This window comes from Miscanthus floridulus, chromosome 8 (genome assembly GCF_019320115.1).
Source record: "Miscanthus floridulus cultivar M001 chromosome 8, ASM1932011v1, whole genome shotgun sequence".
Lineage (NCBI taxonomy): Eukaryota > Viridiplantae > Streptophyta > Magnoliopsida > Poales > Poaceae > Miscanthus > Miscanthus floridulus.
The window spans coordinates 163645514-163717602 of record NC_089587.1 but is presented as its reverse complement, the minus strand read 5'-3'; the positions used below and the strand labels follow the sequence as shown (position 1 = coordinate 163717602).

General features: G+C 44.4%; 2 protein-coding genes and 1 pseudogene across 4 annotated transcripts; 1 reads left to right on the top strand and 2 right to left on the bottom strand.

The window, feature by feature from the left end:
- The first annotated feature begins 30464 nt into the window (after positions 1–30464).
- On the top strand, positions 30465–51965 carry LOC136477469 (uncharacterized). Of its 3 annotated transcripts, XR_010764019.1 has the most exons (20): positions 30465–30821; positions 30919–34022; positions 34109–34316; positions 36179–36318; positions 36444–36526; positions 41198–41329; positions 41406–41522; positions 41657–41749; positions 42044–42121; positions 42284–42340; positions 42548–43220; positions 43298–43353; positions 43619–43695; positions 43770–43852; positions 43939–44018; positions 44409–44488; positions 49096–49141; positions 50065–50899; positions 51403–51483; positions 51713–51965. XR_010764019.1 is itself a non-coding variant. In XM_066475639.1 (18 exons), the coding sequence occupies exons 2-18, from the start codon at positions 31034–31036 to the stop codon at positions 50824–50826; spliced, it is 5751 nt and encodes a 1916-aa protein (XP_066331736.1). In that variant the 5' UTR covers positions 30465–30821; positions 30919–31033; the 3' UTR covers positions 50827–51396. The 3 variants fall into 3 exon arrangements, 2 of the variants coding, with proteins under 2 accessions (XP_066331736.1, XP_066331735.1); XM_066475639.1 differs by lacking the exons at positions 51403–51483; positions 51713–51965 and having other exon boundaries at positions 36447–36526; positions 50065–51396; XM_066475638.1 differs by lacking the exons at positions 51403–51483; positions 51713–51965 and having other exon boundaries at positions 50065–51396.
- Positions 51966–56181: 4216 nt separating this feature from the next.
- Positions 56182–57731, bottom strand: LOC136477468 (uncharacterized). The gene has a single exon (XM_066475637.1). The coding sequence runs from the start codon at positions 57113–57115 to the stop codon at positions 56477–56479; it is 639 nt and encodes a 212-aa protein (XP_066331734.1). The 5' UTR covers positions 57116–57731; the 3' UTR covers positions 56182–56476.
- Positions 57732–57864: 133 nt separating this feature from the next.
- Positions 57865–66943, bottom strand: LOC136477467 (phosphoinositide phosphatase SAC7-like; annotated as a pseudogene).
- Positions 66944–72089: the final 5146 nt, after the last annotated feature.

Genomic DNA, 72089 nt, shown 5'->3' with positions numbered 1-72089 from the left:
TTGGAAAGCTCGCCTACAAACTTGAGCTACCCGAGGAACTGATGGGTGTACATCCCGTATTCCATGTCTCACAGCTGCGCAAGTGTTTGAGAGTGCCTGATGAAGTAGTTCCAACTGATACACTTGACATTCAAGATACACTTGAGTATAAAGAACATCCTATCAGAATTCTGGGCAGAGATACCAAAGAGACCCGAAGCAAGACTATTCCTATGTGCAAGATCCAATGGAGCAATCACACAAAGAGAGAAGCAACATGGGAGAAAGAGTCTGACCTCTGGCTACACTATCCTTATCTTTTCAAAGAGTCCGTTACGCTTTAATCTCGGGGACGAGATTCTGTTAAGGGGGTAGGACTGTAACAACCCAAAAATCCATACACCAAAAATACCAACTACAAAATTTTTCTCAAAAACTCCCATGTGTTGATAAGTGTCATGTATAGAAACCCAACCAAAGAGATGCATTAGGTCTAACCCCAACCCAAGTCAACACATAAGCATGGCATGCCATATGTTAGATCATGTTTATTTAAATGCTGACAAAAGAAACATAGCATACATTGTTAACTAAAATGGTGATTTGGATTTTCATCTGTTTTATGTAATGCCTAAAAACTCCTTTAAAGAAACACACCATAAAGTAATTATTACTCAAACCAAAGAATAAATGTTTAAAAAGAAAACTATTTCCATTTGTGCATAACAAAACTACACCTATTTTTGTTATACAAAATAGATAAATAAATTCCTAATATATATATATATAAATGATATGGGCATCATATCTAAAAGGTACACCATTTTGGAATTCAAATTTCAAACCAAATTTGAATTCAAAACAATGGAGAAGAAAAACAAAACAGAAAGAAAAAGAAAAGAAGAAGAAGAAGAAGCCTCACAGCCCAGCTTCACGCGCAAGTCGACCCAACCCGCGCGACCAAACTACCGGCCCAGCTCTCCACTTCTTCCCCTCTGCTGGCCCACGTGAGCGGCTGCAAGCAGGCCTAGCCTGACAATGCGCGGCCCACGCAGCCAGCCCGCACGCCGCTCACGCCCGCACGCCGCTCACACCTCGCCTGCAGCCGCTGCCACATGGGCCCCACACGTCAGTCACCCCTAGCCACAGTGTCATCTTCCTCCCCGACGCCGATCACTCCTCCGAGCAAGCCCCGACCGGCGTGGCAGGTGCGGGCCAGGGGGTCACACGAATCTCCTGGCCTTGTCCCCTTGGCGCCGCGCCCACACAACCACGCGCGGGCTGTTGGATGCAAAGCACGCGCCTCCGATCGCCCCTCGATCTCCAACCACCGTTCACCGAGCTCCATGGTCGAGCTTCGGCTATAAAAGCCCCGGCCTTGGGTGCCCTAGAGCTCTCCCATTGCCCCGCCGCCACTTTGTAGCCGTCCACTGCGCACCCGAGCCAAGAGAGAAGAGGGATAGAGGAAGAAGAAGGAGCGCCCGACGTCGCCGGTGTCGCCGGAGCGGAGGACGTCGCCCCGATCAACCACGTCGACGTTGCTGCTCGACACGGCATGGCCTCGTCTTGACACGGCCACGACCCTCCGCTGCATCGCCTAGCCTCGCCGAGCACTGTGCGGTGAGCACTTTGCTGAGACCCCTCCCCAGCCAATCGACATGAGCTCACCGCCGTTTGAGACCCTACCGATGCCTCTGTGCACGTGGCCAGCCACCACCGGAGGCTGCTAGGGCAGCACTAGAGCACCGCGATGCCCGCAATAGCCTCGTGAAGCTCACACGCGCCCCAGAGTCGCCTCTCCGAGGCCATAGCCACCTCACCGACGCCGCCGTCGTGCCCGTAAGACCGCCGCCATGGCTAGCACACTACGAGACCCTGCACGCCACATTAACCCCACCAACGAGGACGCCGGGGCTCGGTGGAGCTTTCACCCGCATCAATCGCGCACCAGTGTCGCTGGCGAGGCTCACCGGGTGCTCGCCGCCGGCGTGTAAGCCGCCATGGGAAAACAGAGGAAAGGAGGTGAGATGGGTAGTGCAGCCCTATGCTCGGTCCACTGTGAACCAGGCGAAGGAGACAGTAGCATGGACACGGTCCACCACAGACTGTGTCTACGGTCCATGGACCGTGAACGCCAATCTACCATGGACCACACAGTGCGGGCCGCACGATAGACGAAGCCCAATGGAGGCCCATGGCAATGACGTGGCAGCGCCACAGCATGCCACATGTCCAGATCGGCCCGGCCCAGACCGGCCCAACCCGAGCCCGCCAGAGCCCGTTTGAGACCTAGTCCAAGTTGACCGCTGACCGGTCAACGTTGACAGTTGACCTGGCCCCACATGTCAGTGTCACAAAGACTCGGGACCCACATGTCGGTAAGCGACGTCATGCTGATGTCATGTCGATGTCATGCGGGTCCCACCTGTCAGTAACAGCACAGCCAAGGTGACTGGTCCCACCTGTCAGAGCTGATGATGATGATGATGTCATGCTGATGTCATGATGACATCAGTAGGACCCCACTTGTCAGCTCAGAGCAGCCAATGATGTTGTGCTGACGTCACGCTGACGTCAGCATGCCACATGGACCAGCCACAGTGTGACACGTGTCAGCCCAGGATTAATTCGGCCTTTTCCATTTTCAGAGATGAATTAAACTTCGGAAATTCATAACTAATTCATACGACCTCAGAAAAATACGAAACTAGGACCAAAATTCATCTAAAATCGAGCTTTACACAATGAACCCATGATTGAGTGTATTTGGCTCTTTTGAATTTTTATTGCTTCTTTATGCTATCCTATAGACGTCGCTAACGCGACTATAAAGCGATCGATGCAGACTCGAAGGAGAACCAGATGGGTGAGGATCGTGAGTACCGTGAGGAGTATGGAGACGACTACACTGAAGGTGCCACATCCCACCCAAATCTCGTAGCACCTATTATGCATGGCTAATGTAGAACTGCTATTGCTTTACTTTACTGTTATAATCATACTATGATAGGACTTGCATGGTAGTATGCTTACTTGATGGCCTTTACCTTGACGCAACCTTACCCCTGCATACCCTGCTATTAGGTTAGACACACGCTTACTACTATATTTCATTTGCTTGTACTTCTATTATGCTTATACTACATTAATGCGTGGTGTATTCTGGATTACGGGGAGAGTGTTGCGTGTGTGACTTGGGTGTGTGGAGGGTGAGGGTTGTGTCAACCAAGTTGGAGTATACGACGAGCCTAGGGCAAGTCATGCCGTGTGGTGCTACCTAGGCACCCCTGGGATGGATACCTGTGGTGGGTAAACGGTATATGAGGTGGCCCTGGGTGTGAACCTGTGATGGGAGGAGCCTGAGGTGGAGGTGCTGTGGTGGCACGATGAATGGAAACCCTGATGAAGACATTCTAGCTCGGTCAACCCTAAGGACTTACTAGTACTCAGATTCACCGGGAAGCCTTACATACCACTCACCCTATTTGGTGCGGGATGGCTGGACTACTTGGTAGGATATTGCCACTACTGCTAGGTTGATAGCGGATAGTGTAAGGAGGTACGGGGCGTGGAGGATTTCCCCCACACCCTTCTGAGACTTCATGGAGACCTTGTGGACCCGGCTCATGACTCATAATTTCAGCCACCCCAGACTAGACTTGGGGTGTACCAAGGCTAAATGGTAGAGTGGCATTATCCTAGGCTAGCAAGCGGCCGAAATCAGCCCAGTTGACGACGGTCAGCAAGGAAGGTGGATCTTGTGGTTATGTAAAACCTCTGCAGAGTGTATGGTTGATCGATCGATACATATGCCGACTTGTCGGCTATGGACCTTTCCTGGGTTTCGCTTAAACTAGATAGTGAGATGAGTCCTTCTCTTCTTCCCCCATGAGAGAGTGTTGGACGTAGCCAGGGGCTACGGGCCTTGAGACAGTGTCAAGAGGGAGTTGGCCTGTCGACTGAGCGATGGTATGGTGATGGTGTGGATGGTGGTATATCGATCCTAGGATCAAAACCTGGCTCTGGAAAGGGAATGGGGTGGAATGTGTGTGGGAATGTTGTTAAAACTTGACCAACTATTATTATATACTTGATATGCTAAAACATAGGAAACCCCAGCCTTATAGGTTCCTTTTGATTATATCCAACTTGCATCCAATTTCCACAAAGCAATGCTCATAGGGTGGGAGTGGCCAGTACAAATCGTACTGATAGATTTTGGCACATAGGTTCTGCTGAGGAGTATAGCTCCGAGGAGTTTGACGGTTGAGGGGTTCGTGCCTATGCTCGAGTTTGGTGATCTTATTTTCAAGTTGTTCTGAATAAATGCTACTTTTGATTCCACCAATGCGGTGATGTAATAATTTATGTAATTCCACACTATTTGTATTCTGATATTATCGTTGTATGGATGTGGTATTCGACTGGAAAATTGGGTAATATGATCTACAACGGTCTTATTACACTTTGACTCTGTGGATTTCCCTTCGCGGAAATCAGGTCGTTTCACTTTGCTTGTAGTGAAATAACCAAGTAAGAATCATTCATCACATTTCTTGTCAAACTTGCCCAATCTAGGGCATTTCTTCAAAATATAGCATTTGCAACCAAAGACCCAAAAATATGTAATGTTGGGCTTTCTACCATTCAAGAGCTCATATGGTGTCTTCTCTTTTAATGGGTGACAATAGAGGCGGTTGGTACAATAGCAAGCCGTGTTGATAGCTTCGGCCCAAAAAGATTGACTCACATTGTACTCACTAAGCATAGACCTTGCCATATCAATGAGTGTTCTATTTTTCCTCTCAACAAGGCCATTTGATTATGGAGTGTACTTGACCGAGAATTGATGTCTAATTCCAAATTTTTATCACACAACTCATCAATTCTAGTGTTCTTGAACTCACTATCATTGTCACTTCTAACTCTCTTGATGGTTGTTTCAAACTCATTGTGAATGCCCTTGACAAATGATTTGAATATTGCAAACACATCACTTTTATCCACTAGAAAGAATACCCATGTGTATCTAGTATAATCATCCACTATCACAAAGCCATATTTGTGACCACCGATGCTAGTGTATTGTGTTGGCCCAAACAAATTCATGTGTAATAACGCAAATGCTTTACTAGTGCTCATCATGCTTTTCTTGGGATAGGTGTTTCCAACTTGTTTTCTGGCTTGACAAGAGCTACAAAGCTTATCCTTTTCAAACACAACATCTTTCAAGCCTTTAACTAAGTCATGCTTAACCAATCTATTCAATTGTTTCATTCCAACATGATCAAGCCTTCTATGCCATAACCAACCCATGCTAGACTTAGTGAACAAGCATGTAGATAATTTAGCTTAACTAGCATTGAAATCAACCAAGTATAGATTCTCATATCTAAAGCCTTTGAAGATCAAATTAGAGCCATCTATACTTATGATCTCTACATCATCTACCCCAAATATGCATTTGAATCCAAGATCACATAATTGAGCCACGGATAGCAAATTAAAGTTCAAGCTCTCTACTAGCAACACATTGGATATGCTCATGTCATTGGATATTGCAATCTTACCAAGCCCTTTGACCTTGCCTTTGCCATTATCACCAAATGTGATACTATCATAACCATCATTGTTATTGGTGTTGATTGAGTTGAACATTCTTGCATCTCCGATCATGTGTTGAGTGCACCCACTATCAAGAACCCAATGCCTTCCTTTGGCTTTGTAATTAACCTACAAAAGAAGATCAATTCTTTTTAGGTACCCAAACTTGCTTGGGTCCTTGAAGGTTAGTCACTAAGCTCTTTGGTACCCAAATAGCTTTCTTCTTTGAGCCCATCCATGGTTTACCAATGAACTTAGCCTTTACACCATTTGCACCCTTGGTAAGCATATAGAAAGAATCAAGCTTAATGGAGGATACATTTGCATTTTTGCTCTTGTTTTTGCATTCATGCTCTTTATGACCAACTTGCTTGCAACTAGTGTAAAACCGACCATTGTTTTTCACAAAACTAGTCTTGTGAGGAGCAAAGGCCGCCTTGCCTTTCTTGGGGGTATAGCCCAATCCCTCTTTATAGAGAGAAGCTCTTTGGCTACCCAAGCACATAAGCAAGCGGTCCTCACCACCATAGGCTTTAGCTAAGGTATGAGTGAGCTTATTGACCTCCTTCTAGAGGTTCTCATTCTCAACCAATAGCGAGGCATCACAAGTGAGACCATCACTACTAGATGAGATGGAAGTAGAAGTACTACAAGAAGGGTTAGCGGGAGCAACAATGATAGGCATAGATAATGATTCATCAATTATATCACAAGTTAAGCCTACATTGCAAGTTTCAACATGCTTCTTTTTATTTTGCTCATTAAGCAAAGAGGAATGAGCTTTTTCAAGCTTCTTGTGAGCCTTGCCAAGCTTCTCATGGGCTTCCTCTAGCCTCTCATGAGTTGCTTTAAGCTCATCAAGGGCTTCCTTAAGGACTTTTACCTCCTTATTCAAGCTCTTGCATTCCCTTCTCTTAATATCAAAATGTTCTTTAGCATCTTCTAGCATGTTTGTCGATAGAATATCGTCGGCAGTCCTCTAAGGGGTATCCCACGAAGATAGATTGATCAGCAAGGAGCATGAGATCAAGAACAAGAAGGCAAGAAAGACACATGAGTTAGATAGGTTCAGGCCATCAGTATGACGTAATACCCTACTCCTATGGTCTGTTGGTTTGTATTAGCTATCGTATGATATGTCATGATTTTAGAGGGGGTCCCTGCCTGCCTTATATAGTCTAGGAGGCAGGGTTACAAGTCAGTTAGATCTAAGAGATAATTGGAAAGTAATAACTGATTACAGAAATCTTGGGATCATACATATCCTAACAGATCTCGTAGTATCTTTAGGATATCTTCTCGGTGTCTTGCAGCAGACGCCGAGCAGAGTCGTGCCCCGCAAGGCTTTGTCTTGTGGGCTGGGCCACCCCTAGGGGCATAGCCCATGTGGCCTACCATGGGTATCCAGGGTCATACACCCCATAGCTAGTCCCTAAGCGCCTTGTACCCATTGCGCAACGCCATCTTGAGCTCGTCGAGCAGGTGCGGATAACGCCGAGCAGTCAAACTCACGGTCCAACCACCATGTTGAATTGCCGAGCAGCATGAACCATCGCTGAGCAGCATGAACTGTCGCCGAGCAGTGTGTACCATCACCGAGCAGCGTGACCTGTCGCTGAGCAACGTGAACCATCACCGAGCAGCATGACCTGTCACCAAGCAATGTGACCCAAGTACGGCTTGCCATAAGGGTGTAAGGAGCTCAAGTTCAGAATCGAAAATTACTTCATAGTGGACCAAGTATGCCCACTTAGAGTCTGAACAAAGCAGTAGGAGTCAATATTCTTCTATAGGCATGTAGTCGTCGAGAAAAAATTCCACACACTCACCGCAAGGCCATCCAAATATTTTGGTTGTAGTACCTCCACAAGCCTTCCAGATATTTTTCTGTATGGACATATGTGATTAGGCGTTCTTCCTCGGCCCTATCGACGTCCTCAGACTGAACAACCTCGGCCTGCTCTTCATCATAGTTTTCTACTCTAGGTGCTCGGAAAGTAACATCCGCTGGTAGTATGGCTTCTGAGCCATAGACCAAAAAGTATGGAGTCACACTGGTGCTGCGACTAGCTTGAGTATGCAGTCCCCAAACTACAGCTGGAAGCTCCTTGAGCCATCTGCTCGGGTGCTTTTCTTCTTTTTGATACAGTCGCTTTTTGAGGGCATCAAGGATCATGCCGTTCGCCCGTTCAACCTGGTCATTGGCTCTTGGATGGGCAACGGAGACATATTTGATGGAGATGCAATGGTCTTCGTAGAAGTCCTAGAAGTGATGGCTAGTAAACATAGTTCTGAGATCAATGATGATGTTGTTTGGTAGACCAAATCTGTGGATGATATCTTCGAAGAGCTCAACTGCCTTCTTTGTAGTAGTCGAGACGAGCGGTTTATATTCAATCCACTTGGAGAACTTGTCGATGGTGACATATACATACCAAAAACCACCTAGTGCTGGTTGGAAAGGCCTGATCATGTCCAGTCCCCAGCATGCGACGGGCCAGGAAGCTAGGATGGTTTGCAACTCTTGCGTCGGCACATGTATTTGCTTAGCGAAGAATTGGCATCCTTCACAACATCAGACGAGGTCATCAGTGATGGCTGTGGGCCCATAAAAACCAGCTCAAAAAGCCTTGCCAACTAGTGTTCTCGAGGCCGCATGGTTGCCATAGGAACCAGAGCGAATTTCAAGAAGTAGCTTTACTCCCTCCTCTTGGGTGATGCATTTCTACAGTATCCCTTCCTTGGCATTTTTCCTCATCAAGCTACCATCCTCCAGCACGTAAAGCTTGCTTCGATTAACTAGGCATTCAGTTTCTGTCTTGTCGACGGGTACCTCAGCGTTGGTGAGGTACTTGATGAATTGCTCCCTCCAATCGGCGACTGGCGAAGGTACCGTAAGTACCAACTGCTCTGTGGGGGGAACCTCTTTGACTTCCTTATCTTCTTTGATGGATGGCACTAGAAGATCTTGAACAAAGACCCTCGGCAGGATCGTGGCAAGAGAAGAGCCTAGCTTGGATAAGTGATCGGCGAGTTGATTTTGGTCATGTACCACATGGTGATACTCGATGCCGTAGAATTTTCCTTCGAGCTTCCTGATTTCGGCGCAGTATGCATCTATCTTCTCACTGGAACAGGACCAGTCCTTATTGAGCTGGTTGATAACCAGCACGGAGTCCCCATACACCATGAGGCATTTGACACCGAGCTCGATGGCTATACGGAGACCATGGAGACATGCTTCGTATTCCATGGCGTTGTTGGAGGCCGAAAAGTGTATCCAGAGAACATAGCATAGCTTATCCTTGGTTAGCATAATGAAAAGAATGCCCGCACCAGCACCATTGATGTTAAGGGTGCCGTTGAAGTACATCACCTAGTGTTCGGGGCAAGTAGCGGTGATGGGCTCTTGGATCTCGGTCCATTTAGCGACGAAATCAGCAAGCGCCTATGACTTAATGGTAGGTCTGCTTCTGAATTCGATGGAATAGGTGCCGAGCTCAATAGCCCACTTAATGATGTGGCCATTGGCCTCTTTGTTGCAGAGAATGTCCCCCAGAGGGAACTCAGTGACCACGGTGATCTTGTAGTATTCGAAATAGTGTCAGAGTTTGCGTGATGTAATAAGAATGGTGTATAACAACTTTTGTACCTGAGGATAACAAGTTTTTGGCTCATTAAGTACCTCGCTGATGAAGTAAACCAAATGTTGTACTTTATAAGCATGCTCGGCCTCCTCGCATTCGATGACAATAGCTGTGCTCACGACGCGAGAAGTGGCGGCGATGTATATTAGCATAGTCTCATCTGGTCTTGGCGCTGTCATGATCGGTGGCTTTGTTAAGAACACCTTGAGCTGCTCAAAAGCTGAGTCTACCTCCGCCGACTAGGAAAAGCGCTCAGAGGCCTTGAGGAGCTTGAAGAAAGGTAGCCCTTTTTCACGGAGGCGTGATATGAAGCGGCTTAAAGCAGCCATGCAACCTGTAAGCTTCTATATATCCTTGATGCATGTTGGTTGTTTCATATTGGTGATGGCAGAGACCTTGTTAGGGTTAGGCTCGATGCCTCGAGCACTGATGATGTAGCCCAACAGTATATCGGATGGAACTCCAAAGATGCACTTTGAAGGGTTTAACTTCCATCGGTATTTGTTCAAGTTGGCGAAGGTTTCCTCAAGGTCAACGATAAGATTATCGGTGGCCTTGGTTTTGACAACCACGTCATCGATGTAGGCTTTGACGTTGCGGCTGATCTGTTGGTTGAGGCACATCTAGATAGCCCTTTGATAAGTTGCTCTGGCATTCTTGAGTCCAAAGGACATAGTTTTGTAGCAGTATGCATCGAAAGGCGTAATGAACGACGTATTGATCTGGTCTTCTTCCTTGAGGGAGATCTGATGATAGCTGGAGTAACAGTCAAGGAAGGAGAGTAGTTCACAGCCGGTGGTAGAGTCTACAACCTTGTCTATCCGATGCAAGCCGAAGGGGTCTTTAGGGTAGTGTTTGTTAAGATCAGTATAATCAACGTACATTCTCCATTCTTTATTCTTTTTTTGAACGAGAACAGGGTTTGCTAACCAATCTGGATGATATACTTCTTTTATAAACCCGGCAGCTAAGAGCCATTTTATTTCTACCCTAATAGCCTCCTTCTTGTCTGGCATGAATCGGCGGAGTTTCTGCTTGATCGGTTTGGCGGTCGGCGAGACATTCAAGGAGTGCTCGATCTTCTCCCGTGGTACCCCCGGCATGTCTATAGGTTTCCAAGCAAACACATCGGTGTTGGCACGTAGGAAGGAGACGAGCACGCTTTCCTATTTGGGGTCAAGGTGAGCCCCAATTTTCATGGTCTTAGAGACGTCGTCGAGGCCAAGGTCGACCTCCTTGATTTCCTTGGACTTGGCAGAGGCACGGGGAAGCTCCAGCTTTGGGATCTCTATGTCATCGGCGAGCGCTGTCTTGGCTTCGGTGACCACGCTAGCCATCTGGATGGAAAGGTCGGTGGCTTCAGCGAGAGCGAGACTCTCGGTCTCATAGGCGTAGGCAACGGAGAGGTTGGCCCATAGAGCCAGGACTCCTGCAGGCGAAGCCATCTTCATCACCAGATATGCGTAGTGCGGTATGGCCATGAACTTGGCTAGAGCTGGCCGACCAAGTATGGCATGGTAGGCGGTGTCGAAGTCAGCGACGTAGAAGTTGATATGCTTGATGCGGTAGTTGCTTGCCATGTCGAACTGTACTAGTAGAGTGATCTCTCCAAGTGGTCTAGATGCCCTTCTAGGTACCACACCCTAGAAGGAAGAGTCTGAGGGTGTGAGATCTGTTATCGTGAGGCCCAACTCCCTTAGGGCCCCGGTGAAGAGTAGGTTCAAAGCACTACCATCGTCAACGAGGACTTTTCTGAAGAGCACCTTCTGGATGGTTGCATCAAGGACGAGGGGGAAACACCCTATGTAGGGTATGTCTGCCCACTGGTCGGCCCTACTAAAGGTGATGGGGACCTTGGACCATGGGCGATAGCTGGGGTCCGTGGTGGTTTCCTCCGAAGTGACGACGAGCACTCATCGGGCGGTGAGCTTCCGTTCTCTTCTACTCTCAATGGAGGCGAGGCCCCTGAAGATGGTGGTGACCACCTTATCATGGTCCTGAAAGGCATTGTTGTTGCCCCCAGTGGTCAGCGACCTCCGGCCCCATCGTTGGCGTCATCATCGAGCCTCTTGTCCTGGAACTCCTTAGCCAGGCCAATGCAGTCCTTTATCTTGTGTTTGGCATTCTTATGAAGAGGGCACGGGCCGTCGAGGATCTTTTGGTACTGTTCATCGTAGTTGCGCTTGGTGCGAGGTTGATTGACAGCGGCAACGATGTGTTCTGCCCAGCGGCAGCGATTTTGGCCTGGCCTGTGTCCTCCTGTCCAATCACGGCCGCTGTTGTGATGGTAGCTGCGGTTGTCGGGGCGGCGGTCGCTGTGGCGTCGATCGTTGAGGCGATCATCGTAGCGGTGAGACGGGCAATGAGTGCCTACATCCTCGATGAAGCGCACCTTGTCTTCCTCAGCATCGGTGTACTGGTTGGCGATAGTTATCATTTTGCCGATACCGGTGGGCGGCTTGGAGTTGAATTTGGAGCGAAGCTCGCGATGGTGGAGTCCTCGGATAAAGGCGGTGATGACTTCAGCTTCTGTGATGTTGGGAATAGAGTTCCTCATCTCAGAGAAACGTCGGATATAGCTGTGGAGGAGCTCGGATGGCTTCTAGTTGATGCGGCTAAGATCATGCTTCATGCCAGGTCAAGTACATGTGGCCATATAGTTGTCGGTGAAGACTTTCTTTAGCTCTTCCCATGAGCCGATGGAGTCCGGCGCAAGGCTGGTAAACCAGCTCATGGAGGGTGGCATGAGCATGATGGGGAGATAATTCACCATGATGCTGGTGTCTCCTCCGATGGCGCGAACAGCAGTGGCGTAAGCCTGCAGCCACTAAGTCGAGTTCATTCTTCCTTCATAGGGCTCGACCCTGGTGATCTTAAAACCATGGGGCCACCGAAGCGTTCGGAGTGCCCTTGTGAAAGCTGGAGGCCCCTCAGGGTTATCGACACCGTCATCTATAGCATTGCGGTCGGGGATAGGTTCAAGGGCTGAGTCTGGGTTGCTGTACTCCTTTTCATACTCCTAGTGGCGACGCACTTCGTCTTCATGGCGACCGAAGCGGCGTTGCTCGATATGCCGTCGCGCATCCTAGAGGTTGCTGAGATGCACTCAAGTGTCCTATTCGACCTCCTGGTCATGTTGGCAATGGTGTTCAGCGCGATGCCCCCCGGTCCCCCTGGGGAGGTAGTGACTGGTTAGCGAAATGGCTTTGACTGGGGTGGTAATTGGATCTCGGCGCAGCTGATCGGTGAATTGTGCTCATGGAGCATGAAGGTCTCTGATCCTCATGAATCTCATTGACCTGACAGTGAGACGCTTTAAGCATGGCGGCGATCTTGGCAAGCTCGGGTGTTTGAGGGAAACGAGTGAGCTCATTAGCGGCTACTGCCAAATTTGCGCTTGGAGTCTTGAAGACGTCGTGGCCATCAACACGGAGAAATTCTTCGTCGAGGTCATGGTGGAGCGGGAGCGGTCTTCCTTGAGAATTGAGCCGATTATTCCAAGCGGCCTCAGCCCTCACATTGGCTGCCTTGTTTTCTCGCCGCTGCACATGGTTGACATTCTAGTTCTCCTGAGCAACGCGCTCCTCCTTGGTTTCACCGTTCCGAGGAGGGCTATCAATGTTGACGTTGAAGATCGCACCCCCCGGAAGGGTGGAAGGAGAAATTGCTCAGAGAAGGTTTCGGCGAGGGTCTCCGTAGAGCCCTGAGACTTAGAGCCTAGAGTTTCTTCCGGGATGGTCTGGAGGGGCACCCTAGGGCTCTAGCCTAAGTGTAGCTTGTTGACGGCTGGCGGAAGCTAGATGGTGACCTAATCGGCGAGTAGACGGGCGCAGTCCACCTGGTCGGCGAGTTTGCCCCTTAAGGCTTGTTGGTAAGCAGCGGTGACATTGGTGAACCTGAAGGGTAGGGACGTAACCCCTATAGTTTCCTGAGCAGCCTCTAATAGATCTAGATCAGAGGGTGGTCGGTGCTGAACTAGAGTGTCTAGAGCCGATTCGGCGATGGAGAGACAATCGGCAAGCTTTAGTCCGACCTGATCGATGGATTCGATCAGATCGTTGTTGTTGATCTGCCTCCTCTGGTAACCCAATCGGCAAGGTAGATTGATCGGCAGAGGGGTGTGAGATCAAGAACAAGAAGACAATAGAGACACACGAGTTACACAGGTTCAGGCCATCAGTATGACGTAATACCCTACTCCTGTGGTCTATTGGTTTGTATTAGCTATCGTATGATATGCCATGATTTTAGAGGGGGGCCCTGCCCGCCTTATATAGTCTAGGAGGTAGGGTTACAAGTCGGTTAGATCTGAGAGATAACCAAAAAGTAATAACTGATTACAGGAATCTTGGGATCATACATATCCTAACAGATCTCGTAGTATCTTCAGGATATCTTCCTGGTGTCTTGCGGCAGGTGCCGAGCAGAGTCGTGCCCCACAAGGCTTCGTCTTGTGGGTTGAGCCACCCCTAGGGGCGCAGCCCATGTGGCCTGACGTGGGTATCCGGGGTCGTACACCCCATAATATCAAATAATTCATCTTTAGTAGGTTCATCATCATCACTATCACTATCATTTTCACTATCATGTTCATTTTCACTTTCATCATCACAAGTTTGTACCTTAGTGGCCTTAGCCATGAAGCATGATGGAGTGTCAAAGAGAGAAGGTTTTTCATTGATTGCAATGCTAGCAAGTGCCTTCTTCTTGGTGGTCTTGTCATCATCACTATCATCATCATCATCACTTGAGGAAGCATCACTATCCTAAGTAACCACATATGAACCACCCTTCTTCTTCTTGAAGGTCATCTTATCCTTCTTCTCTTTCTTTACCTTCTTGTCCTTCTTCTTGTTCTTCTTGTTATCATCATCATTGTCACTATTGTATGGACATTGAGCAACAAGATGATCTTTACTTCCACACTTGAAGCACCTTCTTAACTCTTCTTTGTTCTTGGATGAAGACTTCTTTCTTCTAGCATGGTAGCCCTTCTTCACCATGAACTTGCCAAATCTCTTGACAAATAGAGCCATCTTCTCATTATCATCATCATCCCATGAATCATCATCTTCACTTGTTGTTTCTTGCTTAGCTTTGCCCTCGGATGATGTGGCCTTGAATGCCACGCTCTTCTTCTTATTATCCCTCTTCTCCCTCTTTTCTTCCTTCTCATCATCATCTCTATGAGCATCATCGGTCATAATATCTCCCAAGATTTGGTTTGGTGTCATTATGTCCAAACCGGTCCTCACTAGCAAGGTGACCAACATTCCAAATCTTGCGGGTAAACATCTCAATAACTTATTAGAGAAGTCCTTGTCCTCTATCTTCTCACCAAGTGCTTTGAGATCATTGACAAGCACTTCCATCCAAAGGAACATGTCTAACACACTCTCATCCTCCTTCATCTTGAAGCTTGCAAACTTCTCTTTAAGAATGTATGCCTTTGCACCCTTCACGGCTTGAGTGCCCTCAAATGATTCCTCCAACTTCTTCCATGCCTCATGAGCTCTCAATGTTCTTGATTTGCTCAAATGTTCTCTCATCCAAAGCATCATGGATGGCACTAAGAGCAATGTCATTATTTTGAAGTAGTATTTCTTCGGTGGTGGTGGGAGCCTCTTCATCTTCAATCTCAATCTTTGTCTCTACTACCTTCCAAACCTTCCTATTGATTGACTTGATATAAGTTGTCATCTTAGATTTCCAATAGGGATAATTTGAGCCATCAAATTAGGGTAGCTTCTTGGTGTTGTTGATTTGAGTCATTTTTACACCGAAGGTTGTTAAGCCTCAAATCATGGTGACCTCGGCTTCGATACCACTTGAAAGGTCCTAATGGCTAGAGGGGGAGTGAATAGCCTAATAAAAATTTCTACAACAACACTTAACAAAATGGTTAGACAATTATGAGGCGAAGCAAGTGTTGCGCTAGCCTACTCAAAATGCAAGCGACCTACCACAATTCTAGTTTAGATAGTATCTATTCACACAATAGCTATAACACTACCCTATGTTAGTGTGCTCTCAAAGGCTAACTAAAAAGCTACACCAACCAAGCTAGCAAGCTCTCACAACTAGCTACACTAAAGAGCTTGACAACTAGTTTGTGGTAATGTAAAGAGAGTGATAAAGAAGGTTATACCGCCGTGTAGATGAAGGAACCAATCAATCACAAGGATGAATAACAATGAAGACCAATCACCTCAGAATCAATGATGAACACAATGATTTTTTACTGAGGTTCACTTGCTTACCGGCAAGCTAGTCCTCGTTGTGGCGATTCACTCACTTGGAGGTTCATGCGCTAATTAGCTTTACACGCCAAACCCTCAATAGGGTGCCGCACAACCAACACAAGATGAGGATCACACAAGCCACAAGCAATCCACTAGAGTACCTTTTGGCTCTCCGCCGAGGAAAGGTCAAGAACCCCTCACAATCACCATGATCGGAGCCAGAGATAATCACCACCCTCCGCTCAACGATCCTCGCTGCTCTAAGCCATCTAGGTGGCGGCAACCACCAAGAGTAACAAGCGAATCCCGCAGCGAAACACGAACACCAAGTGCCTCTAGTTGCAAACACTCAAGCAATGCACTTGGATTCACTCCCAATCTCACAAAGATGATGAATCAATGATGAAGATGAGTGGAAGGGCTTTGGCTAAGCTCACAAGATTGCTATGTCAATGCAAATGGCCAAGAGAGTGAGCTTGAGCCGGCCATGGAGCTTAAATAGAAGCCCTCATGAAATAGAGCTGTTGTACCCCTTCACTGGGCACAACTCGGAGTGACCGAACGCTAGACCTCAGCGTCCGATCATGTGATGCACACCATGTGTTCCTCTCTTCAAATGTTGTGCGCCCGATCTCAATGGTCAGAAGACCACCGAATGCAACAGCTAACAGTGACCGGACGCTGAACCCCTAGTGTTCGGTCATTTCTAGTAAGCTTACAAAAACAATTTTTCTCGCCCGGACGCGTCTGGTCACATGGTGTCTTCCTCTGCGCTGCCATGTTAGCATAACCGGACGTAGCCTTCCAGTGTCCGGTCACTGAGTGACCCATCATCCGGTCATGAGACCAAAATGCATGCCCTCTGCTGCCACTGACCGAAAGCACCGGTCCAACCAAGACCAGCGTCCGGTCACTTACAGTGACCTCCATCTTTTCTGTCTAGGGCGCCGGTGGCACCGTCGGACTGTACACAAGGCTATACATAAGTTGAAGGTCTTGACTTTAGAGAAACATATGCCCCGGTTGCTAGATTGGAAGCAATTAGGATCTTGCTAGCCTATGCTTGTGCCAACAACATCAAACTCTATCAAATGGATGTTAAGAGTGCATTTCTCAATGGTTACATCAATGAAGAAGTATATGTTGAGCAACCTCCTAGTTTTGAAGATGATAAGAAGCCCAACCATGTGTACAAGTTGAAGAATGCTTTGTATGGCTTGAAGCAAGCTCCTAGAGCATGGTATGAGAGATTGAGGGACTTCCTACTCTCTAAAGGGTTCACAATGGGCAAGATTGACACCACTCTTTTCATCAAGAAGATTGGAAAAGATCTATTTGTGTTACAAATATATGTTGATGATATCATATTTGGATCAACCAATCAAGACTTTTGTGAAGAATTTGGAAAGATGATGGCTAATGAGTTTGAGATGTCCGTGATTGGAGAGTTGAGTTACTTTCTTGGTCTTCAAATCAAGCAATTGAAGAATGGTACATTTGTGAGTCAAGGCAAGTATATCAAGGACATGATTAAGAAGTTTGGCATGAGTGATAGCAAAGTCATTAGCACACCAATGGAAACAAATGGCAACTTGGATAGTGATGCAAGTGGCAATATGGTGGATCAAAAGTTGTATCGGTCCATGATTGGAAGCGTACTCTATGTGACCGCATCAAGGCCAGATGTCATGTTTAGTGTATGCATGTGTGCAAGATTTCAAGCCTCACCAAGAGAAAGTCATTTGAAGGCTACAAAGAGGATATTGAGGTACTTGAAGCATACACCAAATGTTAGTTTATGGTATCCCAAAGGAGCAAAATTTGAGCTAGTTGGTTACTCCGACTCGGACTATGCGGGATGCAAGGTTGAAAGGAAGAGCATCTCAAACACATGTCAATTGTTAGGAAGATCACTTGTTTCATGGTCATCAAAGAAGCAAAATAGTGTTGCATTATCAACCGCCGAAGCCGAATACATATCCGCCGGTAGTTGTTGTGCACAAATACTTTAGATGAAGGCCACTTTGAGTGACTTCGGAATCAAGTTCAAGAAAGTGCTATTGCTATGTGACAATGAGAGTGCAATCAAGTTGACAAACAATCCGGTTCAACATGCAAGAACAAAGCATATTGATGTTCACCACCATTTCATAAGAGATCACCAACAAAAAGGTGACATTTACATTGAGAGTGTAAGCATTGAAGATCAACTTGCCGATATATTCACCAAGCCATTGGATGAGAAAAGGTTTTGCAAGCTAAGGAATGAGTTAAACATATTGGATTTCTCAAATATGTGTTGATGCACCCCCCACTTATATGACATGCCTTTCCTTCGAGCTATTCAAGGTAAAAGTTGATTGACATGACATACATCCTTGCTAAGGACATGTTTAGTGTATCTAGTCACATTTTCAATTTTATTAGGACCTTTCAAGTGGTTCAATTTTATTAGGCTCATTCATGAAAATCAAATAAATTTGATGTTTATATGGTACCACTATTGCTTCTATGCTTGACTTAATCTAGTGGTAGCATATGACATGCTTGTGGGCTTGTAAACCTAGTGTTTGATCTAGAAAATGAACTCTAAGTGTTTAACTCAACATGGTACAAGATAACCCTTATTTGGAGGTGTGAAGAAGCTTGTCCTTGGATCAAACCGAGTTAAATATCTTTGGTAAATGATCTAGATTAGACCAAACTTAGGAAAATGATCCTCATCCCATTGATTGACATTGATAATCTCTACCTATCTATATTTTAAACCTTTGTGGTCATTGATGACAAAGGGGGAGAGAAACAAAGATATAGGGGGAGAAATAACGAAGATATTAGTACATGGAGAGAAAGAAGTGTACTAAGATGGTGAAAACACAACAAAGGGGGAGAACTTGACAAAAGGGGAGAAATAATATGACAAAAGAAAGGGATCAATTAATATTTTGAGCACACAAGTAGGGGGAGTAAGCTCATGAACTTGTATGGTGCATTTCATATGTTTGCTTGCATGGCATAAGTTTTAAAATTCCAATATCCATGCTTGTGTGATGTATGCTAGTTGTAAGATTGAATGATGAAATGAAATCACTAGATAATTTTCGTTTCCAAGTAAAGTTTTTACAAGTGATATCTTTTCAAAGTATGTTTCCAAGTGGTATAAAGCTAACCATGGTGCTAAGGATGGTATAATGGTGCACTCCGATAGGTATCACGCTTCAAAGGTCCATCTTTTATACCTTAGCATCATTTGGTAGACATTGTCTCCTATATTTCCTATCTAAGCATATGTGCAAGCTATAATCTAAACTCTTAGCACATATGTAGGGGGAGCAATTGCTACCATTTAGGGTTCATGAAACTTGTCCATATTTTTTTATACATGGTAAATATGCTTGGGCAAGCAACATGGATTCAATCAAATTTCAATTCATATCTTTGTGAAAAGGTTGTCATCAATTACCAAAAAGGGAGAGATTGAAAGCTCTAGTTTGGTTTTGGTGAATTGATGAAACCCTAAGTGCTAACCTAGTTTATCAAGTGATCATGAGATAGGTAGCACGCTCCAAGTAGTAAAGCAAATGAAGATCATAACATGATGTTGATGATGCCATGGTGATGATCAAGTGCTTGGACTTGGAAAGAAGAAAGAGAAAGCCAAAAAGCTCAAGGCAAAGGTATAAACCATAGGAGCTATTTTGTTCTAGTGATCAAGACACTTAGAGAGTATGATCACATTTAGGTTTGATAGCCATACTATTAAGAGGGGTGAAACTCGTATTAAAATGCGGTTGTCAAAGTGCCACTAGATGCTCTAACTCATTGCATATGCATTTAGGATCTAGTGGAATGCTAACACATGTGCACAAGGTGATACACTTAGTGGTTGGCACATTTGAGCAAGAGTGAAGAAGTTAGAGGTGAAAAAGAGTTAGTCTCGCTGGTCACAAGGTGACCGGACGCTGGTCACAGAGGAACCGGCATGTCCGGTCAGTTGTGGCAGCAAAGACACTAGCGTCGATCAAATGACCAGACATTGGGTCTTGGACTGATCGGACACTGAGGTCTAGGGTCTAGTCCTATTGTTGGGCAGCGTAGAGAAAAGTCACTGAGAGACCGGATGCTTGGAGGGTCCGGTCAAGCATGACCGGACGCGTCCGATCAAAGAAAATCATTTCTGGAACCTTACTGGAAATGACCAGACGTTGGAGGCTGAGCGTCCAGTCAGTTTGTGTGCTACGTCCGATTAGCTGATGACCATTGAAATCTGATGAAAAGTATTTGAAGCAGGGGACACGTGGCGTGAATCACGTGACCAGAAGCTGAGGGCCAATGTCCGATCAATCGAACTGGAGCGTCCGATCACCCCGTGTTGTGCCCAATGAAGGGGTACAACGGCTCTATTTCATGGGGGCTTCTATTTAAGCCCCATGGCCAGTTGAAGCTCACACCTTTGGTAATTTTCTTTGACATAGCAACCTTGTGAGCTTAGCCAAAGCCCTCCCACTCATCTCCATCATTGATTCATCATCTTTGTGAGATTGGGAGTGAATCCAAGTGCATTGCTTGAGTGATTGCATCTAGAGGCACTTGGTGTTCATGTTTCACGGTGGATTTTGCTTGTTACTCTTGGTGGTTGCCGCCACCTAGATGGCTCAGAGCAGCGAGGATCATCGAGCGGAGGGTGGTGATTGTCTTCGGCTCCGATAGTGGTGATTGTGAGGGGTTCTTGACCTTTCCCCGATGGAGAGCCAAAAGATACTCTAGTGGATTGCTCATGGCTTGTGTGATCCTCATCTTGTATTGGTTGTGCGGCACCCTATTGAGGGTTTGGCGTGTGAAGCCAATTAGCGTGTGAACCTCCAAATGAGTGAATCGCCACAATGAGGACTAGCTTGTCGGCAAGCAAGTGAACCTCGGTAAAAAATCATTATGTTTATCATTGATTCCGAGGTGATTGGTCTTCATTGTTATTCATCATTGTGATTGATTGGTTCATTCATCTACACGGTGGTATAACCTTCTTGATCACTCTCTTTACATTACCGCAAACTAGTTGTCAAGCTCTTTAGTGTAGCTAGTTGTGAGAGCTTGCTTGCTTGGTTGGTGTGGCTCTTTAGTTAGCCTTTGAGAGCACACTAACATAAGGTAGTGTCATAGCTATTGTGTGAATAGATACTATCTAAACTAGAATTGTGGTAGGTGGCTTGCATTTTGAGTAGGCTAGCGCAGCACTTGCTTCATCTCATAATTGTCTAACCATTTTGTTAAGTGTTGTTGTAGAAATTTTTATTAGGCTATTCACCCCTCCTCTAGCCATTAGGACCTTTCACCGATGCTATGGGAAGGCAGCCCATTGGGCAAAGGAGTGACCAAATTGCAAGCAGGAGAAGAAGGCTGAGGCTCATTTAGCGTAGGCTGATGAGGATGATGAGACCACTCTCCTGATAGCGACGTTCTGTGCACTACACGATGTTGTGGCAAAGGAGAAGGGAGAGGTGATGGCAGTGGAAGGGCACGACAAGGCTTTGAGAGCTATCAACCTTGATGAAGCGCATGCCCAAGTCCACCTCAGACATGTGGGTGGCGAGCAGGAGCAGCGGTGGTACCTAGACTCTGGTGCCAGCAACCACATGATGGGCTCTAAGGAAGCCTTCTTCGAGATCGATGGCAACGTGACTGGCACAAGTTCGATGACGGCTCAAGGGTGGCGATCCAAGGGCATATCACCATCATCTTCAGGTGCCAGAATGGTGAGCACCGTGCGTAGATGGATGTGTACTACATCTCGTAGCTGCGTTCAAGCATCGTCAGCATTGGGCAGCTAGACGAGCGTGGATGCGAGGTACTGATCGAAAGCGGGATCCTAAAGATTTGGGATCGGGAGCGGCGTCTTCTCATGAAGGTAAAACGTCCACGTAATCAATTGTACCTTCTCGACTTGAAGGTGGAGCAGCCGGTGTGCCTGGCAGCATAGCACACCGAGGAGCCGTGACTGTGGAATGCCCGGTTTGGCCATCTCAGCTTCGACACGCTCGGTCGGCTAGAGAAGATGGTTCGAGGGCTGCCCCCACATCAAGCACGTAGGTGAGCTGTGTGATAGCTACTTGGCCGGAAAGCAGAGGAGGCTATCGTTCCCAAAGGCGGCCAAGTATCACGCGGCGGACACTCTCGAGCTTGTCCACGACAATCTCTGCGGCCCAATCATGCCAGCCACAAACGGTGGTCGGCGGTACTTCCTCCTGCTCATAGATGATTGCAGTCGCTATATGTGGCTGCAACTCCTGACAAGCAAGGACGAGGTGGTGGAGGCAATCAAGAAGTTCAAGGGCGTGCGGAGGCGGAATGCGGCAAGAAGCTGCGCATGCTACAGACTGATCGTGATGGCGAATTCACTTCGGTGGAGTTCGCTATGTACTGTGCGGGTCAAGGTGTGGTGCGACACCACACCGTGTCGTACTCGCCACAGAAGAATAGCGTGGTGGAGCTACAGAACCAGACGGTGGTCGGCATGGCTTGATCCATGATGAAGGCCAAGAGCATGCCGATAAGGTTCTAGGGTGAGGCGGTGACCACGGTGGTGTTCATCCTCAACCACGCGCCCATAAAGACCACCTTCCAAACTTTCCTATTGATTGACTTGATATATATTGTCATCTTAGCCTTCCAATAGGGATAGTTTGAGCCATCAAATTAGGGTGGCTTCTTGGTATTGTTGATTTGAGCTATTTTTACACTGAAGGTTGTTAAGCCTCAAATCACGATGACCACGGCTCTGATACCACTTGAAAGGTCCTAATGGCTAGAGGGGGGTGAATAGCCTATTAAAAATTTCTACAACAACACTAAGACAAATGATTAGTCAATAAGATGGCGAAGCGAATTTTGTGTTAGCACTATACTTGGGGTTGCAAGCCACCTATCCAATTCTATTTTCTATGATCTCTAGTATATCACAACAAAGCTATGTCACTAATATACACCTAGGTGATCAACCTAGTGAAAGTAATACAATTAAATGAAACACTATCTAGTCTTAACTACCACTAGCTCTATCCAAGTGACGATATAATGAAATACAAGAGAGTGGTAGAAAGATATACCGCCGTGGCAAGTGACCAAGGAGACAATCAAGACAATGATTTTTCCTCCGAGATTCACTTGCTTGCCGGCAAGCTAGTCCCCATTATGGCGATTCACTCACTTGGAGGGTTACGCGCTAATTGGCATCACACGCCAAACCCTCAATAAGGTACCGCACAACCAACACAAGATGAGGATCACACAAGCCACGAGCAATTTACTAGAATACTGAAAGCTCTAGTTTGGTTTTGGTGAATTGATGAAACCCTAAGTGCTAACCTAGTTTATCAAGTGATCATGAGATAGGTAGCACATTCCAAGTGGTGAAGTAAATGAAGATCATGACATGATGATGGTGATGATCAAGTGCTTAGACTTAAAAAGAAGAAAGAGAAAAACAAAAAGCTCAAGACAAATGTATAATTGGTAGGAGTCATTTTATTTTGGTGATCGAGACACTTAGTGAGTGTGATCACATTTAGGATCGATAGTCGTACTATTAAGAGGGGTGAAACTCGTATTGAAATGCGGTTATCAAAGTGACACTAGATGCTCTAACTCATTGCATATGCATTTAGGATCTAGTGGAGTGCTAGCACCCTTGAAAATATTTGTGAAAATATGCTAACACATGTGCACATGGTGATACACTTGGTGGTTGGCATATTTGAGCAAGGGTTAGGAACTTCACCGATGGACAGTCCGACGGTGCCACTGGCGCCCTATACAGAAAAGACGGAGGTCACTATGAGTGACCGGATGCTGGTCTCGGTAGGACCGGCGCGTCCAGTCAGTAGAAGTAGCGAAGACACTGGCGTCGGTCTCTGACCGAACGCTGGGTCACTTTGTGACCAGACGCTGGAGGGTTGCGTCCGATCCTACTGACGTGGCAGCGTACAGGGGAGACGTTGTGTGATCGGATGCTGGGTGAGTCCGATCGAGCATGACCGGACGTGTTCGGTCATGATTTCCTATTTCTAGATGCTTACTGGAAATGACCTGACACTGAGGTCCAGCGTCCGGTCACTTAGCAGCAGCGCGTCCGGTCATCACTTGACCGTTGGGATCAGGCGCTCAGTATTTGAAGAGAGGGGACACGTGGCGTGCATCGCACGACCGGACGCTGGGGTCCTATGTCAGATCGATATGACCAGAGCATCCGGTCACCCCGTGTTGTGCCCAGTGAAGGGGTACAACGGTTCTATTTCGTGGGGACTTCTATTTAAGCCGCATGACTGGCTCAAGCTCACTCTCTTGACCATTTGCATTGACATAGCAACCTGATGAGCTTAGCCAAAGCCCTCCCACTCATCTCCATCATTGATTCATCATCTTTGTGAGATTGGAAGAGAATCCAAGTGCATTGCTTGAGTGTTTGCATTTAGAGGCACTTGGTGTTCGTGTTTCGCTGCGAGATTCACTTGTTACTCTTGGGGGTTGCCGTCACCTAGACAGCTTGGAGCAGCGAGGATCGTCGAGCAGAGGTTGGTGATTATCTCCGGCTTCGATCGTGGTGATTATGAGGGGTTCTTGACCTTTTTCCGGTAAAGAGCCAAAAGAAATTCTAGTGAATTGCTCGTGGCTTGTGTGATCCTCATCTTGTATTGGTTGTGCGGCACCCTATTGAGGGTTTGGCGCGTGATGCCAATAGCGCGTGAACCTTCAAGTGAGTGAATCGTCACAACGAGGAGTAGCTTACCGGCAAGCAAGTGAACCTCGATAAAAAATTATTGTGTTCATCATTTGATTCTAAGGTGATTGACTTTCATTAGTATTCATCCTTATGATTGATTGGTTCACTCCTCGACACGGCGGTATAACTATCTTGCTCTCTTTACAATATCGCAAACTAGTTGTCAAGCTCTTTAGTGTAGCTAGTTGTGAGAGCTTGTTAGTTTGGTTAGTGTGGCTCTTTAGTTAGCATTTGAGGGTGCACTAACTTAGTGTAGTGACATATCTATTGTGTGGATAGAAATCATATAAACTAGAATTATGGTAGGTGACTTGCAATTTTAGTAGGCTAGCGCAACACTTACTTTGTCTCATAATTGTCTAACCGGTTTGTTAAGTGTTGTTGAAGATACTTTTAATAGGCTATTCACCCCCTCTCTAGCTATTAGGACTTTTCAAGTACCTTTTGGCTTTTCGCTGGGGAAAGGTCAAGAACCCCTCACAATCACTACGATCGGAGCCGGAGACAATCGCCAACCTCCGTTCGATGATCCTTGCTGCTCCAAGCTGTCTAGGTGGCGGCAAACACCAAGAGTAACAAGTGAACCCCGCACCGAAACAAAACACCAAGTGCTTCTAAATGCAAACACTCAAGCAATGCACTTGGATTCTCTCCCAATCACACAAAGATGATGAATCAATCATGGAGATGAGTGAGAAGGCTTTGGCTAAGCTTATAAGGTTGCTATATCAATGCAAATGGCTAAAGAAGTGAGCCAGAGCCGGCCAAACGATATTTATAGACACCCCCAAACAATAGAGTCGTTGGCTCAATTATTGGGTTGACTGCAGGACGACCGGACGCACAGGTCGTGTGCACCAGACACGTCCAGTGTGGTGACCGGACGTGTTCGGTCGCAGCCAGACCGCCACGTGTCCCTTTCAAATTGTTTAGCCATTGGCGCCCAACGGCTATCTCTGTGCACAGTAAAACTACATGATCGGACGTGCTGTTAGAAAATGACCGGACGCGGGAGACGCAGCGTCCGGTCGAGTCCAGAGAGCTCCCAGAGCCGCTCTGGGCTGACCGGACACGTTCGATCACACCAGACTGGACGCTCTCAACGTCCGATCAATTATAGCTAAAAACCCGAGACTTACTGGTTTACAGTGGCGACTGGACACGTCCGATCTCTCTTTGCAATTCTGCTTCGGACTAAATCACTTTGACCTGACGCTGATCGGAAACTCGTCTGCGTCCGGTCCGGTATAGCCCAAAACAAGTGAGCAGCAGGCGCATGAGTGCACTAGAGCCTGCAGGAGAATGCACAGGTCCTCAATTTAGTCCCACCTCGCCTCCGTAGAGAACAGAGAAGCAAACATGTGGCTATATAAACACATCAGGGTAGAACACAACTGTAAAAATGAGGTCTTGTTGCGGGCACGGGCAACACGTTGTGTATTCGTGACCAGAATGGGCATGGGTCTGGCACAAGATTAAATCCGTGATGAGTCATGGGTTTTTTTGCGGGTACGTTTTATATTAACGGGCATGTGGGTTTGGGCAGGCTAAACCCAGTGGGTTTGTGCCCGTTGCCATCTTTAGACTGCAGCAGGCACCAGGCAGCGCCGGGCTGCCCCTTCCGCCCGCACCGGTTCGCCGCGCCGACACACGCACACAGAGTCAAGTCTGGTATGCCATATTGGCACCAGCTACTGTACAAGGGTTGATATTTTTTTTTAGAACAACAAGGCCTTGTTTAGATTACAAGTTTTTTCACTCTCTCTCTATCACATCAAATCTTTGAACACATACATAAAGTATTAAATGTAGATAAAAAAATAACTAATTACAATTATAAATTACAAAACGAATCTTTTGAGCCTAGTTAAGTCATAATTGGACAATAATTATCAAATACAAATAAAAATACTACATTATCAAATACTAATTCCTAACTTTAATCTAAATAAGTTCCAGGCTTTTGAGGCTTCAATGCTTGTCAACTTCACGACGCGATGGAGAGAGGGCATGAAATGAAAGCAGACAGAAACAGGCGTGGGCCCCCGGTTGGCTTCTCTTCATCTCTCGTCTCGTCACTCCGGTTGGTTGCTGCCTTCTGGTGTTTGGTGTGGTGCGTGAGAAGATGCGGACGCGACGGCGACCGCGGGTCAACGGACCGGGCCAGTCTTGCCTGTTTACTCGGTCAGTCATCGCTTTGACATTTCCTTTTCAGTGGACTGGTGGAGCGGCTGAAGGAGGTAACATTTTTTTCTCTCTTTCGGTGCTCTGCATCCACAACCAGGAGCAGGAGGCTTTTTGCACAGTGTTTTTCTTTTGTTTTATTTATATTAATTTTGGAACGGGCACCCGACGGCACAACGCAGTGGTCAGCAAGATAGCGCACGAGCCCGGCCGTTTCTTTGACTCGCTCACTGGACCACTAGATCTAGAACTTGACAGCTGTCTCAGCGCTTGACAGTGGACCCAATCAGCAAGATACAGGCGCTACAAGTCTAATCCCACTCAAACTTTACCGCAAACCATAGTTCTGTACTTGGTTGAACTTTTTTTTTTAACTTTGCTTAAGCACTAAGCATAGAGAACCATAACAACGGTGGCGAAACTAAACTAGATTTGAGGAGGTGTACTTACCTTGTGGATATATATACATTTGTGGTAGGGGTGCATATATGATAAACTTTTACCCAAATAAACTATTTTTGCAAATTTTACGGGGTGCATTTGCACCCCTAAGAATAACACAGCTTCGCCTTTCCATACCAAAAAGGGTCATATACAAGAAGAAAATACGATATACGTGAAAGATGAAAGAAAACGAGGGTTGGTGACGTCATAAGTAGCCTGCCAAGCTTAGAACACACTGGCGTGCATTCATCCCGATGTGTTTCTGTTGGACGAGCGTTCCACGACGACAGACATGCTAGTCCCTATCAAATTTGACTAAAACAAGTTGAAACCGTTTAGGACCGTTTTCAAAACTGGCTAACAACATCTCCACCGGTATGTCTAAGATTTACTCTCTAAATCATTATTTAAAGAGTTATTTAAGTAAAAAAACATTTTCTATAACTTTATACCCTCGAACAACTTTTCTACAAATTGTGCCCACTCTAGAGAGCCATCATTGCTGACTATCTTTAACTAGCGAGAAATCTAAAATAGAGGATATATATATTTGACGATCTAATTAAAGAGGTTATTGGAGTGTATTTTTTCCACCAAAATCTCTTATCCTTATAAATTAGGAGGGATAAGCCAAATTTTATAGAGGCGTTGGAATGACCGCCTAGCTTTTTCTAACTTTCTACGAAGAAACATTTTTATACTAATTTCATAAAGTGATTATATGAAAAGATAATGTTTTCTAATTTTTCCAAGCTTTGTATTTTAAAGCATGAGGTTGTGATCTCTGCTAAGTTGTTGTTGCTCGAGAGGCTGTAAAGTAAGCGCCCATTTTGTATAACCCTAGCTCTAAGATCTATAATGGATCTGTAGTTTGTAAACTAAATTAAAGCGGTTTAAATATTTATATTTACTCTAAAATATAAACGCGATGAGTAGTGTAAATCCACTTGACATGCTTACACCGTTAGATCTGAGATTTTCTAGGGCTACAAATACTTGGCTCCATGAAATCCATAGATTTGAGCATTGTCGGTAAGACCTAAATAGCCCCGTACTACAATGAGAGAACTTTTGACAACGCATATTTCAGCAGGTACGTACATGACAAAATGGCTACCCGAAAGGCTCAAACCAGTTTTGTCCACACGGTGCACGGCGGCGCGTCAAAAGGCAATATGAAGTTTTGTTATAGAAAATAGTAATAGTAGAAGGGCACACACGAGTTCGCACCGCGGCGGGGGAAGAGCTCTAGCTCGGTTGGCATGCGTTGCGGGTGTGCACGCTACCCACCAGCGTTCGACGTGTGGTGCCACAAGGGGACTGCGACGCACCCGTCGCCTACCGAGCCTTCATGTCTGTGGTGATCTCTCCAAGAACATGTCTTCGTATCCGTATATAGTTATAGGTATGGTTGTGTATAAATGGTGTGAGTGAGATGCGCGTGTGTAGTATAATCTACTCAATCCATCCCAAATTGTAAGACGTTTGACTTTTTTGATACCAAGTTTGACCACTCGTCTTATTCAAAAATTTGTGTAAAATATCACTTCTTTCGTCGTGGTTTGGTTTATTAATAAAAATTCTTCGAGAATGATTTAAATTTGACTATATTTGCACAAATTTTTTGAATAAGACGAGTGGTCAAACTTGAGGCCAAAAAAGTCAAACGTCTTATAATTTGGAATGAAGGGAGTAGATGAGAAGGTGTAAAAAAAACGTCACGTCGCACAGCAAAGTCGACGCCGCAGCGCCGCGCACTCCCTGCGGTCGTCTTCTGAGCACAAGATCACAGGGGCCCGCAGGCACGGACCCCACCCCAAGTCCCCAACCCACGCCTGCGGTCTGCGGAACCCGGCCTGCCGTGCAACTGACGTCTGGATCCCGGGAGTCCGCTGTCCCCACGCGTCCGATGGATAGGGCTCCGGGGCATCCGACGCGGAGCGGGTGCGCGTGTAGCCGACTAGCCCGGACTAGGACAGGAGTAGCCGTGTAGCGGCCGAGATATTTTTTCGGTGCCTGAAGAGTGCAGCCTGCTTGCCTGCTGTGCCTTTTGCAGTATGGCCCCTCCGAGTCCACGGTATTACCAACCGTCAGGCGCAACGGCAACGGTTGATTATTCGTACCGTGTACTGTGCAGTGGGGATTTTATATTCGTGCACGAAATTTGACGTGACGACTAACGAGACGATGACGCAGTTTTGATCAGCGGGGATTTTTGGGATTTTTTTTTCCTCCGATACCTTTATCTTCTGCGATGACGACCCATATTCGATTTGTTCGATTTTTTTTAATGAAATAGTATTTTTTTTTCACAATAATTTAGCTAAAACAATATTTTTAATTAGTTTCAGTTAAATTTTGGACCAGAGAACCGGGGCCTGGTTCACTTTGCAAATTTTTTGAACTCGATAAATAGTACCACTTTCGTCTTATTTGGTAAATATTGTCCAATCATAGACTAACTAGGCTCAAAAGATTCATCTCGTGATTTCTAACTAAACTATGTAATTAGTTATTTTTTTATCTACATTTAATACTCTATACAAACTGCTAAAAATTAATGCGATAGAGAGAGTGAAAAAACTTAGAATTTGGATGGCATCTAAACGAGGCCCGGGCCGATAAGTTTTGATGACGTGACGTCTTCCAGTAGCACTGGGTAGGCTACTAGTAGGAGCACTGTACAGACCTCGTTCCAGACCCCGAACTTCCAAAGGGTTTGGCGTGGACATGGCTGAGCCGCTGATCGAGTCAAGAACGAGCCAGGATAACTGCCACCAACCGCCCTTCTCTACACCCTGGTCTAGTTGCAACTACCGCACGGTGTGGTGCATAGTATTTCTTTCACACATACCTACCGTTTTCTAAATGTAAATTCCTAATCCATATATATAAACTTATTTATTTATGTATTACCGTACGATCCGATTGTGGATGGTGCACATAGTTTTCCTATGATTTTCTTGCTGTATTCTTCATTGTGCAACTTTTAAAGTCCCAACTTTAACCTAGAACATCCGCTGTGTGGCAATGACACCACTATGGTCCCGTTTGGCAGGGCTTTTTTTACCGATTTCAGGAGCCGTTTGGAGCCGTTTTCTACCAAACGGGGTAAAGTAAAATAGTTTCACTTGTGAAGCCCCTAAAAACATGTTCTCACAGTGATTTGGGGTGGGATAGAGCAAAAAAAATTGCTTCTCTCAGCTCCTCTTCCAGGCCCCTAAAAACATGCTCTCACAGGGAAGCCATTTTACCAAACGGTTTACCAAAACCGCTTCAGCTCCACCGGTGAAACTGTTCGTGGAGTAAAGTAAAGCCCTACCAAACAGGGCCTATATATATAATATTTAAAAAAAATTACAAGTAGGTACAAACACCAACCGCATCCTTTTAAATTCGAGACCTATTAACCTGTGTCGGTTCTGTCGCGCTCTGAAATCCATATATATACCCACAGATTTATTTTTCTTTTTCCTCGAACAAACAAATACGCTCGGATTTCAACAGCGTCATCTGCCAGCGCGGCCTCATCTTCCTCCTCCTCCTGCCGTGCCCTTCACGAACTCGTCGAGAACGAAACCAGACGAGACCTTTTCTATTCCGCGTCCTCCTCCAGCCTCCAGCCTCAAGCCTCCTCCCTTTTCCCATTTATTTATTTTTCTTTTTTTCTCTCTCCTGAAATAATATACTTCGCCTCCTCTCTCCCTCTCTCTCTCTCTCTCTCTCTCCTCCCCCTTCCTTCCCCTGTCCGCCTCCGCCGCCCTCCTCATTCCTCAACGCGGCGACGACCGCCGCCTCCCGCACGTCTATCCTAGCCCGGCGCCTCCTCCTCCGACTCCCGCGTCCCCCCGCCCGTCGCCGGAGACCGGAGGTCAACGGAGACCGCCGGCGCGGGCGCCGATGGCCGCAACGCAGCAGGCATTCGCGGCCACGCGGGTCCCGGAGGTTCGTGTCTCTTGATTTTTTGTCGATAAGGGTTGGGCAGAGCCGTTTGCTCGCGGAATCCTGATTGAGTTTTCCTGTCCGTGCTCTCGAATTCTAGGGTTTTGGGGGCCTGGCTTCGGCGGCATGATCGGATGCGGAGGCGGCGGGGGGGAGGCGTGAGCGGGCATTGGATGTTCTCGATCCGTACGGGTCCCTGCTGACCTCCTGCCGCAATGGAGGAGCCTGGCGCGGGCGTGCGCGGCGGGGAGGAGGGTCATGTTGCTGACGCCCAACGGTTGGGGCCGGCGGAGGTTGTTCTGTCTACTGCCACCGCCCCTGGACCGGTCCATGGATTGGGGGATGGCACAGTAGAGGTATGCGATGCTCCGGAAGCTAGATTGTCCACAGAGACAGATGACAAAGGGAGCGATTTTACTCTTGGATTGGTGACTCCTGTCGAGTGTGTTTCTGCCTCCCTCCTCCAAGGAAGAAGGTTTCAGATAGGACAGGAGGAGGGTTCGAGTTCAGAGCAGAGGGTCATGGGCATGGAGGAAGGAAAGGAAGGTAGTTTGGCTCCCGCGGCATCCGCTGAAAATGCCAGTTTGCAGATTTGTCATGAGGCCAACGGCAGGCTTTCAAAGAAGACGTTACCTTCTCCTTGCCGTGAAGCGGTCTGTTCCGAGGATGCTAGATGTGCGTATGACATTTTGGAGAAAACGACAGAGGGGAGCCAGTTTGAGCAGGTGGATTTGACGGGTAACGGAGGTGATTGTGTCGTCATGGTGGGGGTAGTAAAGGAAACCGTAGAAGATTTACGGACGGTTTGTAACGGAGCAAAACGTGTGTATGAAGGCTTGTCAGTTTCAGTGAATGATGGCAGCGAGCAAGAGCCACGTGGTGTTGATGGCATAGGATCTATCACGTGTGCTAACGATGAGCTGCAGTCAGATGGTTTGATTTCGGATATTGAAGCTGTCTCGAGGCCAGCTCATGAAGATTCAGTTCCTTCCATTTCAGGGGGCTTTGATCTTTCTTTGGATCGAAAGGCAGGTCAGTTTGGTGGAATGTCTGCTGATCCAGGGACGAGCCATGGGGCTGACAGAGGGATGTGGAATGGTGATTTAGCCCATGACAATGGGGACTTGTCGGACCCAGGGAAGCATCACTCGGAGAAATTGCCATCTGGTGCTGAGGGCCTGACATTGATAACCGGTGCTAATTATGAGCTGGAAAAGGTTGGTTTCCTGCCAAATATTGATGCAGTGAACTTCTGCCCAGTTGTTGAAACTTCAGTTCCTTCTATTTATGGGAGCTCCATTGATGTGCCTGTAGATGGTCAGGCTGTTGAGCTCCAGATGGAGGCTTATGGTGATGAGAATCAGCATTTTGGCCCTTGTCCTGATAAAGAGTTGCGACAGGTCTCTCTAAAATATGGGGCCTCTGAGCTACCTCCAGAGAGAAACCAGTGTGTTTATTCGTATAGCCAACTTTGCAATGATGAAGCTTGTTGTAGCAGCAAGGAACCATCTGCTCTATGCCTGGGTCATCAAGATGCTGTTGGCGGATCCGACCATTTGGACCAAGGGCTCAATGCCTGTAATTCTGCTAAAGACAGCTATGTTGATTTTATCAGTAATGCTAATGATGGAGAATTACAGAGCCAAAAGCTGACAGCATTACAGGTATTCATACGTAGGAATCCAAAAAGAGCTGCTTCTTCAAGAAGTCTTAATTCTGAGAAGCAAGATCGAATAGGCAAAGGGAGCAGTGGCTCACGCAAACCTAAAAAGGTTGACATTATGAGCTCATTACACCAAAGCACTGTGGATATGTTCCCAAACAAAATCACTAAGGGAAGAAGTGGTATGAACAGGCCACCAAAATCCTCTACTTGGGGCAATCTAGAACAGCTATTAGATTGCTGTCCAAGATATGGGCCATCTACTTCTAATGCTCATCCAATTTGCCTGGACAAAGGAATATCATATAACAGATCTGATCAGAGAAGTCAGCCAAGTATTCGGAGAAGTCGAAGTTCAAGATCTTCAAAAAGTAAATGCTCTTCCTTCTCTGAAATAGGGCATGCAGCTAATGAACTGGATGGGCAACCAACCTTAACAACTGTGGCTGATATAGGGCATGCTGCTAGTGAATTGAATGAGCAACGAACCTTCTCAATTGTGGCTGATACTGATATTTCCTTGGAATGTCACAGAGGAAACATTCCAAATTTGTCTTCTGATAAACTAATTAATATTCTTGATAGTACTGGCAAAACTACAGAGTCTATTGATAGTCATCGTACAGAATCAAAGTGTATCCAGACTGATGTGCGGCAAAGAGAAAGAGCCTTGGTGAGTTGTACTAAAGAAACATGCGCTGCATATGTCCATGGAGAGTGTGCTAAGCTTTCAACTTCTGAACCTATGGACAATGCCAATGGCAGTGTCATGCTGCATATTGGGTTTTCGCCGGATTCTGTTTTGGAGGTTGCTTCTGTTACATGTGAAGGTAATGCTTCTGCAAGCCATGATGTTATGTTACATGAAAACCCAACCGATGCTGGTGCACTGAATGGTGGTGATCCATCCGTCTTATCTACTTCTGACTGTGGAAAAGAACATGCTTCATCATTGATGAACTTGGAGCAGCACGCTAGAAGTACTTTGCATGAGGACACCAGAAAGGAAGAGGTTGGTCCATCTCATGGCACAGTGGAAAATGATATTGGTGAAGGAGAGGTGCAAGCTTTACAGAAGTCAAATTCTGTGAGAAAAAATGGTATTGTCAGAAAGGCAGGTTGCAAAAAGAAAGATGGATCTAAAGGGGTAAAAAAGAATGTTATAGGATACAACAAAGTTTCTCCATGTGAATCTTCAAAACTTAGGCCGTTCTCTAGTGATCCAATTTCACCTGGGCCTCTAGATGATGGGTCTTGCTTTGAAGCCCTAACTTCAGGCTCACAGGACCTTAGTATGCATGAACATGATGGCATACAGAGTCACTCTGTAGTGCATGGTGACAAAGGGAGTGCATTTGACAGTATGAAATCACCAAGACGCAAGATAAAGGATACTAATGCAAGAAAGAAGGGTAAGGTGCGAGACCCACATAAGAAAGAAAAAGGTAAAAAGAAAAATACATCAGGCGAGACTTCCCTTGATCATGGACTTTTACATTTGCCTTGTACTGAACAGGCAGCACCTCATATGAATGAACAGAGTATGTCTTTGAATTTATCATTTCTTCCTTTTCCATAACATATAGCAGGCACCTTCAGAAGGAATTTACATTCTCATTTTACGTAGGTAATCTTGATCCTACCTCCGAACTTGCATTCAAGAACTCTGGCGCCATATCTACTGATTTACCTGGAAATGTTGCATGCAAAATGGATGGGGCATCTGTAGCACCACTGCCACCACGTGCTGCATGGGTGTGTTGTGATGATTGCCAAAAGTGGCGGTGCATACCTGCTGAACTTGCAGATGTGATTGGAGAAACAAATTGCAGATGGTATTAATTTTCCTTCCTGTTATTTCAGTTATCAGTTTAAATGATCGCACCAGCCTGCTTGTCTAATTGAGATGTACTGTACTGCTATGCTCTTCAGTAGGTCTGTATGGTCTGTCTTAGAAACCCTCTTTTTCCTCATTTAATATAACTGTTCCTAGCAACGTGGGTCACTACATTGTTTTCTCAGTTTTGTAAAGCGGAGATGCCGATTTAACCTTTATACAGTTCTAGAGAAGGTATTTCAAGTTTTGTTAACCTTCATTGTCTTGGTAACATCTTTGTAGCTTGCTTTTTTGCAAATTGTTGTTCCACAAAGGTTTTACCATTTTTCCTGAATTATTCATACATTGTTCCAAGTGGACTTTCCAATTTGTACTTGTAGTAGGTTCTACCCCAGTTTTGGAACAGAAATTTCCATCTCTACCATAAAACCTGATCCAATGACAGCTATACCATTTTCTGTTCCTGGTTTCTTTAGGGCACTCCCAATGCATAGTTTCTATAGGTAGTTTCTTAAGGAAAGTGAGTTCAAATTAGACCTAACCTTCCCAATGCATAGTTTCTATGGAGAAGAAAATTTAATGAACAGTTACATACACCACAAACAGAAAAGGATCAGCCGTGGCAAGCAGCCATATATCCTTTCTTGCTGCCACAAACAGAAAAGGATCAGTGCTTCGCGCGCGCAGGCTCAGGGGATCAGAGCAGCAGCACACGGGTCGCGGTCTCGCAGGAGCATTGGAGTAGCGGATCTAGACTGAGAGGATAGGAACTAGCAGCCTCCGCCCAACGCAGCTTTGATGGTTTCTTCATGCATTGACGTGCGTGAGGACTCGGTTTTATTCTGTAGAAATGGTTTCTCCATTTTTTCCCTCTCTCATCAATAAATCATCACTTGCCACATCAGCAAAATGATTACATAACAAGGTAATTAATATACATAGAAACTATGCAGGTTTCTGCATTGGGAGTGCCCTTAAAGTTTCAGATGGATTAATCCAAATAAACACAGCAGGATTCTAGCTGGTAGTTAAGGAAAATAATAGGCTGATTGAGGTACTAATTCTCTGCATTAACTAGGAGGCTATCACAGCCATATTTGTGGCTCTCGGCTGTGTATTCAGCAGGCACCATACTACTGTGTTTGTGTGTTTCTTTTAGTCTGAGTGAGTTCTAGGTGACCTGTGTCCTTGTCCTTTCAATTTTAATATAAACTTGGTCGAAGTTAGAGAAATTTGACGTTGGATAAATCTAAAACGACCTACATTTTGGATTGGAGGGAGTTTCAAGTATTGGTTGTTGTTTATTTTGTACACGTCTGGTAAAGCAAAAGAACTAGGATTTGCTGATGGGTAGCCCTTTGTACATGTCTGGTTGTCTGGTAAAGTGAAAGAACTAGAATATGTTGATTGATGGAATAGCCCAACCTCAACTTGCATGCATCATCCATTTCTTGACTAGTGTGTATGATACACTGTGTTTCTTCATCATCTATGCTCTTCCTTTTGCTGCCACACCCTATATATCATCTCTTTACAAACCACATCTTCAGACTTACACCTGAGATGCTTAATTCCACTGTGAATTTGCACTTATCTCTTAGAGCAAGAGAAACTACTCATATAAGATATAGCAACAAGTGTATTGAAGGGTTGAAACCTCACAATGTAATGTGTTATTACCACTTATGCAAATCTCTATTTTAGATCTTCCATAAGTTCCTCCTATTCTTGTCTCTTGATTCCATTCATGAGTCATCATTTTACTTTAATGTGTACTTTTTTCTTTTACATTTTTTTGGTTCATCTGTCGAATGTTTTATGCTTCTTAATTCTTATTCATCGTTTTTTCTTACTATGAAGGACTTGTAAGGACAATGGAGACAAGGCGTTCGCTGACTGTTCTATTCCACAAGTGAAAACAAACGCTGAGATTAATGCAGAACTCGATCTTTCAGATGCTTCAGCTGATGAAGCAGACAATGGTGAATCTAACTCAAAAGGTTTTGAACCCCTGCATCCTTCTGTTTTCTTCAATACCATTTTTTGTTCAATATAATGTAAAACAATCCGATTATGTGTTATCATTTCTGATTCTTTTACTCCCTTTTTGCATCTTGCTGTTGAGTAGCTTGCAAACCACCATCATGGACTCTTGTTAGGTCAAACTTGTTTCTGCATCGAAACCGCAGAACACAATCCATTGACGAGGTCAGTGCTGCCAACAAATTTTCCCTCTGGTTTGACTTATGTTTCAGCTATTTTTCTCTATGCACATGTAGTTCCGTTAATTATAGACCTTGCAAATTTGTAAGGACATTTAGTTCAAAAGGTCGCTATAGATTCTCGTTCATATATCCGTTTGCAGGCTAGGTAAGGAAAAGTTAGTCAAAAGGTGCATAAAACAACAACAACAACAACAACAACAAAGCCTTTAAGTCCCAAACAAGTTGGGGTAGGCTAGAGTTGAAACCCAGCAGAAGCAATCAAGGTTCAGGCACGTGAATAGCTGTCTTCCAAGCACGTGGCTAAGTCTTTGGGTATATTCGATCCTTTCAAGTCTCATTTTATTGCCTCTACCCAAGTCAACTTCGGTCTTCCTCTGCCTCTCTTCACGTTACTATTCTGGCCTAGGATTCCACTACCCACCGGTGCCTCTGGAGGTCTCCGTTGGACATGTCCAAACCATCTCAACCGGTGTTGGACAAGCTTCTCTTCAATTGGTGCTACCCCTAATCTATCACGTATATCATCGTTCCGAACTCGATCCCTTCTTGTATGACCGCAAATCCAACGCAACATACGTATTTCCGCGACACTTATCTGTTGAACATGTCGTCTTTTCGTAGGCCAACATTCTGCACCATACAACATAGCAGGTCTAATCGCTGTCCTATAAAACTTGCCTTTTAGCTTCTGTGGTACCCTTTTGTCACATAGGACACCAGATGCTTGCCGCCACTTCATCCACCCTGCTTTGATTTTATGGCTAACATCTTCATCAATATCCCCGTCTCTCTGTAGCATTGATCCTAAATATCGAAAGGTATCCTTCCTAGGCACTACTTGACCTTCCAAACTAATATCTTCCTCCTCCCGAATAGTAGTGCCGAAGTTACATCTCATATACTCAGTTTTAGTTCTACTGAGTCTAAAACCTTTGGACTCCAAAGTCTCCCGCCATAACTCTAGTTTCTGATTCACTCCTGTTCGGCTTTCATCAACTAGCACTACATCGTCCGCGAAAAGCATACACCAAGGGATGTCCCCTTGTATGTCCCTTGTGACCTCATCCATTACTAAGGCAAACAAATAAGAGCTCAAAGCTGGCCCTTGATGTAGTCCTATCCTAATCGGGAAGTCATCCGTGTCTCCATCACTTGTTCGAACTCTAGTCACAACATTGTTGTACATGTCCTTAATGAGCCCGACGTACTTCGTTGGGACTTTATGTTTGTCCAAAGCCCACCACATAACATTTCTTGGTATTTTATCATAAGCCTTCTCCAAGTCAATAAAAACCATGTATAGGTTCTTCTTCTCCCTATACCGCTCCATAACTTGTCTTATTAGGAAAATGGCTTCCATGGTTGACCTTCCGGGCATGAAACCAAATTGGTTCATAGAGACCCGCGTTATTGCTCTCAAGCGATGCTCGATAACTCTCTCCCATAGCTTCATAGTATGACTCATCAACTTAATTCCCCGGTAATTTGTACAACTTTGAATATCCCCTTTATTCTTGTAGATCGGTACCAATATACTTCTCCACTCATCAGGCATCATGTTCGATCGAAAAATATGGTTGAACAGCTTGGTTAGCCATACTATAGCTATGTCCCCGAGACATCTCCACACCTCGATTGGGATACCATCCGGTCTCATCGTCTTACCTCCTTTCATCCTTTTCAACGCCTCTCTGATCTTAGATTCTTAGATTCTCCGCACAAAGCGCCTATTGGTGTCATCAAAAGAGTCATCCAACTGAAAAGTTGTGTCCGTATTCTCACCATTGAACAATTTGTCAAAATACTCTTGCCATTGATGTCGGATCTCATCCTCCTTCACCAAGAGATGCTCTCTTTCATCCTTAATGCACTTAACTTGGTTGAAGTCCCTTGTCTTTCTCTCACGAACTCTAGCCATCCTATAAATGTCCTTCTCTCCTTCCTTCGTACTCAAACGTTGGTAAAGATCCTCGTACGCTCTACCCTTTGCCACACTTACAGCTCGCTTTGTAGTCTTCTTTGTCGCCTTGTACTTCTCTATGTTGTCCACACTCCTATCATGGTACAAGCGTCTATAACACTCTTTCTTCTCCTTAATAGCTTTTTGGACTTCCTCGTTCCACCACCAAGTATCTTTAGCCTCGCCTCCGCTTCCTTTGGTTACTCCACACCTCTGAGGCCACCTTCCGAATGTTGGTTGCCATCTTCTTCCACATGTTGTTTATGTCTTCTTCCTTCCAAGAGCCCTCTTTGATAACTTTCCCTGAATACCTCTGACGTCTCCCCTTTCAGTTTCCACCATTTTATTCTTTCAATCTTAGCTTGTTTATCCCTACGGGCACGCACCTGAAAACGAAAGTCTGCTACCAAAAGCTTATGTTGAGAAACAACACACTCCCCTGGTATCACTTGCAACCCAAGCATGCTCGTTTGTCCTTTCTTCTTGTGAGTACAAAGTCAATCTGGCTAGAGTGTTGTCCGCTACTGAAGGTCACTAGATGAGATTATCTCTTTCTAAAGAAAGTGTTGGCTATCATCAGGTCAAAAGCTACTGCGAAGTCTAGAACTTCCTCCCCCTCCTAATTCCTACTACCATACCCAAAACCTCCATGAACTGCCTCGAAACCGGCGCTTGTAGTACCTACATGCCCATTAAGATCTCCTATAAAAAGCTTCTCACTACTGGGTACAACTCTAATCAGGCCATCTAAGTCTTCCCAGAACTGTCTCTTAGCACTCTCGTCGAGGCCTACTTGGGGGGCATACGCACTAATTACGTTCAAGACCATATCACCAATGACAAGCTTGACTAAGATAATCCTATCTCCTTGCCTTCTCACTCCCACCACATTATTCTTGAGGCTCTTATCAATCAAAACTCCTACTCCATTTCTATTCGCAACTGTCCCTGTGTACCAAAGCTTGAAACCTGTATTGTCCACCTCCTTCGCCTTCTGACCCTTCCATTTAGTCTCTTGAACGCATAATATATTTACACGCCTCCTAGTCGCGGTATCAACTAATTCTCTTAACTTACCTGTAAGCGATCCTACATTCCAACTGCCTAAACGGATCCTAGTTGGTTCGACTAGCTTCCTTACCCTTCGCACCCGTCGAATCAGATGTGAAGACCCTTGCTCATTTTTCACTACACCCGGGCGCCGATGTAGCGCGCCACTAAGGATGCGACGACCCGATCCTTGATCACTTGACACCGTGCCCAGATCGCGACACGGCGCGTCACGGGGGTGATGACCCGGCCCTTGCTCATTTAACACCATACCCAGGTTCCGATATGGCGCGTCGCTAAGAGGGTTACGTCCCAACGATTTTCTTTCGGGTTTCATCTCCATTAGAATGGCTAGATTTAACGTTGGCTCGCCACGCCTAACACAACCCTCCTCCTTTACCAGGGCTTGGGACCTGCTATGTTGAGACAACATAAGCGGAGTTAAAAGAGGTGCATAAAACACAAATATTTATACTGTAGGCACTCTGAATCAGGGATATGTGTGGCACACACTTTTTTTATGGTTATTAAGGTGTCACTTAAGCATTGGAGCAGTCTAGGGTCACCATAGAGGCAAGGAGCCAAGGACGCAAGGTAAAGCTTAGTCGCCTTAGGCATATGTGGTCACCCCCTTGATTCCGCGTCTCCCCCTCAGTTTTGCTTCTGGCCCACTCAACTTTGATTCTGGCCCACTTGATTTTGCCATATCCCGCTTGTCAATCCCTTGATTTGGAAGGGGATGTCAGCGGTGGTTGATCTGAGGGGTGCATACTTGTTTGGTAAGGGAAGGGAAGCAGCAGAGAGGAGAGAGGGAAGCGCGAGCGAGAGGGACAGAGGTGCAACGGCGGCACTGGAGAACGGGAGAGAGGAGCGGCTGCGCTGAAGACAAGAGAGGGGAGCAGTGGCGCTGGAGAGAGGGGATTGGGACTTTGTATGCCAGGAGGGTAGGGGCACATGTGCTGCCTGGTGGGGTGGGCTAGCCCACTTCTTACTCCTTTCTTTTTCTTTTTTCCATCTTCCACGGCTCTATCCTGCTATTTTGCATTTTCCTTCGAATGTAAGGTATTGCCTCCCTCATGCCATAGCCACTTAAGCGTAAGGCTAAGGCAGTAGTCAGCGGCGCACCCTTCGGGGCGCTGCGCTACAACGGCCTGAGCTTCCCATCCGACCCGTCTTGAAACACGGACCAAGGAGTCTGACATGCGTGTGAGTCGACGGGTTCTGAAACCTGGGATGCGCAAGGAAGCTGACGAGCGGGAGGCCTTCACGAGCCGCACCGCTGGCCGACCCTGATCTTCTGTGAAGGGTTCGAGTTGGAGCACGCCTGTCAGGACCCGAAAGATGGGCGGGGTGAAGCCAGAGGAAACTAATCGAACCATCTAGTAAGGCAGTAGTCAGTCGCCATGCCTCGCCTTACCACCCTGATAACTATGCTCTTTTTAGCTGCAAGAATGTCTTCAATCATCCAACCATGCAACCACTAGAAAATCCTACTATTCTTCCTGTGGTCCATGCTAAATCAAACTATCCTGAACTATTGTACAAAAATATATTGATTCTTTGTTATACTCCTTGCGACTTGAGTACTTGCTGACATTTTGAAGGATAACCTAATTTTCTGCATTTCTTATTAATTATGACCAGAGCATGGTGTGCAACTGCAAGCCGCCCCAAGATGGCCGAATGGGTTGTAGAGATGGCTGTTTGAACAGGATGCTCAACATTGAATGTGCCAAGCGTACATGTCCGTGTGGAGAACAATGTTCTAATCAGAAGGTCACTGCTTCTTGGTTATCCTTAATTTAATTTCTTCTCTGCTACATTGATTTTGACTGTAAAATCTGTGAAACAGTTTCAGCGACGTAGCTATGCAAAACTGAGATGGTTCCATTCTGGCAAGAAAGGCTATGGACTGCAGTTGCAAGAAGACGTTACTGAAGGAAGGTTTCTTATTGAATATGTTGGAGAGGTGCTGTTGTCGTCCGTTATTTCTTGTGTTTGTGCCCTTGTACATAACCTGTTATTATGTTAGTGCGATGATTGTTGATTATATGATATGACTAATGGGCTCTTTTGACTCTCTACTGAATGATTTTCTTTCAGGTCCTTGACATAACATCCTATGAATCCCGCCAAAGATATTATGCTTCAAAAGTCCAGAAACATTTCTATTTCATGGCTCTAAATGGTGGCGAGGTATGCCTTTTGGTTTTTATATTTTGTCCATAAGCTATTTCTTATCTTCTTCAGATTTACTATTTTATTGCATATTACATGCCCTCCATTTTTTACTGCAAGTTCTTTTGTCTGAAAGTTGTATTCAGTGAAGAACTATCCGATCACCTCCTTTTATTCCCTTCCGTCCTCATCTAGTGTATTATGTTGACTTTGTGTCGTACTCACTTTTCTTAATACACCCATCACGATGTTGACACAATTGAATACATTCCATTGAACTTTTAACCATTTTTTTTGTTTCAATTGTTCCAGGTAATAGATGCTTGCACTAAGGGAAACTTGGGCCGATTCATCAATCATAGCTGCAGCCCTAACTGCCGCACAGAGAAGGTTGACTTTTATCTCTTTCATTTTTGTGTGTATTGTCTACTATGTTTATTGCCATTAAATCCTTATCCATCAAAATATATTCAGTTCTCTTGATATAATGATCTATAGTTGTGCTCTGTCTCACTCAGAGTTTGCTAAATTATGTTCCTTATTTTTTTATAGTGGATGGTCAATGGAGAAGTCTGCATTGGAATATTTGCTTTGAGGAACATCAAGAAGGTAAGGCTAGAAACTATCAGATTCTTACAAACTGGACATTTTGTCCCCATATGAGAGTTCATCTAACAGAAAGAGTGAGGATTGGTTTGCTTCATCTATAATTGAAGTTGAATCAGTGAATAGTCTCAGTGAATTTATTATGCATGTCGTATGATACTGGGCAACTGTCAGTGTGTAACGGGTATGTTTTGTTCTTATAATATATAGGGTGAAGAATTGACATTTGATTACAATTATGTTCGTGTATCTGGTGCTGCTCCTCAAAAATGCTTCTGTGGTACCGCCAAATGTCGGGGTTACCTTGGTGGAGATGTATCAATTGTTGATACCATCATCACCCAAGACGATACAGAAGCAGATCATTTTGAACAAATGGTTGTTGACAAAGATTCTGAGGAGTTGATGGGTCCAAATGGGTCTGATTCTGATGGTAGCCACCCAAATATTTCAGAAACTGAATTTTCTATTCAAGGGGAAGATCTTCATGATTCCTCTGCTGCAAAAGTAGAGTTAGATCTGCTTGAGGAAACTATAGGAAGCCCATTTGAAACTAGTGAGCCCGAACATTCCTTGGAAGTATGGAGCCCGCCAGAAGATGAAGATGTCAATCGCACACCTGTGCATGTGTCACGAACATTTGAAAGTTCTTTGCAGACGTTCCCAGCACATGACACTCAGTCATCAGATCTTTTGCGAAAGACTGCAAACTCAACGGAAGGATCAAAGGCTCCAAATATAATAAATGGATCGATGCTTAGTTCTGATTTCAGGGGCAATCTGGTGCCTACTTTCAGTGCTACCGAGAGAAAAAACTTAAAACAACATAAAAATCAGAAACCACAACCATCATCTCCAATTGACAATGAGCACATTTTGGGAGGTACTATTCTGCCTCATGCTTTCCTCTTCCCACTTTGAAATGTGATAGTCTTAGTGATCTCTCCTTGGTATATGTAGTTGAAGGGAGACTGAACAGCCTACTGGATGTGGACGGTGGTATCAGCAAGCGAAAGGTATGAAACCATCATTATCCCCTTAATTGTACATAATCTAGAGTACCAGGTTTGCACACAAGATCCTTTTGCGAAAGTTTTGTGGATGATTCTAATTATGATGCAATCTCCGTATGCTGGACACAAATCATTCCAATTGGGTCTGATACTATGTTATGAAAGTTTGGAAGGCACATGGCTTTAGAAGATTATAAGCCTTTGATTCATCGTGAGTTATCATTCTACATTTCTATGTCCTAACTAGTCAATGTATCTTCTGGAGCAGGATGCTACAAATGGATACTTGAAGCTTCTCCTTGTGACTGCAGCAGAAGGTGGCAGTGCTGAGGGCACATCCAAAAGGTTTGATCACCAGATGAATTGTGATCCAAGGTTTCCTCTCCTAAAATAATCTAATTTCTTTCTATCTGTTTCAGTATGAGGGATCTTTCATTGATTCTTGAGGCACTTCTAAAAACAAAATCACATTCGGTTCTGTTGGATATCATCAATAAGAATGGTAATATTTCCTAGCATTCCTTCAACTCCCTGTATGAAAGTGCTTCAGTCACCAACTAAGAACCTTTTTGTTCTATTTTGTGGCAGGACTGCAAATGCTTCATAATATATTGAAGCAGAATAGACACATCTTCCACCGGACACCTATTACACGGAAGCTTCTGAAGGTCTGCACTTCATTTTCTCTAATAAAATGTTATCAGCTACCATAATATTCACATCCTGTATTGTTTCCAGTTGACATCTTATTGTTTTCACATTACTCCCTCTAGTCACAAATAAGTGTCATTTTGGACAGCGACATGGTCTATAAAGTATAAATTAATGCAAAATATAGTGAAGCTTTAAATTTTTGGAATTACTTTTAAAGACAAATCTGACCATACCATTTTCAAAAGTTTATTGAAAATATTTGAAGATAAATCAATGGTCAAAGTTTAATCATGTTGACTGATGGAACCCTAAATGACATTCTTTATTGGAGGTAATACATCATAATCAGGGTTATATCACCTGAACCTGGTGTTACTGTGTATGATATTGGCATCTTCCGTCAGGTACTTGAGTTTCTAGCTCAGAAAGGAATTTTGACATCTGAACATATAAATGGAGGTCCTCGATGTGCTGGAGTTGAAAGGTTAGATTATTTGAACTTGTTTATTCCAGTGTTATTTGGTACCGATTGAAGAGTTTCATATTCAGTTTGTTTTCTAGGGACCGTTACTTTTTTGTGTTTTATTTATTTGTAATGCCTTTTTGACCTGAACTAGCATGGGGTTTTCTCTAAGGCCCGTTTGGATCCTTGGAATTGAATTCATTCTAATGAATTATAATTTAGGCACATATTGATTAAGCTAATGTGATTGTATATGGAATATATTTGTATACTATTGTTAGCCATGCAAGAGAAATGCTTATATATTGTATTTCTACTATAGGAAACGAGTTGAAGAGCGTGCTATAAGTTGGAGAGTAGAAACATAGCATGGTGATCTATATAATCAATTTCTATTTTCCACCCTATGAATTTGAGATAGGTTTATATGTGAACTTTGAAAAGTTGTGGAATCTCAAATTCCAAACCAAATAGCCTAATCCATTAAGTATATTTCAATTCTTCGAAAACGAAGGAATCCAAACGGCCTCTAAGTGAAATGAAATCCTTATCTCAGAACAAATGACATTCTTGCTTGTTACTTTGTGGTTCCTTACAACAATAACATAGTCTTTCAGTCCAAGCAAGTTGGGGTAGGCTAGAGTTGAAACCCACCAAGAGCCCCAAGTCACGGTTCAGGCACTTCAATAGCTACTTTCCAAGTACTCATATTCAAACATAGATCTCTAGGTATATCCTAAGCTTTCAAATATCTTTTTATTGTCTCCTCCATGTCAATTTTGGCCTTCCTCTATCTCTCCTCATATTATTATCTTGGCTTAGGACTCCACGATGCACTAGTGCCTCTGGAGGTATCCTTTGAACATGGCCAAACCACCTCAACCGATGTTGGACAAGCTTTTCTTCAATTGGTGCTACCTCTAGGCGATCACGTATACCATCGTTTCGAACTCGGTCCATTCTTGTGTGACCGCAAATCCATCGCAATATACGCATTTCTGCAACACTCGGTTGTTGAACATGTCGAATCTTTGTAGGCCAACATTCTGCTCCATACAACATAGCCGGTCTAATCGCCGTTATATAGAACTTGCCTTTTAGCTTTTGTGGTAGCCTCTTGTCACAGAGAATGCTAGAAGCTTGTCGCCACTTGATCCACCCTGCTTTGATTCTATGACTAACGTCCGCATCAATATCTTCATCCCTCTGTAGCATCGATCCCAGATACCAAAAGATATCTTTTTTAGGCACTACTTGACCTTTCAAACTCACATCTCCTTCCTATACAACTCCGCCAAAGTCGCATCTCATGTATTCGATTTTAGTTCTGCTCAATCTAAAACTTTTAGACTCAAGGGTCTGTCGCTGTAACTCTAGTTTCCTATTTACTCCTGCCTGGGTTTTGTCCACTAACACTACATTATCAGCGAACAACATACACCAAGGGATATCCCCTTGTATGTTCCTGGTAACCTCATCCATTACCAAGGCAAAGAGATACGGGCTTAAGGCTGACATTTGATGAAGTCCAATTTTAATCGGGAAGTAATCTGTGTTACCATCGTTTGTTCGAACACTAGTCACAACATTGTTGTACATGTCCTTGATGAGGATCACGTGGACTTTATGTTTGTCCAAAGACCACCACATAATATTTCTTGGTATCTTGTCATAAGTCTTCTCTAAGTCAATGAAAACCAAGTGGAGATCCTTCTTCTGTTCTCTAAACCGCTCCATAACTTGTCTTATTAAGAAGATTGCTTCTGTGGTTGACCTTTCGGGTATGAAACCAAATTGGTTTGTTGATATCTGCGTCGTTCCTCGCAGGCGCTGCTCGATGACTCTCTCCCATAACTTCACAGTGTGGCTCATCAACTTAATTTCCCGATAATTAGTATAACTTTGGATAGCTCCCTTGTTCTTATAGATTGGTACTAATATGCTTCTTCTCCACTCCTTAGGCATTTTGTTCGATCGAAAGATATTGTTGAATATCTTGGTTAGCCATACTATAGTTATATCCCCCGAGACATCTCCACACCTTGATTGGGATACCATCAGGGCCCATCGCTTTGTCCTCTTTCATCCTTTTCAAGGCTTTTCTGACCTCCGATTCTTGAATCATCCGCACAAAACGCCTGTTAGTGTCATCAAACGAGTCGTTCAGCTGAACGGTGGTGTTCTCGTTCTCACCATTGAATAATTTATCAAAATACTCTTGCCATCTATGTCTGATATCATCCTCCTTTACCAAGAGCTGCTCCCTCTCATCCTTTATGCACTTGACTTGGTTGAAGTCCCTTGTCTTCCTATCGCGAGCCCTAGCCATCTTATAAATGTCCTTCTCTCCTTCCTTCGTACTCAAACGTCGGTAAAGGTCCTTATAGGCCTGTCCCTTTGCCTCACTCACCGCTCGTTTTGCAGTCTTCTTTGCCACCTTGTATTTCTCTATGTTGTTTGCACACCTATCATGATACAAGCGCTTATAGCACTCCTTTTTCTTAATAGCCTTTTGCACATCTTCATTCCACCACCGAGTGTCTTTCGAGTTGCATCCGCTCCCTTTGGTTACTCCAAGCACCTCTGAAGCAACCTTCTGAATGCATGTTGCCATCTTCTCCCACATGTTGTTTGCATCGCCTTCATCATTCCAAGGGCTCTCTTCAATGACCTTTTTCTTAAAGACATTTGATGCCTCCCCTTCTAATTTCCACCACTTCGTTCTAGCAACCCTAGCTTATTTGTTTCCACGAGCTTGCACCAGAAAGCGGAAGTCAGCCACCACCAGCTTGTGTTGAGCGACCACACATTCTCCAGGTATCACCTTACAGTCCATGCATGTTCGTTTATCCCTCCTTGTAAGGACAAAGTCGATTTGACTAGAGTACTGGCCACTACTAAAGGTCACTAAATGGGACTCTCTTACGGAAGAAAGTGTTAGCTATCATCAGATCAAAAGCTATGACGAAGTCTAAGGCTTCCTCTCCAATGTTTTCAAGTCGTCTAGTCGAACCTAGTCGCCATGGGACCGACCAGGCCGATTAGTCTAGCAGAGTATATTGCTTCTCTTTCCTTTGGAACCAGAGAATAGCAGAGGGACAGCAGTACAACACAGCAAGCAACCTAGCAGTCTAGCAGAGAGCCAGCCAGAGAGGCTGCAGAGTAAAGGGATGGGGGAGGAGGGAAGAAGATGGAGAGGGGAAAGGCACATACCGTCGTCGGAGCAGCTCATCACGAAGACTGCGGCCACTTGACCTGGCAGAGGGTGCTGTTGGCTTCAAAGCTCACCAGAGAGGAGAATAGCGTGCGAGGGAGGGGAATAGCACACGAGGGAGGGGAATAGCTCACGAGAGAGGGAATCGCGCGCGGGAAGGGGAGGAATCGCGCGCGGGAGGCAGGAAACACGCGCGGGGAAAAATTGTGGCCGCCCTGCGTGCCTCCGGTGTTTTGGGGTGCCTATTCTAACCCTAATAGGCCAAATTGGAAGCCCAATAGGCCACATATAGGCCCAGTTCAACAGGCCCAAAAAAACAGATCTACCACACTGGTCGTCCATGGCCTAGTCGGACGACTAATCGTGATTAGTCGTCGACTAATCGGATGACCAGCTTTCTGGTCGAGCTAATCGAGTCGGACCTCCTAATCGAACACCAGGGACCAATTAGGACGAGTAATCGCGATTAATCGGACGACTTGAAAACATTGTTCCTCTCCCTCCTGGTTCCTACTACCATATCCGAAACTCCCATGAACCGCCTTGAAACTTGCACTTGATGTACCTACATGGCCATTAAGATCACCTCCTATAAAGAGCTTCTCGCTGCTAGGGACAGCTCTAACCAAGCGATCTAAGTCTTCTCAGAAAAGCCGCTTAGCACTCTCATCATGGCCTACTTTGGGGGCATACGCACTAATTACGTTTAAGACCATATCACTAATGACAAGTTTAACTAAGATGATCATATCCCCTTGCCTTCTCACCTCCACCACACCATCATTGAGGCTCTTACCAATTAAAACTCCTACTCTATTTTTATTTGAAGTTGTCCCTGTGTACCAGAGCTTAAAGCCGATATTGTCTACCTTCTTCGCCTTCTGCCCCTTCCATTTAGTCTCTTGGACGCATAAGATATTTACACGCCTCCTAACCGTTGTGTCCACTAACTCTCTTAACTTACCTGTAAGGGACCCTACATTCCAGCTACCTAAACGGATCCTAGTTGGCTCGACTAGCTTCCTTACCCTTCGTACCCGCCGAGGTAGGTGTGAAGATCCTTGCTCATTTTGCACCACACCCAGGCACCGATGTGGCGCACCACTAAGGATGCGACGACTCGATCCTTGCTCACTTGACACCGTGTCCTGATCGCGACACGGCGCGTCACGGGGGTGACGACCCGGCCCTTGCTCATTTAACACCATACCCGGGTTCCAACATGGCGCGTCGCTAAGAGGGTTACACAATAGGAGGACAGTTTTCAAACTGTCACTGTTTACTAAACTAAGCTCAGTGCAGTAACAGTGCATGACAATTTAACGTGGATCTAGAGATAGCTCCTACCTTTGTTCCTTGAAGTTTTAATCACAATTCACTTTTTCTATAACTTCATCTGGAACTTGTACTGCAGCTTCAGAGACTCGATGCTGAGTTTAACAAGACATCACGACGTTCAGGTAATGGACATACCATGCTAATGCAGTCTTTCAACTTTATGTTTTAGAAATATGTGCATAGTTACTTATTTGGTAGATTTCAAACGCAAAGGTTATGCATGGAGTTAGGCTTCTACGCATTTGACCACCAAAATGGCCACTACACTTGTGGCAAAGCTAGTTAAAGCACGACTGTTTATGGTCTGTACACTGACCATGTGAGAGTCTTGATCGCCAAAACTTGTTGCAATAGACTAAAGTACTACGTACGAAAGTGTGGCAAAAACACAACCTCGACTACAAACTATTATGTTTGCAAAGTGAGTTGTGGTAAAGTTAGGTTGCACCTGGAAACTTAATATCCACTTATTAATTTGGAAAACACCTGTAGAATGATAGCACAAATCACATGGATGCATTTTGGATTAATGTTGTGGATCTGTGCTGCTATATTTCTTCTTCGTTGAGTTGCAAATGGTGCAGTTTTGTTTTCACTTCTATTCTGGATACATGGATGTTTAGTATTACTTTTTGGTAGTTTATTTTTTTAGACCAATTTATCATGGAAAAACAGGCAAAACTTTTGATAGTTTCGAAAGGAAAGTATATCACTATAAGCGGTGCATGTACAACAGAATTACCATATTTGCATGTGCAGTCAAATTTAAACCTCAACATGCTTTTGTGTTCCTATAAACCACTTCCACAACCAGTAATTACATACCAAGCACTGATTTTCCATGAAGCGGCATGTGTCTATAATTTTGCAGTTTTGACCCTCTCAGAAATTATCTGGGAACTGCTGGTGACTTCTCATGTCTGTTTTTTCTTTGTACTATTAGTTTTCTAATGAAAGTTTCATGTGATTTTTACCTGTATGCATGCAATCCTTAACACGTGAATCAATCTGTCAAGCCTAAAATACTCTTTCCTCCATGTGACAGGTTCATCAGATTGCTCGGAGCTTCCGTGATAGATGGATCCCCCGTAATACATCCACATTTGTGTATGATGTCCAGGGGACTAATACAGTCTGGAGTTCTGCTAGGAGGAAACGCAAGAGCCGTTGGGACTATCAACCTGACGAGCATTATAAGATGGTGGGACTAAAAATCCAAAAAGTTTTTTCTGGCTTTATGAGAAATAAGTTGCAGAGGAATCAGGGGGCAAACAACTATTGTAATGATGTTCTTGGCATGGGGAGTTCAACACAGGGTGCAGATGATGAAGTCCCTCCTGGGTTTGAGTCCCAGCTGGAGTGTCGGCCTGCACAACTTTCCATAGGCAGCGAGGTTGCTCCAGGACTTTGCATGGAGAGGTACCAACCTAGCTTGAGTATTTCATATGGGGTTCCTGTCACTCTTGTTCAGCACTTTGGAACCCCTGAATCTGAAGGAGGCCAATGCCATCAAAAATGGAAAGTTGCACCTGGCGTGCCTTTTAGTCCTTTTCCACCATTGCCTCCCTATCCACGAGGGAGTCCTTGCCCCTCCACTTCATCATCCCAGATGTTTCAGCATGATGGAACACCCCAAGTTAAACATAACAGTTCTGGACAATGCGGAAGGATCATGGGCCGAGATGGGAGAGTGCATAGGTCATGGCGAAATGGGCCAAGATCAAAATGGCCATACCATCATCAAGGAAGGAAATTTTCGAGCACTCATCATAGATTTGAAAGATTTGAACCTCCAAAACCTCAATAGTGATTAAGGGTTCAGGGCAGTGATTGGGCCCAGCCCTGCAGTTTTTGAACCTCAAGTAGCGGTGGTATACATGGTAATTCCTGCTTGTCAGAAGTGTAACAGAAACTGTGTCAGCCTTTAACTATGTTTAAAGAGTGTTACTTTCAGTTCATTGGGGGTAGAACAGATGCTGCACATAGGTCATTGCCAATGCAGTGTTACTAATTAATTTGGTCATTGTTTTTTTTCTCCCAATGGGTATTCTTAATAGGAACATTTTATGATTTGATTTAATCCTTTTTACAGGTGATAAGGCTAACCAATTTTATCGACAATCCTCTGTATTCTCGTTTCCTTAATTACATTTTCCCCCCTTTGCTTTCTCCGTAAAGCTTCTATTTTTGGCGCAGTGTTCGTGTGTTTGTTTCCTTTGCTGTTGCATTTTATTTCCACTCCAATAGGTAAGTAGGCTGTTTTGGGGATCTTGTACATGAGTAGCCTTTTGAATCTGTTCAATTTCTTGGAGTGCTCCTAATTTTAGTCCTCTTGCTGCTTCTACATTACGATGGCTCCTGGACTTAAAATCTTATGATATAGCTGAAGGTGATTCCTAATCGTTCCCCACTTCTACTGAACGGGCACACGCATGAACTGACACATTGCTACAGGACTTGACAGGTAAGTTGTCCTGAATCCAAATCTGAGCACATTTTCCTTGAATGACTCTAATAAGTTGTGTCATGCAATTCTGGAGCACGATTTGCTAGCGTTATGTGGTGATATCTGACAAAATTTGCTAATGTCTCGTGTTTTCTTGTTGAATTTGAAAAAGCTACGTCCTTAGTGTCATTTTGTTATCCTGAATTTGCTAATGTCTCGTATTCTGTTTTGTTGAAATTTGAAACAGCTACTTCGAAGAACTCAGACAGTTGGACCTGGCGTATATGGTTGGTTTTGGAAATGTTGAGAGCCTGACACCTTCCTCGTTTTGGAACTTGGAAATGGTGAGATTTAGTTTATTTGGTATCTGGGTGCCCCATGTCTGTATACCGTGACCACTCACAAATTTATTTATTTTTCGGCGCGGGGTCAGCTTGTTAGGTTATGTGTTGTCGAGACTGTGGCCATGTTTTTTCTTGCTATATATATTTCTGATTTAATTTTGGCTATGAAATGGCTGATGCGAAGCTTGGCTACTCAGCAACATGCGACAACGCAGACGTCGTAGCAGAGTCCTGCCCTAGAAGGCTAGAAGCATGTTTGTTACTCGACATTGATTTGACACTGTCTTCTATGCTTATCATTTATCACTAATTTCTTGTAAAATACTTACGCGGTCGTCTATGCTTATCTTTCATCACTAATTTCTTGTAAAATACTTACGCGGTCTTCTATGCTTATCTTTCATTACTCATTTCCTTTAAAATACTTCGTCCTGCCGTCTCTAAGAGTGCAATTCTAGATCTCTTCAAAGTCAAACCTTTTCAAGTTAAGTTTATAGAAAATAATATTAATGATTATGGTTCTAAAAAGGTATACCATAAAAACATATTGCATTATATATCTAATAATATAATATTTATTGATATCATAAATAATATTTTAGAAAATTATAAAATGAAAGTGGATTAACTAGGCTTGCACTTTTCCTGGGATGGATAGACTATGTTCTTAAAATCCTTGAAAATTAAGTGATTTTGCAAGTATTTTGAATACACTTGCATATCAGCATATAGCTTGTAATTGTTACTTATGTTTGTCACTTTTGAGATCGTAACAAAATCTTATCCCAATGGCATATTTTTGGAACAGAGGCAGTATCGAGAATTGTTTCCTCTAGTAAGAGCATCTTCAAGAGCTCCCTAAAGAACTTCATTTTTTTAGCAAAAAAGAAAAGCAGCCCTAGATGAATTTGTATATAAATTCATTAAAGATAAGTAAGCACTTGGTAAATCTATCCCTCAACCGGTAAATGTAAATATGTATAAATATGAGAATTTCCTATTTGACACCAGAAAAAGTACTGTTTTCTTATTTGATACCCAAACTCAAATTATTTCCTATCTGTATCCTGTAAGTTTTTCTTTCTATTTAACACTTCTGTTAGTTCTATGAGGAAACACCGTACATGGTGGCCTGGCGTGGAGAGGTGGCCTGGCATGGAGAGGAAAAGGGAAAAGAGATTGAGTTTCTCTCCCCTTTTTTTCAAGGAGTTGAGGGAGGATTTTTTTTCTCAAGTGAGAAACAAAAAATAGGAGAGGGGATTTGTTGTAACTATGTTTTGTACCTCAGTTCTTTTTATGCCAGAATATAGGAAAATGAGTCCTTTTTTTAATCCGGTGGAGTTGCTCTTACACCCATCCAACTTACTAGCATGATCATACGCTGCACACACAGACTCATGGAAAAGAGAGTGCCTAACAACCAACAAAGTTTTTTTTAATACCTTTCTTGACATGTTGATTTCAACAACAAAAAAAGGAACAGTACCATACACAAACATGTAAAGGGCTCTTTGGATTGAAGGATAGGTATAGGATAGGAAAAGGAAAAATTCAGGAATTGAGATGGCATACTCGAAACACTATGGGATTTGAAAACAAAGGAAAGTGCCTTTGGCAAGAGCTTAGGTGAAACACAGGAATTTTATACACTTGGGAATTTGAACAGCTAGCCATTGCATTCAAAGCATCAAACTAGCAGTTACGTTGGCTTATAAGTTATAAGTCAATGTTCAAAATCTCCAGAGATGACCTAAAGCGGCACCATCCTCGAGAGACGCTAATTGCTGCTAATCATCCGAACACTCCAGCCTGTGGGACCACCTCTTCGGTCATTCTACGCCCAGGCCAGCAGCCTTCATCCTCTCTGTTTCTTGTCGAAGTCTACCTCTCTGTTTTTCGTCTGCTCTGCTACTGCGTCGCCGCCGGCGCCGGGGCAGAGAACGCTCTCCCTGCATCGCGAGCGCTCGCGTTGTGCCGTCCTGGCGCCGTAGACGACATGGCCGCGGATCTCCTTTCTGTTGTGTTTTGCGGTGGGAGCTCGAGCGTGAGCCAAGCTGGTCACCGCCGGCCCCGGCGCATCTCAAGAGCGCGAGGATAGAGAGGTGGTGGGCCGGCGAGCAACCACCACGCTAGATCTGCTTCCTGGGTCGCGCTGCGGGCTGCTGCCCTCTTCTTCCGCAGCGGAGCAGAGTAGGGCGGAACAGGGCAGCGGGCGGCGGCGACGCAGCACGGGGAAGGAGTGGAGCGGAGGTGGCGGACTTGCAGCGAGACTTGGGCTCAGCGGCGGAGCGCGCGAGTCGTTTCCTTTCGCGCCAGGCACAAAGTCTGAGCTCTTGTTTACTCTCCTGTGAAACTGAGCCATAGGCCATAGCAATCCAATCCTATGGAAAATTTCCTCTGGCTTTCCTGTGAACCAAAGGCAGGTGCATGAAAAATTCCAAAGTAACCCAAATCCTATAAAATTCCTTTGCCTATCCTACGATCCAAAGGGGCCCTAAAGGAGTGCATCGCAGTATATTGCATTTTTATCATCACAAATACTTAGGGCGTGTTTCGTTCTCCACATGTCAGCCTACATTTGGACATATGTGTAGATTCCCAAAGAGAAGGATGTTAGATTCCATGCACGTGTTTTGTGAGTGCTCTGCAGGTGTAACTTGTAAGATACAGCTCCTGCATCAGCTCATGCAGCCAAATTAGCCTTCACCGTCGAGCTAGACCCAGTGGGTGCAGGATGTGTTTGTGTGGGCCCGCGAACTGAACGTAGCTCAGTTGATTGGTTTCTTGTGATAGAAACTGCCCATCTGGGTTCAAGTCTCTGACTTAACACAAGCGCTCGTATTTTCATGAATTTATTTTAGAATTTAATGGCGCTATTCTTTCAGTGGTATGTGACGTGCCCGTCGACAGCGAGGCGTTTGTGGTGACTTCGTCAATCTCGAGATTTGCTGATTCAACTCAATTCTTCGAAGATGCTCATAGAGGTAGGATGTGCGCGCATACGTTCACAGGGGTGAGTGCGCTCATGTTTATGAGCGCCTACGTATGTAATTGGGTCTCACACACAAAAAAAAAGTGTTTGTGTGGGTCCACATGTCATAGTAGACTGCATTCGCTCATGCATGTAACCAGATAATCTCAGTTTTTTCTACATCCGTTCATGCAATCTGACCTGAAATATGGTTTCACTTAGCCCGCGTCCCCTGGATATATGATGTGACCTCTAGCCACAAACCAAACACACCCCTTGTTTCTTTGGGATACGTTTTTTTTTTCATGTTTCCTCTGGTTTTATGTGAAAATGAATCTATTCTTGTAAAATTTCTGTACAGTTCCGGTGAAATTTCTATATTCCAAATGACAGGACCAAAACTTGTTTGACGATCTTATTGGCTTTCCACCTTCACATAGCGTTGGAAGCTATAACCGTTCATGAATCTACTCGACGTCACAAATACCTGAGTCATTCAAGATAACATGCGAACCACATCGGTGCTCATGCTGGTGGGCAGCATAGGGGTCCAGATATGTACACTTGGAAGTTGGAGCTGGCCGGCAGCTGTAACGTCTTCCCATTCTACATTACTACGACTTACTTCCAAGATATCTAATGCACATAACTACACACCCATCTTGAAACAGCCAATATCGGCAGAGTAGTACAATAATGGTTCTAGTTTACCCATGCCTACATATACATTGTTTGTTAAGAAATAATGAACATGTACTTTTTTGCCGCGTAATATTGTTGGACTTTTCTGAACTCTGTGAGAAGAGGATAAATATTTCCAAAGGCAAATGTATGTCTCATCTCTTGCTCTCACAAAAAATGAGGATAGACAAATGCATGGGAAACAATTACTCCCCTTAGGTATATTCAGAACAATCATGCTTGATTATATAATACAAAAGCCAGTAGAACAATCTTTGGTTCTCATTATGAGAGGGAAAGGTAAGGAAAACATTGGTGTCAGAATATAGCCAAGGAAAATCAAGAGATAAGGATGGAAGGTAAACATTGGTTTCAAAACATAGCCAGGGAAAATCAACAAGAAAAGATAGAGAGATGGAGATTTGATCTGGACCCTGAATTATAGATCTAAGTGCCAAGAAAATTAAGTGATGGCTGCCCTTAAAATAGTTAGTTGTTCCCTCAAGTGCTCGGCTTGTACTTGTATAACCAAGGCTGCAGCTGTAGCTGCTTGATTTCAACAGTGCTTGGTGTGCTGCTAAAGCAAGCACTACCGATTACAACCAAAATCGTTTTACAAACAAACCTGATTATCTCTGTGATCATACTTGACCAAGTGCAAAATTTACCTGTTAACGCTTGTTACATATATAGCTTGATATATAGTAATATGTACGGAAACAAGGTAATACATGTATTTCATTTTATAGGGGAAAAAACATACAGAGCAGCATCAACGTCAAAAAGGCCCCCATCTGGAACAAATAGGGATTTCGCAGGATTTACACGGCGATCAAATCAAACTGTTCCATGCAATCCCATGAAATCCTTGCGGAATTCCTATGTTCCAGACTGGCTGCCGCACAACAATGCAGCTTATATATGAGGCAGATTCTTCAACAGAAAACAAGGTAGGAACATTGTCTTGTTCTTGCCAACATAAATATAAACACATCTCGCGGGCTAAAGATCACCATCACCTGGACTTGGCTTTCTTGGAGCAGAACATGCCCCCGACCAATTGCAATGAGATCATGCCGCTCTTGTGCTTCTTGGTCCTGCTGACACTGGCAGTCTTGTTCTTGCTGTTCTTCTTCACCTTCCTCTCCTTCCTCCTGTCGCCCAGGTCATCCTCGACCATCTTGATTGCCAGCGCCTCCGACAGGCTCGGCAGGTACTCGAGGCTCGCCACCCACTCCTCGCCCCGGCTCTCGTCCCACCGGTCGCTGCGGACGCGGCCATGGCCACCACTGTCCTCCTCTTCTCCGACGACGACGGCCACCTCCTTGCCCTTGCTGAGGCTGGAGTAGACGGCCAGGCCCTTGCTGAACTGCACGCTGAGGCTGGACACGGCCACCTCCATCTGGGCCTGCCTCTGCCTCAGCTCCACCACCTCGCCCTTGGCCTCCGCCAGGTCTTCCTCCAGCTTGTTCAGGCACTCCAGCAACACGGACGATGGCGAGGCTGCCGCCGGGGGCGCGCTGCTCCCGTTGGAGCTGCCGTTGCCGCCGCCGTGCCGCCGCTCGCCAAACACCTCCACTGCCTCCCGGACCGACTGGAACGGCCGGGAGGTGTCCACCTCGGCTCGGCTCGCGGCGGTTACCTCCATCACCATGGGTGTAGTGTAGTAGCACTGCAGAAGAGTGCGAGGAACGCGATGCAAATGCAATGCAGCATGGTGATGGCGAAGGGCGGTGAAGTAGGCATCGTTCCTGGCCTGTCTTGGCTTCTACTTCAAACACCCACCGGAGGAGTTGCAGCAGCAGAATACAGCAGCAGCAGGCCTTGTGTCGAGGTCAAGTAAAAACCGACCGGTAGAGGGGAAGAAAAGGACTTGCCACCAAAGGCACAAGGAGCTTTTATAAGTGCAGGCTGGACAAGTTGATGGAGCAGACAGAGAGCTGACAAGGAACAGTAAAACTGCACAGAAAATATGCCAAGGAAAATCTGTTTCTTTTCAGACTAGACTGCAACCACTCTTGCGATGCTTCAGCAGGACTTCAAGAAAACATAAAAGGTCAAGGACAGGCTAAAGAAGTTAGTTTAATGATCGTTTGCAGGACCATCTGACAGTGCATCAGGATGAATGCACAAAAGGGTAATGCATTAGCATTATGCATATGCATCCGGGTCAGCTTTAGTGCTGCAGCTTATATAATTCAAGATCAAATCATGTTTGCACGACTGACTGTTATATGACAAAACTTCAGGTGATGAATTGACAGCATTACTGATTTGCCCTATATAGATAGGCAGTTTGAGTCTGAATATTTTAAGTGAGATGTAGGAAGAGCTATCTCAGTTTAAACCCAAAGGAACAAGGATATAGAACAAACTTCTTGTTGGAAGAGGAATAGCCATTGCTGGTGCAAATGTCAAGGACTCGATATGAACAAATCATAATACACTGATATGTGCTGAAGGCGTGTTCATTTGGTTTTTACAAATGAATTCTACCAAAGACCATGATGGCCAAAACAGTAAACCAAAAGTAGGAGAGGAGGAAACAAAAACTTGTTACAAAAAATGCAACACTTCATGTAAACCAATGTGTGTTGACAAGTGAAACCTAGGTCGCTTGACGAGCAAATGGTCATCTTGCATCCATCAATGGCGTGACTTGTGAAACCTAGGTCGGTTAGTGAACGTGCGACCATTGGCTCGAACAAAATGTGTGATGCCAATACAAAGACCAGCCCACAGAAGTGACAGCAACAAATGGCGAACATCATTCCGGGCTGCAAAAATGATGTAGCAGTCAGCTGTGAACATCAACTAACAAATTCCATCAGCCTGCAAAAAATCAAGGATGCATATAACAAAGCCAAAAAAATCTCATATTTGTCCTTAGAATGGTGATGCAATCTAAATGCACCCTCAACTTCCAAATTGATTTCTTAACATCCTCCAAATCACTGTCGCAAGGCAGACTTCATGGCCATTGTGGTCTGGTCTCTAGCAAACATATCATTAATTTTGTCATGCTGCCCGGCACATCAACTTGACCACACAGGCGTGCGCGCACAAACACACACACACACACACACTAAGTTGAGTCATGACACAACTCTTCACTAACCCAAGAAAAAGATAAGGGAAGGAATAAACATTTGTGCAAGTGGAATCCGTTGTTTTTTTATTTACTCAATTCACAATATTCTTTATTTGCCCAAACAAATATCAAGGCAGCATATTTAGTGGTAAAGTTGCTTTTCCAAAGGATGAGACTAAATGCAAGATTTTTAAGAAATTGTTCCTTTATTTAATCCGTGTATGTTGGATAGAAAAACAGAGAGCAAATGTTGCTGCCTGCCAAATTGCAGGGGAGAATTAATCAGCATAAATTTATAGCAGAACACCCCCAAATGTCTGTTTCAGAAGATTCAGAATTCTTACCTTGTCTTAGTGACATCATCATGAACATTAGAGCTCCCATAACCAATGCAAAAGCAAGGCGGAAGGACTGCGAAAGAAAAACTGCACAGGTTAGTCTACAATGTGATAGCTCCATACATAAAATGCAACTTCAAGCTATAGCTAATTGTACCCACCGCATAACTCTCCAGAAGTCCTGCTTTGCTTGGCACTGCCATGTCTCGACTAACAGATGTCATGTAATGTCCTTGAAGAAGATCCATGGCATCCTGTGTAAGGTAATAAATAAATACTGAGGCACTGCCTATACAGCACACAAGTCAGATATTTCAACGAAAGGTAAACTGGAACTTAGAAGAAAGAGAGTTGAGCCTCGTATGAAGTCACTTAGACTGGATGGAGACATTAGCGACAGGTTTTATAGAGGATGCATTAATCATAATTGGCATATAGTCCTCTTACACTAGTGAAAATCCTTACCACTCAATTAAATCATACAACATCATGTAAGCTGCCATTTTCATCATAAATTTTTCAGCACTTTCTTGCTTAGGCTTACCCCCAATTCAAGAATCGCACTGGTACTAATATATGATTAACATAATATAGTACTAGGCTAAGTTATGGAAATGCGACATTTGGGGCACCATAAAAAAAAGAACTGTTTACCTGCTTAGTCCCATCAACGAAGTTATTAAAGTAGTATCTACCAAGTGCATTCCTCAAATCGTTCAGAATTCCTTGAGTAGTTCGCTTCCCATACCTAATAGACAAAAACAAATTCAAACTATGGACAAAGTATCCTAGAAATCGAATAAAAAATATTCCACATTTGTCTTCATTTTAAAGCACCCAACTACAAACAAAATGAATATAAATTAACTAGCAGTAATAGAGACTGACAAACAAAAGTACACTACTTAATATGCACTTGGTCAGCCAAATTATTAATGTGGACATGTGGAACCATCTTGTGCCCTGTTGCACTGAAATTTACTGGTTAGACAGAGACTTTTCGCCAGATGATTAATAAAACTTTACAGTAGCCCATTATCTGGGTGATACAGGTATAGAGATCATTGTAAAAGTGGCTACAAGCTACAACTGTTCTTAGTTAATGTACAATTAGAAGTAGTTTATGTTCTTGCTAACTAGAAAAGGAAAGAAATAGAAATATAATAAAAGAACTCAAAATAAGAAACATGATTTTTTTTTCTAAATAAATTACCGAACAAAATCTCCCTTCAGAGCAGGAGTTCCAGAGTACTGAATGCTTATTGCATCTCCATGATTGGCCCACACTGAAAAAAGGCTCATTTTACTACAGCAACATGTTTATATGGCTTGGAAAAGTAGAACCAAGAACCTGGATTAATTAAATGGCAAACATAATACTCACAAATTTTGTAGTTTGTATCAAAGGCTGGATGTTTGCTTATTGTATCACCAGCACCAAAAACTCCTATACGTTGAAGTTGGCTTTCCAGAATTTTCGCCCAATCATGCTCTGTTCAGGAATGTCAGAGTTTAGATATACAAGTGAAAGTTGAACAGGAAGAGAACTTATAACATAAAATAAATAGCAATAGTATGTCATAAAAGTATCAACAAGAGTGCAATGATTGTCTACTTTGCAAGTCCAGCCATGGGATTCTTATTGCATCAGTATTGCTAGTATGTGTAGGTTCCAGTAAAAAAGAAATGTATTACTAGTGTGTACTGTTTTAGAACAAACAATCTGAAAAACCAAACAAGTGTGCAACTTAAACCATATGATCAATATCGAGCATGCAGTCCTAAAAGTACATCAATCCATATTCCATACACAGTGAAACAGTTTGGATATGATTCACAAATCAAAAGATGGTTTTGCAATTTCTACACCTGTCTGATAATATACACTAATGCTATAATAAACCATGAAGGGCCCTTAGACAAACAATAAATGTCATACGCTGGTTTGAAAAACTAGGTAACTGGATGACAAACGGTATTGCATAGACAGATTATTTGATAAACAACAAATGTTGAAGTACGAGTGAATGTGATAAAGTCTAGTAAGTACCTGAGTCACATTGGTGCGATCCAAACAATCTATACAATTTGTTCTTACAGTGCCAGTCTGCTCCTCAATTTTCTCTCCTTTATCATTTACAAGGAAGTACCTATCACATAACCATATTAGCAAGACCATGCGAAGGAAATGATAACAATATAACATCCAGAGATGTAAGAGACTTTGGAAACAAGGTATAAAGGAACATATCGCTAGATATACAAAAGAACTCACTAGACAAGAAGATAACAAACCAATAACAGTACGACTAGTGATTGAATGCACTGCACTTTTCCTACTTAGCCAGAAACTCCGAAATACTGAAAAAGAAAATCTGCATGGTAGGTCCTTAATGCATCTGTACTATAGCCCCTAAAGGCTCCAACCAGTATTTCAGGTGGCAATGTGCAAGATTAGATAGGTTTAACTTCAAGCAGAAAAGTTCGTTCTGCATCAGGCTGAATCAGAGTAAAATCTATACACCAACAGATTAAAGAACTAAATGATTCACTCAAGCATGACTCGTGCAGTTGGTTTTTTGCATGCAGATTTGATGCAATTGGCGGTTTTGTGTTGACCAAAGCATGATGGTGATTGATTTGGCCCCAATATAACAAGGTTCCTTTGACAGACAACAAGAATGTACACAAATGATAAAGGGCATGTCATTGAATATACTGTATCAGCTAACAGCATACTTATGTTTCTGAAGATAGTCCTTGATCTGATCATACAGCTGAGAAAGGCGCTCAAAGTGAATATGACCACAAACTCGGTGGAAGTCGAAGTGCACATATCTGCAAGACATGGCATTCATACATGCTTAGCTCTAATACAACATGATAGGAGCAGTGAGCATTCAATCGTAGAGAAAGAAATTGTTACCTTATATCTTCACTAAGAATAGGTTCAATAGATTTTGCATATCTTTCACGGAGGCGACCCTCACCGCCACCCTGAAAGATAGAATGAAGCCAATAAGCAAGTAAAATACTCTATGCAACATAAGCCGAAGGAATCACGGTATTACATTTCTACGAAACAAACATGCTCACTTGGGGGAAAAAGCATGCAAGTATGCAGGATGCATATCAGAGGTCAATCCTAATATGAAGAAAATAAATTCGATTTTGGAAAATAGACATCTTAAAGAGGAGCAAATCCCATACACAATGGTCATGGAGCATATACTTCTGACTTTCTTAATTTTGAAAATCATAGCACTAAAGTTAGTTCGAAGTCCAAGAGCAGTGCACTTACTGTATTGACAAGATCAACAGCTAAGACAGCTCCATATTTCTTTTGCAAATCATGGAAGTGCCTCTCAAGTACACGAGGCTGAACAACAGAAACAGATAGCATATAATTTCACGGAAAGGCATAGTGCCGTTAAAGCAACAAGGTAAAGAACAAAACAAGGAACAAGACTAGTGGGCTCACCGCCTCCTCTTGTCTAACAATGTCAAAACTAGGTTTGTATGTCAAATCAACAATCTGCTCCCACAAGAATGGCATAGAGCCTCGAACCTACAAAACATATAATTTGTTAAATATTCGGAAGATTTGTATAACAACAAACTAATTCAGAATGAAGCACAACTTAAAAGTGTGGGAACCAAAAAGCAATGTTATTGGTTGATTTTAGATTGTGTGAAGAAACTTACTTGTACATAGGATGCTGTAAACCCTTTTGACTGCATTATCTGCTCTGATTCAACGAAGTTTGCAGCATAACCCTCTGCATCAGCTCCTCGTCTCCACATTCGAGTACCTTAAAAAACCAGAGAGCTATTATTCAATCCTAAGAAATTGAGTTTACTGGAAATGAGACAGATGGAGTTTTTTAACATTAAATACAGCCCGCGGTGTGTGTGTGTGTGTGTGTGTGGGGGGGGGGGGGGGGGGGGGGGGGGGGGAGGGCATTGTAAAGATTTTAATTGAAAAAAAAGGAACAAAAAAACAGTACAAGAGGAGGCTGGTAAAGGACCAGTCAACCACATATTGAACTAAAATGTTAATGAAATTTGAAAAATCTAAAAAACTTATTTTGATGACAACAAACCCTCACCTATCCTTCGTGTGCACCTACGTGCAATCAGGGTCACATTTGCCTTCTCTGACCCAACTTCTGCTTGGATATTTTGAAAACCTGATGTTTAGTTAAGTTGCAGAAACTCACAGAAAACTGGAGCCAATATTTTAATAGAAAACATCTTATTTATCCACAGATTTGCTATGGTACTCCGAAATTACTGTGGACCCATCCACTTAGATAGATCTTGATGGCTATGATTAACTATTACCTCCTACGAAGTGAAATTTTTAGTTCTTGAATGTGACATAAAAAAAGGAGACATGTTTAGAGGTGTGTATGCTAACATGACTTATTATGTCACAGATGTGTGACATGTTATGAAAAATGTATATGACAGTTGCACATTAGATGCATTATATATAGGTAACATTTTTCAACAGAAGTAGTTGTAACGTGATTTCCTAAGGGGTTCTCGGAGTACCATAGCAAGGCCCATTTCTCTAGTAGTGAAATTGTTGAAAATGTCACGATATACCAAGGATACTGCCTTGAATTACTGGCAATAAGTACTGGTTCAGCTGTCAAGGGAGAAAGAAGAAATCAGAATACTTTGCAGATATCAGCACTTAAATCAAAACTGAAATGAGCTAAGGGCCTGTCCAGAAAGGGAATTTTTTATCGAACATGCAGGAGAGCTGCGTGTCATTATATTAAGAATAAAGAATGGGAAAATTACTATACAAAATTTTAGGATTTCGTTCAAATGTGAGCTGAATGCTAAGGCGATCCGGTTACCAACCCCTCCTATCCAAACAGAATACCTAGAGATAGTCTTAATCTTACCTTGTTCTCAATTAGAGGTTCCAACAAGTAAGCGTTCCATAGAAATCTTGGTTCCGCCTGAAAATAATTATGTTAATTGATCAGTAATAGTAGTTAGAAAAGCACAAGGCATCGTGGATTTAGTACAAGAAATTGTTAAGCACTGATGCTTAACTTGGCAGAGCTAGATTGCATATTTCTGCACTGTTCTTTGAGGTGATTACGAGAAGCTACTGTGAAAAATTCATAATCAACTTAACGAGGTTGAAATCAAATACATTTGATTTTTCTCACACCATAAAAGTTCTACCAAAAATTAAAACAGTCCTACAAATTATCCATGTTGAAGGAGAATGGCATTACTACAGTCATTAGCATTACCAACAGCAGAATGGCACACTTTGAGATTAGGTGTTAAAGAAGAATGCAAGCTTTGTCGCCAAAAGGAATAGTCAGATTATGTAACACTCTTTTTGTGTACCAATAAAAGTAGCAACTAGCAAAAGTAACCTGGTACTACATGTTCCAATAAAGCATAAGCAGCATTGCAGCAGAAGCTTGCAGTGGAGAAAGATAAGGCCGACATCTGTAAGCAAACTCTGGAATTAGAAATGGAGAATGAAAGAAACCTGTCTCCAAAGAGGAAGAGCTCTATACTCATCGCCTAGATCATGTAGCCTCTGTGCACTGGATTAGAACAGACAAAGACAAGCATGCAGGTAAGCGATCAATACAGGGAAATATTCCAAATACTCAATTAATTGAGACGTGCATATTCTATTATAGCTTCTCTCTGCCTAGAAAAGCTAAAGCTGCTAAACGTTTCAAGTATAGATCTCAAGAATGTAACTGAAAATGTTAAATAAGATACTCACGAAAGTGTTAGGTTGATATCGTAGGAAAAGTGAAGGCCAACAGTCCTCTCTGCAGCATCCAGGAGTTCCGAGAATTCTGATTCCATTTTTTTCTGCCCACAGCATATTTGAATGTTCAAATGGAATATTGATGGACTTTGAAAGTCAATTCATAAAAGCAAGCAAAGCCGCCGCAAACAACTTAGCTGAGAACAAAAGAAGCATATGTTAGACCTGTTCAGCAGAGGTGGTGTTATGTGCATTATTGCAGGGAAGAACTTTTAGCCCTGTCACTTTAAAAATTGCGTGTCCAAAGTAGGATCCCACACAATCACGATCCGTGACCACCACAAAATATGATCCAAGTGCAAGTTTGAGCACTCCTATCACACCATATACTGTTTGAACTTTATGTTTTGTAGTGGGTCCACGTGACGGCAAGTCTTGAACTAGATTCATTGTTCCACTGGTCCGGCTAACTGACAAGTACAAGTCAGCAAGGCCATCAATTGGTTCAAATATATAACAGTCAGGAAACTCCCAGAGTCTCAGTCTTGTATGGAGTTTTGACGAAGGGCTTGCATCAGTTGTCTCATCCATGGTGGGATAACCTGAAATAATTGGTGAAACTGATGATAATTAGCATCACAATGACATGGCTAGATTTTCATTTAGAGTACTGGTCAAGTTGATATCAGAAAATATCATTCATGTCAAGATACTTGGAACTAAGAGGTAAATATATTAAAAGAATTATAGTGAATACTTTTGACACATGACACCTCCATCTTTCATTACATCTAATCTAAAATAAGAAAAAAGATAAGATGTTGAAAAGGAAGTTATCAACATCTTGAGAAGACATGAACAGTTAGCGAATGATGGTTGCCCAATAGCCTGCCTTTTGTTTTCTTCCTTCTTCTTTGCACCAAATATTTCTCTCACTTCCATAATTATTGCTATATCTCTATATAGTCCCTTCCCAGTATCTTTTTTTTTTATATCATCTTCATCTTCCTCCACATATGTTATCACATTGTATAGCATGTTTAGATTATGTTTGATGGAAGTGGATAACAAGTAGTGCGTTAGGAGCCACTATATACTTGTGGCGTGGTGTTTAGCATATAAGAAGTTGCCTGGTATTTTTTGAAACTAAAATTTCTCTAGATTTTACAATAGCAGAAGAAATGACAGGGCTGCAGTGGCAACCATCAGAGCAAGCCTTCTAGAACCTTGCAACACACATGAGCAGTAGGCCTCGAATAATCATCTTTCATGGAAAAAAAAAAGAAATAGACCGCTCGAACCTTGAGCGTGGGCAACTGTGAGATGGCCACCAACAGGAGCACAGCTGAACAATTGGCTTATATGTGAGCCCGGAAAATGAGGTCTAACATGGTTGTGCTGAGATCGAAGGGACCTACGGCCCTGGATCCTTCTATTAACATGATTCACGCAAGGCGGGCGGGATGCAAGAATGCATCCTGTAACTAGAGCAGCACAGGTGGCCATTGGCCCACAGTGTGATAGCTAGCACCAGGGATCTTGGGTGATGAGGATTGAGGAATCAGAATGTCTTTGCGATCCTATATGTTGTTGACAGATCAGGGCTGGCTGAGGAGAGAATCAAGCAATTGACTCGACAGCATGCGCTATTCGCCTTATTCAGAAATCAGAGAATCCCGAGCTTGCATCGCAGGCACGAAATCTCCTACAGCGGGCGTGGAGTCCGCACCGCCCAATCGAATCTCCTACGGGCGACCGATCCACGGCGCCCTCAACCCCTCAGCGCCCCAATGTTAAGCGATAAGTAAAGAAACGAGGCGTACCACGGCGATAAGAAGGCCCCTCCTGCCTCAGCGGCTAGCTGGTTGTCAGGGATCGCTGATTCGCTGGGCTGTTTTGCCGGTGTTGTCGCCGGAGCGGGGCGGCGACTCTTCTCTCGAGGCCGGCGATGCAGAGGGTGAGGATGACAGGGCCCACAGACAAGGTCATAAAAGGTGTGCCACGATCTGTTTTGGTCTTTCTGCATGCGGGCCCCGCATGGAGTCCGATTGTTTTGCGGGAAGGTTGACTAGGCCCCACTCCGCCGCTCCTGCTCCTTCCCTCCCTTCCACCCCACCACGAGCGGGAGGAGCGAGAGGCAGACCGGCGAGGTGCGGGGTCGAGGCACACGGCTGCGGCACGTCACGCGGAGTCCTTGCGCTCGCCGCTCGCGGCGGCACAACACGCGGTGGTCTGGGTGTGGCGGTAGTGGCAGCGCGGGCTTTACGAGGAGCTCAATAGCTACATTTTTTTTTCTTTTTCCATTGGTTCAGTGAATCTCTGTGCGCGCCGAGGAGAGTTCGGTTATAACCGGAACTGAACCGCAATAACTAAAACCAAATTTCATCCGTTCATGTTTTTCTAAAGGACCATGGCCTTGTTTAGATTACCCCAAAATTCCAAGTTTTTTCACTCTCTCTTCATCACATCAATTTTTAGCCACTTGCATGGAGCATTAAATGTAGGTAAAAAAAAAAACTAATTGCACAGTTTAGTTGGAAATCACGAGATGAATCTTTTGAACTTAGTTGGTCCACGATTGGACAATATTTACCAAATAAGACGAAAGTGCTACTATTCATCGGGTTGAAATTTTTCTCAATCTAAACAAGGCCCATTTTCGATTCTTATAGAACCAAATTTGCTAAGAAACCGAGCAACCAAACTGACCGGTTTCAGTTAACCGAAACCCAACGGTGTTATGGGCTATGCAGCCCTGGCCGCTATGTGCTGGCCGCCTTGCCCCATCCGGCCTTGCTCACTGACAGGTGGGGTGGGCCGAAGGGCAGCCCTGTTCTAGTCTCGTTGGGCCTATTTGTTTGACCTATTGTACTATCCTTTGATGTTGGCATAAAAACTAGATTTTTTAGCTGTTGACTTTTTGCTATTAAATTTTGTGATAAAACTTTTAGTTTCTCTGCACATCAAAAGCCAAAAAAAGTTCTTTTCAATGCTTTTGACTTTTCTGGCTGTTGAATTTTTAGATTTTAGTTTATTTCATTAGAAGTCAACTTTCTTGCTTTTTAAAAGGGGTTATTTTGATTGGTGCCATTATAATTTTTTAACCTCTTAGATACACCATTATAATTCATCTATTTAGAATCACGCCAATATAATTCTTTCATTGCCACAAATATGCCACTTTGTACACATTAGATGCTGTTGGACCCACCTGCTGACCAACTCATTTTCGTATTGCCTAAATTGCCCCTGTCTACTCTCTTTCTCGCACGCCACTGACGCGTGGGCTCCACTGTCATCGTCTTCCTCCTCTCCTCCCCTCGTTGGCTATGAACCTACAATCGGCATCGGGATGCAGCCATACTCACTTGGGCTACCTCTATGCCAACACCAGAGCCCAACGATGCTCTTGCTCGTGCGCGCGTCGGTCATGCAGCCACGCGCTCGTGCCAGGGCCGCACGACCCCATGATTCCTATCGTCGACGTCGCACACCACCGCGCCCGTCGTGCGACCCCGTAGCAGCTCGTGTAACACCCTCGGTGTTACACCCTAAATCATTTACTAAGACATGTCATGAGCATCATATTTATGTGTTAGTGCATGTGATGGAGTGCATAGACAAAGCATTGCAATTAAAACGATCAATAAAAGTGTTAAACAAAAGTTACTCCATAACTCGTACAGTTAACAAGTAGGGTTGTAAACCAATTTTTATTGAGCAAAAACACTATAGAACACACATGTGAGACTTAATGAAGTTTAAAATATGAACTTTGTAGATGACAGTGAAATACTTGCTGCAGAAAAATAATATTGCTAGCCAACATTTCTAATAGCCTAAAAATTGCAACTTAGAATCAAATTCAGCTCATAGACTTAGAAGATTTTTAAGTGTATAGGCAGCTAGACAATGTCATGTTTGGTAATTTATTTTACGAAATCGGGTTAAGAAAAGGTGTTATGTTTTAGCTCGGGTTGGTAGCCTCATATTCCATATTGAGCATGGTGAAGATAGTTTAGGTCTAGAAGCAACCGTTTATTTGTTATAGGCACTTTAAAATTCGTGCAAGTCATAGTCTCGGGATGGTTGACACCGTGCGCACAGTCATCGCGCGGCCACCCCGCACCGTGCCCATGACTATGTCCCCCTCGTGCCGCCACGCTGGGTCGGTCGGGCCACCTGGGCTTGGCCAAGGCCGGCCGCAGCGAGCCACTAGCCCCGCACCCTACTGCCCTACCCCGCGCTACCACCATTGGTGCCTCCATGGCCGCGCTGTGCTGCCGCTGCATCGTCGCCTCGTCCGCACCTGTCCATTGTACCCATGCGCCGTTGCCGGCCCAGTTCAAGGCCGCCACTGCCGCACGCACGTGGCCAAGCCACCATCACCTTATCATTTAAGACACTGCAGTCGCGCGGGCCACGCCGGTGAAAGGTCCTAATGGCTAGAGGGGGGTGAATAGCCGATTAAAAATTTCTACAACAACACTTAGCAAACTGGTTAGACAAATATGAGGCGAAGCGAGTGTTGCGCTAGCCTACTAAAATGCAAGCCACCTACCACAATTCTAGTTTATATAATCTCTATCCACACAATGGCTATATCACTACACTAAGTTAGTGTGCTCTCAAAGGCTAACTAAATAGCCACACTAACCAAACTAACAAGCTCTCACGACTAGCTACACTAAAGAGCTTGACAACTAATTTACGGTAATATAAAGAGAGAGAGAGCAAGATGGTTATACCGCCGAGTCAAAGAATGAACCAATCAATCACAAGAATGAATACCAATGAAGACCAATCACCTCGAAATCAAATGATGACATAATGATTTTTACCGAGGTTCACTTGCTTGCCGTCAAGCTAGTCCTCGTTGTGGCGATTCACTCACTTAGAGGTTCACGCGCTAATTGGCATCACACGCCAAACCCTCAATAGGGTGCCGCACAACCAACACAAGATGAGGATCACACAAGCCACGAGCAATCTACTAGAGTACCTTGTGGCTCTCCGCCGAGGAAAGGTCAAGAACCCCTTACAATTACCATGATCGGAGCCGGAGACAATCACCAACCTCCGCTCGACGACCCTCGTTGCTCCAAGCCATCTAGGTGATGGCAACCACCAGGAGTAACAAGCGAATCCCGTAGCAAAACACGAACACCAAGTGCCTCTAGATGCAATTACACAAGTAATGCACTTGGATTCTCTCTAATCCCACAAAGATGATGAATCAATGATGGAGATGAGTGGAAGGGCTTTGGCTAAGCTCACAAGGTTGCTATGTCAATGCAAATGGCCATGAGGATGAGCTAGAGCCGACCAAATGATATTTATAGACACCTCCAAACAATAGAGCTGTTGGCTCAAATATTGGGCTAACAGCGGGACGACTGGACGCGCATGTCGTGTGCACCGGACGCGTCCGGTGTGGTGACTGGATGCGTCCGATCACAGCCTGATCGCCATGTGTCCCTTTCAAATTGTTTACCCATTGGCGCCCAACGGCTATCTCTGTGAACAGTAATACTATGTGATCAGATGCGCTGTTAGAAAATGACCAGACCCGGGAGACGCAATGTTGGGTCGAGTCCAGAGAGCTCCTAGAGCCGCTCCGGGCCGACCGGACGCGTCCGATCACACCGAACCGGATGCTCCTAGCGTCTTATGAATTATTGCACTGAAAACTCGAGACTTGCTGGTTCACACCAGACGCGTTCGGTGTGGCGACCGGATGCGTTCAGTCGCTCTCTGCAATCCTACATCAGGCTATATCACTTTGACCTGACGTTGAACAATAACTAGTCAGCGTCCGGTCGCTCCACTGTGCCAAAGTCCGGTCACTTTCACTTAGTCGCTCAACTCGGGTCCAAATATCAGACGCGTCCAGTCTAGATTCCGGACGTGTCCGGTATTTTCTGTCTGACTACCCCAAGACTAGATAAAATACCAGACACGTCCGGTCCCAATTTCAAACATGTCCAGTCACTCTGTGACCAGCGCGACTAACTTATTTTCAACCGTATTGTCGATGTTTCACCACCGATAGCCTGCCACGGGGGTACCCGGGGCAGTATGTTCGGGCTTCGGCGTATGCTGAACTCGATGGTTAACGCAAGAGACAGTCGATTTATCCTGGTTCAGGCCCTCGATCGTAGATCGAGTAATAACCTTACATCCAGTCAGGTGTTCGCCTTTGTGTTGGATTGATTGTGATATGTTGTGTTGTACCATTGTCGTCCTCCCTGCCCTCCTTTATATAGTCAGGAGGCCAGAGTCCTAGTCGGTTTACAAAGAGATTTCCTAGTAGGATTACTTAATAGTTCTACTACTAAGATTACATGGGAAGAATCCTAGTTGAACTAGATCTTCTCTCTCTCTTGCGGAGTATCCTGTGGGTCCCGCATCGACAAGCCCCCGAGCACTTCATGGTTGAGCTCTGAAAGTCTCGCTTTGCTCCTTCAAGTCTTGTTGAGTAGGAACAAAATGTCATCCGAGTGCTTTCTGGAGTGAAACCTTGTAGCGCTTCTTGGGATCTTCGAGAGGTGAGTGCTTTTTGAAGAAAAAGTACATCCATCTGGTTGTAGCCCCCGAGCCTCTTGCTATTTGGAACAAGGAGCTGGAGGATCTTGCCTTGAAGTTGCTCTGATTGTTCGTTGAAGTTTTATCAAAAAGAACTCGAATATGGCTCGTTCGGGTTCTTTTTGTCGTAATGTCTTGAAGTGGTCTGCGTTGAGGAAGTCTTTTGGTGACGTGCGCTTTTTCGAAGAAAAAGTGCACTCACTAAGTGTAGCCCCCGAGCCTCTTGCTATTTGGAACAAAAAGTTGGAGGGTCTTGATCGTTTATGTTGTTTGAAAATTTGTGTTCTGAAGTAGTCCCCGAGACTTGGATTATGTCATCATCCGAGTAGTTTTTACGGCATCTTTCCGAAGCGGCCCTTTAGTCTTGGATTAAACCATCATCCGAGTAGTTTCGCGGCATGCAACCTCCGAGCTTATGTCCGGGTCCTTTTTGGGTGGGTGCAATTTTTCGTAAAAAATTGCACTCACTGAGTGTAGCCCCCGAGCCTCTTGCTCTTGCTTGCAAAAGTTGGAGGGTCCAGATTCTTGTCTTCAAAAAATTCTGGGGCTATGTATCCCGCAGCCCCGTGCTTTCTCCGAGTTCTTCTCTTTAGAAAAGAAGTCGGATGAAGAGTCTTGATGTATCGTTGTCGTTGTAGTCTTGAGTTTCTTGTATTCTTGGTCCTTTACCTTTGGTTCCGAGCCTCCGGGAGTAGTTGAAATGAAGGCCGAGCTCCCTAGCTTAGTGTTGATTAAGCTATGATGCTGGCCGAGCCCCCGAGCGTATATCCGTATTGTTTTGTTTAGGAAGAACTCGGATGCGAGGTCTTGGCGTATTCTTTGATAGTCTGCTGTTGTCAGATGTAGTTGTATG

What these genes read in the sequence shown, in the direction of transcription:
- LOC136477469 (XM_066475638.1), top strand. Translation starts at nt 31,034, where the DNA reads ATGGAGGAGCCTGGCGCGGGCGTGCGCGGCGGGGAGGAGGGTCATGTT. An exon ending in TTATTGAATATGTTGGAGAG is followed by an intron (nt 41,523 to 41,656) that starts GTGCTGTTGTCG and finishes ATTTTCTTTCAG; the next exon opens with GTCCTTGACATAACATCCTA. An exon ending in TGGCTCTAAATGGTGGCGAG is followed by an intron (nt 41,750 to 42,043) that starts GTATGCCTTTTG and finishes CAATTGTTCCAG; the next exon opens with GTAATAGATGCTTGCACTAA.
- LOC136477468 (XM_066475637.1), bottom strand. Translation starts at nt 57,115, where the DNA reads ATGGTGATGGAGGTAACCGCCGCGAGCCGAGCCGAGGTGGACACCTCC.